Raw genomic sequence first — 62,574 nt, 5'->3', positions numbered from 1 at the left:
AACCGTCTGTTTTACCCCCTGAACTTTCAAAAACCGTCTATTCTATCACCTGGGCGGGTTTCAGCGGCGGTTTCGCTACACTAACAGCGGGTTTGCTACAGTAACAGCGGATTTGCTACAGTGCCGGCGTTTTGAATTCCCTTTTTTCAAATTTATTTTCGGTGAATTTTTGAAAAATCATAGTAAATCATAGAAAAATCATAAAATGAAAAATCTAATTTTATTGGACTCCATATGAGTAGATCTACACAGTGAATATATAATACGGTATGCTTTAGTACAAATTTTTTTTTGTAGCCTTAGATTAATTGAAAAATCTAATTTTGTCTGTAATTAATTGGAATAATTCATAGCTGCCGCTTCTATGGTCCAATTGTAGTGAAATTTTTATGTTACGCTAATTATTGTATGCTTGAACTATAGTAAAAATTTCGTACTCATTGGACTATGTATAACTTAGTTATAGATAAATTCTAATTAATTACAGACAAAATTGGATTTTCCAATTAATCTAAAGCTACAAAAAAAATTGTACTAAAACATACCGTATTATATATTCACTGTGTAGATCTACTCATGAGGAGTCCAATAAAATTAGATTTTTTATTTTATGATTTTTCTATGATTTTTCAAAAATTCACCGAAAAAAAATTCAAAACACTGGTACTGTAGCAAATCCGCTATAACTGTAGCAAACCCGCTGTTACTGTAGCAAACCCGCCGCCGAAAAACCGCCCAGGGGTAAATTAGACGGTTTTGGAAAATTCAGGGGGTAAAACAGACGGTTTCATAGTTGAGGGGGTTATGTAGACCACCTTCCATAGTTGAGGGGGTGGAGTAGACTTTTTTCATTTTTTTTTAGACATCATAAAAGCGAGCTATGAGCAGAGAAAAAAGATGGTACAACCTCAGGTGCATAGAATGGGTTCTCCATAGTAATGGAATCCGGATGCAAAGTGTTTTTCTGCAACTCCTTTTGTCTTCTTTTATAGGCTCTCTTAGCCTCCCGCCGTCTAGGAGTTGTCTTATGTAACCTCTGGCGTTTGAGTCTTGCAATCCTCTGTTCAGTTGTCAAATTTTTATACCATGTCCGACAGTATATGCGTTTTGACTCTCTTTGCATTTGCGATTTATCAACCGGGGAAGCATGTGATTTAACTTCAAGGTTGTGTATGGTTTTGCTTGAATCAGATGAACATATTGAATGAATCCCTAATATAACAGCTTGGTAAGCATATCTCAATTATAAATATAAATAATTAGAACAGTTAATATTAATATCTTAATAAAACCTTGACATGACATAGGAGATTTTGAAATATTGGTGTGTGTCAAGTGAAGCGTTAAATATTTGGATATTATACCTAGGCTGGAACAAGATGTGACATTATTCATGGCGATAATGTTGTCGTTGTCTACAAAGCTAGATGTCCAGTGACCTACATATTATATTGATATTGTTGATCATTTATTTTGCAAAACCTCCAGCAATGAACAACACACTATAACTGACAACTATAATAACAGTTTCTTTACCTAGCAATTTAGTGGGTATGTTCCCATTGTCAACATTTTTGGTTGGGTTTGAATTGTTTCTATGTAGCCGGTTATCAGTAGCAATAGCAGGATCCTCGTTTTCCTTGTTTAATATGCCGCCACCTTCTATAAATTATTTAGACATCATCAAAAAGAAAGAAGAGTAAAGAGGTCGAATGTAATTAGAACCTTGCATGCAATATTACCTTCGAAAGTTCCGGTGAGTTTCGGTTGCCCTTTTTTCGTTGATAAGATTCACGGCGCCTTTTATTTTTTTCATACCTTCGTTCTTGAGACATTGATGCCCATCGAGCTTTATCCCTTTCCTGCTTACATTCTTTAGCATCGATGACTGATGGCGTTGGATTGGATATAGTGTGACCACCAATTATTCTAATTAATATAAAATTTACGTTGTGTGAACACTAGACTATTTTAGAAGGATATTTCAATAGTTATCTGCATTGGTGGTGTTTGGCCGATCTTGAAATAGTGTGCTTCCATCGATTTTTTCCGCCATATGCACCTGCAATAGGAAGTCATCCACTGTGTAAGTATTTGTCATGTAGTTCGATAGGAAGGGACACAAACCACTTGTCGGTGCAGAAAGTGATCAACACGTAAATATTTGTAGTTTTGTTGTACGTTGTGATCGAAGGTGGCCTAGCACTCAATGACACAGGGTTTATACTGGTTTAGGCAACGTGCCCTACGTCCAGTTTGAGTCGGTCGGTGACTTTATTCCTGAGCCCAGGTACTCAAAGTTTGCTGTGGGGTTACAAACGGAAGGGAAAAAGATGGAGGTACAAGAGGTCCAGTTAGACTCTGGTCTGAAGGGCCGAGAGTGACGGGAGCCCCATTATGTGCTAAGTGTTCGAGCGTGTGCTTGTGGTTTGAACCTGGTGGTTCTGTTGTTGTGTACTAGTGAACTGATCCATCTCTTTGTTGGGAGAGAGCTCATCCCCTTTTATAGATGAAGGGGATAGCCTTACAAGTGAGAGGGAGAGAGTGTACGTATGCTAAGTCTTGTTGCCCACGCTATCCGGTACATGATAATTGTAGGTGCCCATAACACTTTTTTATGTTAGATGCATGTGGGAGGTTGCGTCGTCTTCTTCAGGTATGACAGACGACGGTGCCCGCCACACTGTTGATACCTAGAGGCATGCAAGGGGTTTTACCATGTTCACCTGGTACGATAAATGTCGGCATCCACAACACTGCTAATGCCTCAGAGGCACGTGGGGGAACCTTACCGTATTTGTCTGGTATGGGAGTTGATGGTGCCCACAATATTGTAGGGGAAATGTCGACGCCTACAACACTGCTTAGGTTCTGTCATGCCAGAAAGGTTGCAGGGTACTGTCTGGCAGGTGTATAGGGTACAGTCCTTGGTATTGCGGTTGACTTGAGTGCACTGTCTTACTTTCTCCGTCTGTTTCCTGGTCCTTACCGAGCGGACGTCCCCGGTCGGTTGGTCCTAGTTAGCTCTGATTGCGCTAGTTGGAGAAGAGCAGTGAGCAAGGGTTTGGCGCATCCCCAGTAAAAGATGCGGGTCGGAGTCAGAAGCGGCGTTTGGCCAGGCCTTCCGGTCGAAGATGTCGTCCAGAGGCGGGCCGGAGTAGGAGGCGAGGCCTTCCGGTCGGAGTCTGAAGCGGGCGCCGTTCCTTCTCGGCTAGGCCTTCTGGTCGAAGACTGGATCGCCCCAATGACACTAGCTTTCCCTATTATAAAGCTAGAATGGCTTACTACCTTGAGGCGGTTGATTTAGGAGTTTGAAGAGTCACTCATGATGGGATAAAACCCATTAAGAATCTTGATAAACCCACAAAGAGTGAAGAAAAGGAAATACATTTCAATGCTAGAGCTAAAAATTGCTTATTTGAATCTTTTAGCATGGATGTGTTTAACCAAGTGTTCACTTTAAATACGGCACATGAAATTTGGTTAAAACTCCAAGAGCTCCATGACGACACATCTAATGTCCATGAGCAAAAATATTGTCTAGCTAAATAAAATTATGATTTATTTACAATAAATGATGATGAGCTTGTTCGTGATATGTATTCTCATTTGAATCTAATTATCAATGAGCTCCATTCAATAGGATTAACAAAGCTAGATGATGTGGACATCGTAAGGAAGATCATCTTCGTGCTACCATAAAAGAAATATGCAAGCATCATCACCATCCTTCACAACATAGAGAACTTGAGCACCATGAATCTGGGCATAGTCATTGGCAAAATAGTGACATTTGAAATGTCACGTAAGATGGGTCAAGACGAAGCCTCTTCATCGAGCAAAGGCAAAGCTCTCACATGTAGCGAGAAAAAGAAGATGAAGGGCAAGCAAGTTGAGACAAGCTCAAGCTCAAGCTCCTCAAGTGAAGATGAAGAAGAAGATGAGGACAATGATGATGATGATGAAGATTCAAGTGAAGATGATCAATCTTCCTCCTCCATCTCCAACCTTGATGAAGAATCAATCAAACTAATCAACAAGGTGGAGAAGATGATCCAAAGACTCAATGTCAAGGGTGTGCCCATCCAAATCCAAGATCTTATTTTTACCAATCAAAGAAATAAGTAAAAAAGAGAGGATGCTATGGATGCGGTGAGTTGGAACACTTTGTGGAAGTTTATCCAAACAAGCCCACACCCAAGACAAAGAAGAAGGCATGCAAGAACCAAGCCCTCACATCAATAAGGTCATAGGATGATTCTTCAAGTGAAGAAGAACATCATCACAAGAGGCGAGGACACAAGCACTCATCATCAAGCTCTTCTCGTATGTGCCTTATGGCACAAGGTAACAAAAGCCCATCCTCTAGTGAGAGTGATAGTGATGATGAAATGCCTTCTTATAATGAAATTGTGCAACAAAATCTTAATTATGCTAAAGTTTGCATTAGTCGACAAAAGAAGCTCAAAAAATAAAAAAAAAGCTAAATAGTTCACAAGAAGCATACAAAACTTTGCTTGAACAATATGAGAACTTTGCTAATCTCAATGTTGAACTATCTACTAAAATTGAGCAACTTAAGGCTAGTGCAACAACAAATACATGCACAATCAATGATGAGCAACTTGTAAAGAAAAATAAAAGATTAAAAGAAAAGTTAGCTAGCTCATAAGATGCTTATAAAAGTTTGCTTGCTAAAATAGAAACCATGTGCAAATATTGTGATGAGCTAACTAATAAAGTTATTAATCTTGAAGCCGTTAGTACAACCCTCACCAAGACATCTAAAAAGAAAAGCTCTATCTTTAACATGCCTAAAAAGAATGCTTCTACTTCTTGTAATGACTTATGTTTAGACTCATCTTTGTGCAACCAAGTTTGTGTTGAGAAAGTTGTTGTAGATACATGCACACAATAGGTTGCAAAGGAGAATGAGCAACTCAAGCAAGAAGTAGCTCGCCTCACCAAGGACTTGACTCAAGTGAAAGGCAAGACAAAGCAAGGCCAACTTCATCAAGATAACACCATCAAGGGAGTGAAGAAGCTTGATGAAGGACAAACCGTGGTTTGCTATGTGTGCCACAAGGAAGGTCACAAGTCCTATGAGTGCAAGGTGAAGAATGGGGGAGGAGCAAAAAAAAGAGAAGAAGCAAACAAGCAAGCTCTCCAACACCTACATCAACAAGGTGGACAAGAAGGCCTCCACACCATACTTGTTAAAGAAGAAGAAAAATGATAAGGTGGTGGCCATCAAGGTGAACAACCAAGTCAACAATGGGGTTAAACGCTTTTGGGTGCCAAAGGAAATCATTTCCAACATGAAGAGCACCAAGAAAGTTTGAATTCCGAGAGGGAAGTGAGAAGTCTAATGGACTTCGGGGAATTTGGATACTTAGCAAAGTATGGGTGTATTTCATAGGGTGTATCATGATGGACAAAATCATTGCCAAGTGGGTTAGTGAATACTATGGACCCAAATTCCCCTTCCCATGTTAGGTAACTAGATTCAATTTCCTTCAAGTAGTATCAATTTGCATTTCCTATAAGTGGTATTTCTTACAAATTGGTATCTTTAAGCATCTAGTTATTTTTTATGCCTATGTTTATATTTGTATACTTATATCTTTTATCATGCATGCACTAGGTATATCTTATGGTAGGCTTGCTCGGTTTCATTCTTAACCCTTGGAGCAAACCTACATGGTTTAAAATTGTTTAAAAGCACGACACATAGCTTGCATTATAATTATTCATCTAATATGTGCCAAAGTCCAAATTGTAGACAATCTCTCCTGAATATCATCTTCGAAAATGATTCTCACATTCATGTGATGTCATCTTTCAAGTGGTATTATTGATTCTAAAATCAATGTGCATGTTTTCTACAAGTATTCCATACTTATATGCACAAATTTAGGGAGAGGTTACTCTACAAATTGGATGCTTTGAGACTAACACTTTTTCAAGCTTATCATGTGTGTAGTAGTCTCATTGCAAGGAAAATGGAATCCCCGGAGTTAAGCATCATACTTCAAGTATATGCCACACATTATAAGTGGTAGAAATCAAACAGGTTTCCATATGTGGTATTTCTAAACCGATATCATCGTGTTAATTTTATTTTGATATTTATATACTTTCTCCATGCATTATATAGATTAAATTCTCTTGAGCAATAATTTGCCAATTATGCATATGCTTTGTCTTCTACCATATGTATGCATATATTTAGGGGGAGCTTAATCTATATAATGTGAGAGTCAAATTTTGTGACCTATTCCACTCTACACATAAAGTATCACAAAGTTTGACCCTCCCTTATGCTACTAATGTCTTCTTTTTGGTGTTTGATTCTAAAGGGGGAGAATTTAGAGGACCAAAAGCAAGCATTAATTTATACGATCAAAAGCTAGATCATAATAATTTACAAGTAGTAATGGTCTACAAGTGATATCTACAAGTGGTAATGGTCCGAGAAAGAGAGGATAGTGGATTATGGATTGCCTATGAATGGGGAGAATTTGTAAGAAACAAGGCTTAAATCCATAATGCCACATGGGGACATTTGCGAGGGCAAGATAAGTTTTTATGTGGTATCTTTTAGTTTTACAAGTAGTATCTTTTAGCATCATATAATCTTGCCCCTTACATTGCATCCTAGCAAGTAGGTAGTTTTCAAATTTCAATTTTTTTATTATTTGCTTGCTTTGGTTATGTTGTTATCAATCACCAAAAAGAGGAAGATTGTAAGGAAAATGGATCCTAGGCCTATTTACTTTGGATTTTAGTGTTTGATGACCAATACAACCAAGTTGGACTAATGAATTTGTAAGTGATTATTTTGTAGTTCAATAGGGTGCAAGACGTGACTTGGACGAATGCGACGTGATGATCCAATGATCAACACCATAAGCAAGACCTTAGGAGCACAAGAGAAGACCCAAGATATCAAGCAAAGTCCAAGCACGAAGATAGGAACCAAGTCGTATGCAAGATCGTGAAGAAACGAGCTCACAGAAGTGACCGAACACTGGACCGGACACTGGCAGAAAGTGACTGGACACTCCGATCAAGAGGCTCGGCAAACAAGCGTCAGTAGTAGCGACCGGACGCTAGACCGGATGCTAGCAGCAAACCGACCGGATGTAGGACAATAGAGTTCGGTTGAGTACAGAGAGGTTCTAGAGCGGCGAAAATATGACCGAACGCGTCTGGTGGCATGTGACTGGACGCTGGCAGCGTCCGATCAGTTGTTCATGGCTCCAATGATTAGGACGACCGGACGCATCTGATCAGGACATGACCAACGTCCGATCAGTAGCAGAAAAGCAGGATTTCATCCCCAATGGCTACTTTCTCAGTTGGACTTATAAATACAACCCCAACCCACCAAATGAGATGAGTGGAGCTGAGAAAACATATCAAGGGTGTTGATACACCAGTTTAGTGATCTCTACTTGCATAGTGCTTAGTGATTCATTAGGTGATTAGCGTAGGTGCTTTATGAAGTGCTTAGGTTGATTAGACCACCACTTATGCGCTTGCTCTAGGGTTAGGCCTAGTGTTTAGTGAGGTTTGCATACCTCTTACCACTCGGTGCTTGCACGCACCATTGTTATACATCGGAGAGGCTTGTAGTCTTACGAGATCACACCAACCGTGTTTGTAGTGTGGCCGCCATCGTGTACCGGAGGGAACAAGGCCCGTGGTGTTTTGGCCGCTTGATAGTGAAGACGGCGGGGAGCATCCGAGAGTGGCTTGCTAGAAGGCACGTCGAAGACCCACTTGCGCGTGGGGAAGCTCCGAGGCTATCCATGGAGTTACCCGACCGGGAACCTAGCCCTTGCGAGGGATTCCTTGCGAGGGGCTCCAACGAGGACTAGGGGGAAGCTTGCGCGCTTTTCGATACCTCGATAAAAATACCAGAGTCGTCGATGGGAGTTTGCATATCTCTACCTTGCTCTTTAGCTTCCGCATTTACATTGATTGTATTACTCCTTTTGCGGTAGAGATAGCAGCACACTAGCAAAACCGTAGTTGCACATTTAGATAGTTTATCTTTTTGCATAGGTTTTGCTAAGGTTAGAAAAAGAGGCCATAGTTTAGAGTTAGAATTTTAAGTTGCCTAATTTACCCCCCCCCCTCTTCGGCGTCATGGTCCCTTCAGCCTCAGAGGCACGTGGGAGGAACCTTACCGTGTTTGTCTGGTATGGGAGTTTATGGCACCCACAACACTGTAGGGGAAATGTCGATGCCTACAACACTGCTTGGGTTCTGTCATCCTAGGAAGGTCGTAGGGTACTGTCTAGTAGATGTATAGGGTACGGTCCTTAGTATTGCGATTAACTTGAGTGCCCTGCCTTACTTTCTCCGTCTGTTTCCTGGTCCTTACCGAGCGGGCGTCCCTGGTCGGTTGGTCCTAGCCGGCTCTGATTGTGTCAGTTGGAAAGGAGCAGTGAGCAGGGGTTTGGCGCATCTCTAGTCGGAGACGTGGGTCAGAGTCAAAAGCGGTGTTTGGTCAGGCCTTCTAGTCGGAGAGGCCATCCGGAGGCGGGCCAGAGTCGGAGGCAAGGCCTTCTGACTGGAGAGGTGGGCCAGAGTCAGAAGCGGGCGTCGTTCCTTCTCGGCCAGGCCTTTCGGTTGAAGACTGGATCGCCCTTCTGTGTCGTTTTAGGTATTTGGGTCGGCCCATGAGTTATGCGTCGTTTGCAACGTTGTCTGCTAACCCGAGCCTTTATTGGAAAGCTGGTCTATGAGGAACCCGGGTTTATGAACCCGACACCACTACTCTAAATAAGAATGATTTTAGAAATGAGCAATTGAAAGACAGTACAAATTCCATAAAAAAGTTTAGAAAAAGGTGCACTTGGCAAACAACATTTCATGAATCCCCTTGCTCGATCTACATCCATGGATGAGATATTGGGGGTAGAGGACAACAGGACATGTTCTACTTCATGGAAACTACCACAAAATTAAGGGTAATTTTGCTATAGGACACCGCTAAAAACGTAATATACTGATGGACATCGTAACGAGTGAAATTTGTCTAGTACCGTTACAAATTTAGGGTTATTTGCCGTTACACACCGCAACCAATATTTTATTCATTTCTCAGATTCACGGAAAGAGAAAGCAGGAGAAATGACTTTTTTGCCCTCGTCTTCAACCCTCGGTTGTTCGCTTATTTTTACCGTAACATATCGTCGCTGCCTTTTCTTCTCCGATGACACCCGCGACCGCAACGTCGGGCATCTCCACCATAGTTGCTCATCTCCAGTAACGCGGTGACGGCGTCACTGTATGGCGGCTGACGATGCTGCAATGCACCGCAACCTGCTCTCCCGTGCACCGAGTCCGCCATTGACGGTGTGCTCGAGCCCTCCGTGACCCAGCCCTCTCCTCTCTCTTCCTCTATAAAGGGCACTCGAGCTTCGCAAAAGCACACTGCCACCACTCTGCCATCCCTGTGCCTCCTCCATCTCTCTAGCGCCCAAAGCCACCGCCACAGCTACCATTGTCGACCCATGGTCGAGCTCCGATCTACCAAATTCGGTTAGCTCCTGCCTATTTTTCTCCTATGTTGGCATCGCAGTGGCACAAAGAGGCCACAACCCCACCCCTCGTCGTCGATCCATGACCGCGTCGTCGAGTTCCACCGAGCTCCGCCACTACCATCCGCTTCAACCCGACACCAGCGCTTCCCGGGCTGTTTTCGCCTAAGAGGACCCCACTAGTGCTTTCTATGTGCTCTCTACTACCTCATCCGCCCCTTGCAGAAGGCCGCCGGCCACTGGAGATATGGTGGAGATGCCCGGCGTCCTGGTCGTGGGTGACGTGGGAGAAGAAAAGGCGGTGGTGATGTGTTACAGCAAAAAATAAGCGAACAACCGAAGGTCAAAGACGAGGGCAAAAAAGTTATTTCTCATGCCTTCTCTCTTCGCGAATCTGAGAAATGAATAAAGTATTGGTTGCGGTGTGTCATGGCAAAGAACCTCAAATTTGCAATGGTATTAGGCAAATTCTGCTCGTTGCGGTGTCCATCGGCATATTACGTTTTTTAGCGGTGTCCTACGCAAAATTTCCCAAAAAATAATCCATGATAAGAGGACAGCACATGAGAAAATTTAAAGTATGTTGGACAAGTACCAACCTTTAACGTCCTGTTCGCTTAGCTTATAAGCCGTACTTTTTCAGCCAACGAACAATATTTTTCTCTCACAACGAATCAGCCAACAATACTTTCAGCAATGGCTTATCAGCCAAGCGAACATGACATAAGTAGAGTAGACTTAGAAGTATAGATGTATATGTATCTGCGCGTTAATCCTCAGTTCCTCATGGAGGGTCTCTAGGTGGTCAGGGAGGTCACAGCCGGTGGCCAGCCGTATCGCCGAGATTGATGAGATGGTCCGGCTAGCAGGAAGTTGTTCAACCAGGAGAGTGGGCGGAGGCCACCTAGATCGTGATCCTATTCTGCTCGCTTGCCAGTATTACGTGCGTAGCTTAGGGAGGCACCGAGGCAGCCACGTCGTGCGGCACGGTGGGATCCTCGTCGAGGAAAAGTCAATGGCGGCGATTCGATCAACAGGGGCCGGCGAAACAACGATCAACCTGTTCAGCAACCCTGAATTGCTGGCTAGGCCTAGGGCTAGACCAGCCAGCCCAACCAGCCAATTCCAGCCGCCAGCCATTCACAGCAGGTTTAAAACGGCTGATTGCACAATTTCAAATTCAAACTAATTATTGGCGCCAACAGGTGGTTTTCATATAATGGTGCTAAACCACAATGCACATAAGGTTATTTACAATACATTTGCAATCTGTAATTCATAGCTAAACAAGTTACAGGTTCAACCAATAATTCATAGTCCATTTGTTCCATTCATACAACACAAAGATCATACAGTACAAATAACAAAGTAGGCATATATGCAGCACAAACATTATGGCCTTCATGATCCCACTAACAAAAATGCACGCATACCTGCAGTCTGCATGTGCACATACACCACCCGCCTTCAAGCTGCTGGTTGTCAACACAGCAGAGGCAGCTACACAGCAGCAGGGCAAAAACAAGCAGTCATCACAAAATGGACAGTGAATCTGAGCTTCTTTGTGCGTAGTTGGCACAACCACCTTAGACAAATGTATGTAAGAAATGAACAACAGAAAAGTGATCCATGCATAAGGTCTTACAACGCTCACAACACGACACATATATTTTATTCAAAACATGAGACAACGACATGCACTTAGTTCTTCGCATCGCAACGGTCTCTATTAAAACAAACAAAACGAACATAACGAAACAACGTATAGAATCAACTCAATATGCACATGGTGGAAAACAGAAATAGTAGAAAAAACCACAGTACGAACAATAGTGCTGATCACTGGGACTTTGTGGAGCACACGAAGTCCCACAACACATTGACCCAGTTCAGTCGGCCTTCTTTAGTTTCCATATTAAGAAAAGCTCGACGACGAAGCCTGTTGTTGCAAAGGTTAAGGGCTTGCGCGAATACTACATCAGTCTCGTTGTAACCATCTTGCTTCAGAATCTGATGGACTTGGGCCAACTCCTCAGCATCTATGCCATGACGGGCCTTCTAGGACCTAGCCTCCCTTATAATGCTGCTCAGGTCTTCAAGGCAGTCGTTAATAGATGGAGTCTTGCTACTCTTCTTACTGTGAGAACTGTTAATAGAATGTTCCCTATGGACTCTCTTCGAGGGCTGAGCACCACTACGTGGTAGGACCGACTCGTCCGATAAGGCCTGAGGAGTGCGAGGGCTTCCACTACTAGGTGTCTTGTCAGGTTGATGGCCTCCCACCGATACCAACTCGCCCTTGTCACATGGGATGCATCCCAAAATTATGATCAGTTGCTCACAACATTGGGGGCGTCTGAACTTATCACGTGCGGGTTGGCTACTTTCCTACTCGTGTTCCAGTGATGGTGAAGTTAGTACTGAGTTAGTGGGAACCTAATTGATAAAAAATAGTTAAGGAAATGCGTGTAGTTAACACCTCGGGGCTGGCGCCGTACCACTTGGGTTCAGCTATAACCTCTCTAGTAAGCGGGTCACGGCCTAGCCCAGTATGGGTCTGGCCGTCATGCCAATTGAAATATAAACGTTTTAGCTCATTGTACTGTTCTAGCACTTTTTCTTGTTGTACCCGAGCTTCATGACTTTGCTGAAGCAACAAACGACATTGGTCCACCCTAGTGAGGTTGGCAAAGTGGTGTTCCAGTGACAGAGGTCTTTCTGCTTGTTGATTAGGTCAAGAAGCAAAGAGCAGGTTCTGTCATCCTAGCTAGCACCTTCCTGGCTCATCTGATGTAAGGATCGATATTCGAAGGGATTATGTACATGGATGCATATGTTATGTCATACGGAGGGTAGTTCCAGTATGCAAAGATGAGAGTGGGCGACAAAAAAGAGAACCTGCCTTTCTGAACCGCTTGCAGCGCTTTGAGCGGAGGTTGTAATGCCTGCTAGCAGGTGGAGAGCAAGACGAAGTCGACAACACTGCCAGTTTGGGCAGCGTTTATCATCAGCGGTTGAAACATCCCTAAAATCTCTGCAGTGTAAACATAGAGCATACTTGTAAGATGTTTAATTAAGCAGTGTTGACACAGCTTATAAAGTTATAGTAGCCTACAGAATGGGTGCAGTTGAAGGATACAAGCTAAATGGGTTATACTAACAAAACTATAATGCATGTATATGGCAGAGAAACCAATAGCCCCTGCTATTAGTGCAAGAAGGGTCACCAGGAATAACTACGATAACAAATAACTTCTCATATTGCATACTGTGAACATGCATTTGCAGGCATACAAACATATGAGATCACCAGGATTGCATGCATGTATTCATGTGAAACCCCTAGTACCAACAAATCAACAGGTAATGGACAAACCACTAGTACCAACAAATCAATAGCTCTTAGTGGCTGAAAACTCTCCATTCCAGGTACACTACAAACACATTGGTACTCAAGTAAAAACAACCTAATCACTCCAAGAGCACAGATAGTAAGCAGAATCAACATCCTAATCTGAATTAATACCTTGGGTACCAATACCAAGGTCAAGCATTTCAGTGTAAACAAAAGCACTGTAAGTAATTCCTAGCCTATGATCAAAAAGCAAATAGCGAATTTGGAAATGATGGGCTAAACCCTAGCACCCCAAGTGCAAGAGCCCCAGACTGATCTTGCCACAAATCCTATCTGATCAGTAAAGCTAGCTCTATAAATGACCAGCTGCATGACCTCAAAATTGATAGTAGCCAACTCCGGAAGTGAGTGCCAAATCTAGGGGCACATTGCTGGAGCCAGTCGATGCAAACGGGGCCCTACAAGGAGGATGGTGGCTCAGAAACACCTAGAAGGAGCAGACATCAATCTGGTCCTGGCGGTGATGAGGGCTGTGACACAGGGGTAAACCTACAAGATGAGGCAGTGGGGCTCAGATCCGGCCGGGTGAGACTACGGCGGCGTAGGATCTGGGGGGTTACCGTGCTAGAGGGAGTCACCGTTGATGGAGGCGGGGTCATGGAGGGAGGTGGAGAGCATTGTCACCGAGGCCCAGCGAGAGTGTGAAAGGTCCTAATATGGCTAGAGGGGGGTGAATAGCCTATTTAAAATTCTACAAATCAACTAGAGCAATTTAAATAGTAAGACAAATGGCGAAATGCAAACTTGCTCTAGCTCTACGAGAGTTGCAAGCCACCTATCCAACAATTCTAGTTGCAATGATTACTAGACACAACTTGCTATGATACTACTCACTAAGAGCTCTCAATCTTGCTACACTAAAGAGCTCCACTAGATGAACTTAAATAACAAATCAAGCTCTCAATTCTAATTACACTAAAGAGCTTGCCACAACTAGTTTGCAAGAATATAAAAGGATGAGTAGAGTGATTATACCGCCGTGTAGAGGGATGAACCAATCACAAGATGGAGATTAAATCAATCACCGAGAGAATGTCAAATAGCAAGGGACAACCGATTTTCTTCCAAGGTTCATGTGCTTGCCAACACGCTACGTCCCCGTTGTGTTGACCAACACTTGGTGGTTCGGTGGCTAAGAGGTGTTGCACAAACCTCATCTACACGATTGGACACTACAAGAACCTACCCACAAGTGAGGTAACTCAATGACACGAGCAATCCACTAGAGTTACCTTTCAATGCTCCACCGAGGAAGGTACAAATCCCCTCACAATCACCGGAGATGGCCACGAACAATCACCAACTCGTGTCAATCCTCCACCACTACACCAAGCCGTCTAGGTGGTGGCAACCACCAAGAGCAACAAGCGAAATCCATAGCAAAACATGAATACCAAGTGTCTCTAGATGCAATCACTCAAGCAATGTACTTGGATTCTCTTCCAATCTCACAATGATAATAAATCAATGATGGAGATGAATGGGAGGGCTTTGGCTAAGCTCACAAGGTTGCTATGTCAATGAAAATGTGCAAGAGAGTGAGCTTGAGCTGTCCATGTGGCTTAAATAGAAGCCCCCACAAAATAGAGCCATTGTACCCCTTCACTAGGCACTGATCGGGGTGACCGGACGCTCTGGTCCTACTGACCGGATGTAGGGCTCAGCGTCCGGTCGCCCGATGGCGGCCATGTGTCAATCTTCATTTAACTATGACTCCCAGATCACAACGGTCGATAGTTGAATGGACACTCCGGCACAAGTGACCGGACGCTAAACCCCCAGCGTCCGGTCGTTTACAGTAAGGTTCCAAAACCGGTTTTCTTCGACCGGACACGTCCGGTGGTACTTGACCGGATATAGCCAGCGTCCAGTTAGTTACCCTGACTTCTGTGCAACTATGTCAGCTCTGACCGGACGTAGCCTTCTAGCGTCCGGTCAGTCAGAGGCCCAGCATCCAGTCACACGACTGACGCCAGGTAATCACTGCCACGCCTGACCGGACACGTCGGTCCCCCTGAGACCAGCGTCCGGTCAGTTGTAAAACAACGTGACTAACCCTCTATCATCTCTATCTCCTTCACCCTTGCTCAAATGTGCCAACCACCAAGTGTATCACCTTGTGCACATGCGTTAGCATATTTTCACAAATATTATCAAGGGTGTTAGCACTCCACTAGATCATAAATGCATTTGCAATGAATTAGAGCATCTAGTGGCACTTTGATAACCATATTTCGATACGAGTTTCACTCCTCTTAATAGTACGGCTATCGATCCTAAATGTGACCACACTCACTAAGTGTCTTGATCACTAAAACAAAATGGCTCCTACATTTTATACCTTTGCCTTGAGCCTTTTGTTTTTCTCTTTCTTCTTTTCCAAGTTCAAGCCTTTGATCATAACCATGCCATCACCAGTGTCATGATCTTCGTCATTGCTTCATCACTTGGAATAGTGCTACCTATCTCATGATCACTTTGATAAACTAGGTTATCACTTAGGGTTTTATCAATTAACCAAAACCAAACTAGAGCTTTCAGAGTGCGAGAAAACCCTAGCTGTGTGGGGGTCACCTACAAGACGACAAGCTAGGGCTCAGAGGCGGCTGGGTGAGAGTATGGCGGCGTGGGATCCGGGGGTTACCTTGCTGTACGAAGGCACCGTCGATGGAGGCGGGGTCAGGGAAGGAGGCGGAGGTCACTGTCACCATAGGCCCAGCGAGGAGGACGGCGTAGAGAGGCGGGTACGGATGAATCCGGTGGCCACCGACGCGGCCAGGAGACGCGACGTTGACGACCACCGAGAATCGGGCGTTGAGACGTGGACGAGCGGCGAGGGTGTGGGGAAACCCTAGCCGCGCGGGTGAAGGGGAAAAGAGGACACAGGGAGTGGCATGTAGTGCCCGCCCGTCACTTATCTCCAGCAGTTCGGCTGGGGATGGGCTGCCGAATGGCTAGGCTAATAAGGCCCAGCACATGTAGCCCAGCAAGGCTTGCCGAACAGGCTGGATGTTGTCGAGGAACGACGATTTTGGTCTTTCGGAGGAGATCAGAAGAGGAAGATTGGGTGACTGTGTTTGACATGGACTCCCTTTTTTCTCAGAAAGGTGTGAATCGTGGCTGTGTTTGTATAGATGCGTGTGAATATTGACCGCCATGGATTCTCTTTTTTCTAGAAAAACTAGGCTGTCGTGTGCGTGCCAATTTATTTTTTCTAAAAACAAATCTGGGTGCGCTGGGTGATGAGGCCGCGGAGCTGGGGCGTGGGTCAGCCGGTTGACGTCACCCTTATGAGTTTTTAGAGTATATATATATGTATGTGGGCTCTTGAGCAGAAGCACCCTCCACGTCGCCTGAAATGTCCTCCTCCGTTCGATCTCGCCATCCAACGGCCTAGATTAGTCGGAGCGGATTCCGCCCAGAGCGGCTTCTCCCGTTTCTCGAGCGCTTCTTCGGCTTCTTATCCACCTTTTTAGCTTTGTGAAACAAATATATATCTTAGCTTCCGCTTCTCCTTAGTAAAAAAGAAAAAAAACTCAACTCTCCCGTCCCCTTCCTCCCTCGTCCTCCTGAATAGCCCTAGGCGTTCGGTTCTACCAAACCGATCGATTCTTTGGTTTTTGAAGATGTTCGGTTCTCAGAAAACCAGTACCGATCGGTTCTTCAAAAAACATGGAACCGACCAAGTTCGGTATCAGTTCTTTCGGTTCAGTTCCGGGTAGAACCGAAAAATTGAACAACACCCAAAATCTATGTAACAGCATGTTCAATAACAAATTTTGACAACATTTCAGAAGGGATTGCATACAAAACCACAGTGACAAATATAACAGTCAAACAGAGTAACAAATACATATATAGAGTGCTAACTTCTAAAGCAAGGCATCAGCATTCAGCAAGAGTGCAAGACACTAAGACAGCACACTACTACACTATTTTTGATTCCTTGGTTAGTTCGGTTAACCGAGGGGGAACCGATTTTACCGAACAAATTTTGGTTCCTCAGAAATGAGAACCGAACAGGGAACCGAGACTTCGGTTCTTGATAAATTCAGTTCGGTTCTTGTTTTTCGGTTCGGTTCTCGGTAAAATTTTCCCAAGGCTACTCCTGAAGCCAACAGGGGCGACGGCGACAGGCCCGAGCGGCGCGTTGCGGCCACCCTCCTCCTTCTCCTCTCTCCCCTTGCCTTCCGCGACGGTGGCAGGCGGCGCGACGGTGCGAGTGGGGCTCGGTGCCCCCTTCCCTCTCCCCCATCCTCCATACGGCCTGCTCGATGCCTCCTCCCGCCGGTGCGCCTACGCTCCTCCTGTTGGTGAAACCCTAGGTACCATGCCGGATGGGCCAAACCCTAAACTCTGGCGTGCGCTCTCTCTCCTTCTCCCTTCCCTTCCCTAGACTCCCTATCCTCGGATTCCGCCCAGAGCGACTTCTCTGGTTTCTCGTGCGCTTCTTCGGCTTCACGAAGCAAATATATATCTTAGCTTCCGCTTCTCCTTAGTAAAAAAGAAAAAAAACTCAGCTCTCCCGTCCCCTTCCTCCCTCGTCCTCCTGAAGCCAATAGGGGCGACGACGACGGCGCCGGGCGCGAGCGGCGCGCCGCGGCCACCCTCCTCCTCCTCCTCTCTCCCCTTGCCTCCCACGGCGGCGACGGGCGTCAGGCGACGGCACGGGCTGCAGGCGGCGCGACGGTGCGGGTGGGGCCCGGTGGCCCCCTCCCTCTCCCTCATCCTCCGTACGGCCTGCTCGATGCCTCCTCCCGCCGGTGCGCCTGCGCTCCTCCTGTCGGCGAAACCCTAGGTACCATGCCGGATGGGCCAAACCCTAAACTCTGGCGTGCGCTCTCTCCCCTTCTCCCTCCCCTTCTCTAAACTCCCTATCCTCACTGCGGGGATCTTGGCCGCGCTCCCCTCTTCGCTGCAGCGAGCAAGCTCGCCCAGTGTCCATCGACTCTTGTTGTTCTCTTGTGTGCAGAACTGATATCCTTCCATGTACAGTGATTATAAATTGTTACATTCATGTTATCTACTGAGGCTTGGGGATGGTGCAATGATGATCTTTTTAAGACTGAGACAATGGAGTTCTGCAGTGATGAGTATATAGTTATTTCATTCTTCAATGAATCTTGTGACAATGTCGTTCTATTAGTTGCACATTTTATCCATTTGTTAGTCAGCATACATCCATTGTCAATGATGTCTTTGCTTCATAAAATTTATCGGTTCTTCTATTACTGAGCACAACCCATTGCCAATGATGTATTTTGCGATTGGCCTTGTTAAGGTAATTTATTACTTAGTGAACGTCAATATCAGGCTTAGTTTTCTCTTTAACTTTCCAAACCATACCTATTATTTGTGCATTGTACCTTTGCTTGTCTCAGATTACTTTTCATGGTTTGTGTCAAGTGTTTGTGAGAAAAATACACTAATAGTGTTTGGGCAGCCCGTTGGAAATATTACATGTAGAAACAATTTGGACTCATCTTGCATTGGTTGGTTGTTGGAAGGAATTTTAATAAAAGGAGGTTGCCTGCATAGTCAGTCATCATTGATCAGTGATGGAATATAACTAAGTTACCTTGTGTGCTGTCGTACTATAACTATCTTGGTTGATAACATGCATGAACCTGAACTTATGCATCCTACTATTAATCCTATATGAAACTGAGCTATCTTGGAAGGTGTCTCTTCGACCAATTACTCCTAAAATTAATTGTACTTTCTTTTTGTCATTCAGCTTAATACCATTGTGATCATACATATTACATATAATCACGTAGTTAACTGTCCATTGATATTTACAGCAAATTGGCCCTTGCTTGCTTATTGCGAGACTGCTTTAAATTGATAGAAACAATGGTTATGGCAGCTGGTTAAACACCAGCACCTGCATGTAGCAGACATTGGGGAAAGGAAGGTGTTGGCAGTTCTATGTTCAGAATATAATATATTTATAGTGCTCTTCCTGACTTTTGTTGCGTTAGTGTATCGTTCATTGTTTTGGAGTTTCAGGATCAGATATGATGCCTCATATCATGTTCTTGGAGTTCCAGGATCAGATATGATGCCTCATGTCATGTGTTTTGCAATAATATGGAACATTGATGTGAAAAGAATTTGTTATTTGCACCCGATTCAAAAGGCGATCACTCTGTGTGTTGGAGAAGAGCTTCTATAGGTGAGTTATAGACTAATACCGACTAATGAGTCTATGAATTCCAGACGGTTTACTGCTCTAATGGGAATTTTGCAGCTGGCATATGTTCGGAATAGTTCTGCAACTGTCTCTATTGAACTGTGTTTGCCTCAAAGATGCCTACCTGACATGCCATACTGGAATCCTTTTACTGGATCTCTACACCATTGTTTATTGATGGTAAAGTATACTGCTCTCAGTAATGTTAAAAAGGGGGTTAGGTTTCTAATCATTGTTCTCTCTTTTGTTGTCCTCTTCTCAGGTTCTTGGGTTAAGTGCACACTCTTAGTATGTTGATGTTATGCTGGTGCTTCATGGATTCATCTGCACATCTATGTGTCTCTGACAACAAATCTGAGATAAAAAGTAGTCAGTCCAGTTACAGAAACACATCTTTGTTGGTGATTAATTCTTTTATATCATTTCTCTGTACTCCGTCAAAATTAGTTTGTCTCTACTTTTACTTTATTTACTAAAAAAGATCGCCTCCACAGCTGCAGAGATTGTCTGTAGTCCGTCAAAACTATCTCTAAATATAGTTAACAATTTGGGCTTTTCAAACATTAAACTCTACAAACCTACGGGAGTTAGCGTCCTCTTAGCATGGCCATGTTAGCAAAATTTACTTGAGGATGCATGCTGGTACAATATATTCTCGCTCACGTTGACATCCCTGAAAATTTGAGTGGCACAACTATCTGTTTTCCAGCAGTTCAGATATCCAAGTATTGACACTATCAATTGTGTTACTGAGATTTATTTAACTTTGGCATGGTTTCATGATCTAATGAGCACCCTCCAGATCACAAATATATCAATGCATCACCTTTTATTTGCTTACTCTGGACTTTATACAATTTATATGTAATTTCACCAAAGTTTAGGCATCTGATCAGCAACCTGCTTGTGGATTGATCTTTCATGTTTTTCCTTTTACAGATCAAGTAGTACATGATGCTCCAGGGCAGAAACATAGTGATTCAGGTCTTGAGGACCCTGTGTAGGACAAATACACTAATACTAATGTAGATGATTCAAGTGGCAGCAGTGAAAATGCAGTGCCTAAAATTACAACTCCACAAGGATCTACAAATGAAGATGCCCTCCTTCCATAACAAATTGTCGCTACCCCTCTTGGAAATAATAACAACGGTTAGCTACCAGTTATCAATTTTCTATTGTTCCCGCTTATAATGCCAATAGTTATTCTACTGTCTTTGTAATAGTGTGAATTCATGTGATTGGTTTGCAAATGAAGATATTATCTACAGCCTATTAAGCCAATTCTACCTCTGATGGTCATGCCATATAAAAACTAATTCATATATGACCCATGTTTTGTGACATGTTTTTTTTCCATCCATACCCCCTCTTCAGCAATCCTTTTTTTAAAACCTTGCATCCATTTGGCCACTAATGAAATCGCCCAACTCTGCTTACTTGACTAATGGAACCCTATAATGCAGCTCCCATATTCCTTAGTAGTGTTAGAAGTTTTGTAGGTTTATAAGAGCGAATGAGCAAACAAATGAAAAGAAGATATCTCTTTCTGATTTACGAAGACAGATATACAACGAAATACGATTTCCTTTATTTTATCCTGCATCTTACTGTCTCGTAGGTTGTAGGTTTTTAATTACTTTTATTTTATATCTATGATTTTCTCTCTAGATATACAACGTGTCGGGTGCCATAAGAAGGGGTCCCCTAAGCAATAACCGAAAAAATCGCTTAGACCCCGTCAAAACCAATACCAAGAGACAAACTATTGGCTAACCCCCGGCCTTGACCGAGACCACCGACTCTCCGTCTCGCTCAAGGCCTCGCATGGAAGGCCTCGAACGGCCTACCGACTCTCCGCCTCGCTCAAGGCCTCGCACGGAAGGCCTCGAACGGCCTACCGACTCTCCGCCTCGTTCAAGGCCTTGCACGGAAGGCCTCGAACGGCCTACCGACTCTCCGTCTCGCTCGAGGCCTCGCATGAGAGGCCTCGAACGGGGAACCGATTCTCCGACTCGCCCGAGGCCCCGCCCGGAAAGCCTCGGACGAGTTATCGATTCTCTGCCTCGCTCAAAGCCGGCTCGGCAAACAACCCCGTCGCCTCCGCCTCGACCAACTTCTCGGACAAGATGTCACGTCCGACCAGCGCGTTCAACCGCTCCCGCAATATCAGCCGAACGACGGCTCGGCACAACGGAGTGGCCGATGAGACGCCAGTCACATCGAAGCCATGCCGTCCGAGACAGGACAGAGCAGGGGTTACCGGCCGCTGTGCTTAGCACTGTGCCCACGACTGACACCCATACCACACTATGCTGCCTAACTCCAACTGCTCCGAGGACAACGCGGCGTGGGGAGTCAAGTCCGGGTCACTATAGCCTCAGAATCAGTGTACAGGACCAACTGCTCCCTCCACGCCTTGGCAATCTATTTTAGGGTCTCGGCAACCTCGGGATTCGTGCCCGCCGAGCCCCCCACGATGGCTCGGACTCGGCACCAACTGAGCCTCGGCTCTTCACGCGGTCGACACACAGCGACTGGCACGTCGCCTGCCAGGCCCTGCGTCACGCTATCACTGGAGCTCCCACGTCGCATAGGATCGGATGTGATCGGCGCGTTGCTCCAGCACTTCAAGGACAGGACCACTCCATCGACCACGTCGCCACAGTAACAGGCTACAGGGCTCGGACATGCTTCGCACGACGCCACGTAGCTAACACATGTATCACCCCTGTCCCCCCTTCAACTATAAAAGGGAGGGATCGGAGCCGTTTCTAGGGGGACCCGGGCGCACAAGATATACGAACACGTACAGGAGGGCAGCCTCACTCTCACGCTCGCACACACCCAGGCATAGACGGGTTCATGAGGTAGACGAACACACGCTCGACACTCTGTAACGCGCACGCTTCCCTGCTGCCTGGGATCAACATCTCAAGCAATCCACGCCGCTCCACGCAGAGACCTGGAACTAGCTCCCTCTCTCGCCCTGCTTGTAACCCCTTACTACGAGCATTTCGGTGCAAGGAATATAAGATCGATCTCACAGACCGGACATAGGGCACCAATTGCCCGAACCAGTATAAACCTTGTGTCTCTTTGCATCATCATCCGAGATTAGGGGCACGCAGTACATTTTTACTAGTTGGTTGAGGAACCGTCGGTCCGAAACACCGACACAACGAAATACGATTTCCTTTATTTTATCCTGCATCTTACTGTCTCGTAGGACAAGTCCAAGCGAACAAGGCGACATATATAAAAAAAGGTGCTAGTAAAGCCTTAAACAGCCTGATAGCGTGGGAGACGTGTAACGTCGTACTGTATTTGCTCAACATGTGAGCTAGCCTATATGGGTGTGCCCTTGATGAACCACTGCTATATTTTGTTTCGAGTGTTCCTTGACAAAGGAAATTTTAATTTAATATAGGAATATAATATATGAAGGTGCTATCATGTAAAATCCAGAAGATCTGATCAATAAGAGAGCCTATCAATGATACAAGCTCATAACTCTAGAGATGACGTTTAGCAAGCGTTACATACACTCGCAACTAGGACAACGCCAATAGATGGAACAAAAGCTGTGGTACATGCATAGGTTGAAACTTAGGACCTCTTGGCTTATGCCGGCTTCGGCTTCATCTATTTTGCGCAAATCGAGGTACTATAGCGTGAAGCCGTTTTGTAAGCCGGGGTTAAAATGAACTAGAAGCCAAAAAAAGCCAGTTTTTCTGGCTTCACCGACTTTGGCTTCACCGGTGAAGAGCCATGCCAAAGGGAACTTTAAATCCAAACAACTGAGGACAAGGGTGGCTACATAACCCATGCATGCTGCAACCTGCAATGCCAACGGGCAAGCTATGCGACCGTTTTGGCTGTCCCAACTCCCAACTGCCCGTAGGTTCATAACTGTTGAGGACGGCAGGACGCTAGTTCTAAAGCAGAACTGCAGAAGAATAAACAAGTGCTATTAAGTGATAAACAAAGCAAAGTCAGCATTTCTGTTTAGTAGGAACACAAAATCGGAAAAGAGGAAGAAGGTGTGTGACTTACTACAAGTTACAAAAGAGATGATGAATGAGAGATATTTGGGTCTGCCGGTGCATGTTGGGCAGTCCAACATGAAAACCTTTGCTTATCTGAAAGATCGTACTTGGAAACGAATGTAAGGATGGAATGAAAAATTCCTTTCATGGCCGGGCAAAGAGATTTTGATCAAGGTCGTTGCTCAAGCTATCCCTACATTTGCGATGTGCTGTTTTGATCTCTCTAAATCCTTGTGCGATCAAATTGGTGCTATGATTTGCCGGTTTTGGTGGAATCACCAGGAAGGAAAACATAAGATCCATTGGCTGTGTAAGGAACAGATGCTCAAACCGAAAGAAGAAGGAGGGCTGGGGTTTAGAGATATCCACCTATTCAATTTGGCAATGCTCGCTAAGCAAGTCTGGCGACTATGGCAGCAACCGGACTCCCTGTGCTCGCGGGTTCTGAAGGCCAAATACTTCCCCCATACATCCGTTCTGGAAGCCAAGCCAAAGACGGGGATGTCTTATACGTGGCGAAGCATTCTTGGTGGACTAGATGTGGTGAAGAAAGGCATGGTTTGGAGAGTTGGTGATGGGGCTGGGCTAAATATATGGTTGGATCCTTAGATTCCAAGGGAATTTTCCAGGAGACCGCGAACACCACGAGGTCATATTCTACTCTCGGAGATGGCCGAGTTGATAGATCCTTATACTGGACAATGGGATGTGCAGTTGGTCCGAGACACTTTCTGGGAAGAAGAAGCTGAGTTGATCTTTGCGTTACCTGTCCACCAGGGTCGGGACAATAATCTTGCATGGCATTATGACAAACATGGTGTTTTCAGTGTTAAAAGTGCTTACAAAGTGGCCCGAGCTGATTTCTTGAGGAACAAAAACACCTTTGGACAACAAGGAGGAAGCAATTGCAATCCTGGCAGTCCATGGAAAAATATCTGGAAGCTGAGATGCCCAAATAAAATCAAGCATTTTCTCTGACGATTTTCACACAATAGCCACCCTTTGAGATGTAACTTAGCTCATCGGGGCATGAAAATCTGCACCAGATGCCCAGTTTGCAATCATCTGGGGGAAGATGGAGGCTATCTGTTCTTCAAATGCCGAGTGGCAAAACTTCTCTGGCGTTTGCTGGGCATGGAGGCTGAAAGAGTGGAATTGGCCTCTATTCGAACGGCGCTAGGAGCTGTAGAGTTTATTCTAAAAGCCAGGGAGTACAAGAAATTGCTGATGGTCATTGCATTATGGATCATTTGGACGGAACGAAATATTATCAGAGAAGAGGGGAGGCGGCGAAGTGCCCAGGACCTCGCTAGATGCGTTGAGTTGTATGCCCATGAAAATCTTGAGCAGTCCAAAACACCGGTGGTCAGGCAAAATTGTCGGTGAAGTCACTGGACAAAGCCCCCTGTGGACATTCTAAAGCTGAATTGTGATGCCTCCTTCCATTCTGATTCGGGGTCAGGCAGCTGGGGTGCACTGCAGCGATGGTGATTCGGTGCTGTCAGGAAGAGGACGAATGGACCATGTATTTAGTCCATTTCATGCCGAGCTAACTGCTTGCCTCCAAGGTATTCAAATGGCAGGGAACCTTGGTATTGGTCGGCTCCAGGTAGAGTCTGATGCACAAGAAGTGGTGAAGGCTATAAATTCGGATGTCTATGATATGTCAGTAGTGGGTCATTTGGTTGATGAAATCAAGTCGCTGGTGTTCTCAAATTTCATTTCTTTTGAGTGCGTTCATGTTGGTAGAGATTGTAATAGAGCCGCTCATGAGCTCGCTGCGCTGAGTCATTTGTGTAATGAGGGTGAGGAGGTGATTACCAACTCTATCCCTAATGCTGTACTTGTGATCGTTGCTAACGATTTGGTAGCAAACGAGTAATAAAGAAGGATCCCAGATTCAAAAAAAAAAGTGCAACCCTTGGTAGGCGGGAGACGTAACGCCGTACCATATTTGCTCAGCCTGTGTACATTGAGTGTCCTTGAACAACTGCTATGTCTTGTTTCGAGTGTTTCTTGGCTGAAGGGATTTTACTATAGAAATATAATATCTGAAGCAGCTATCATATAAAACCAAGAAGATCTGATCAATAAGAGACAGCCTATCAAATTCAGAGATAAAAGGCATGACTCTAGAGATGATGTTTAGCAAGTGTTATAAACTACACTCACAACTAGACGATATCAACAAATGGCACAAAAGCCTTAGAGCACCTCCGGTGTTTGGCCGAATCTAACCGAGGGGCTGTCCAACCGAACCGTCAACACTACAGCCATCGAACCGTTGATGTCAGAAGCAAAAGCGGGTGCTGCAGACGCGCCGAATATAGGGAATAAAATAATCTCAAACAAACACAAACGACAATGGAGCGGCACTACTACGCTGTATGGAGAGAAATAAATTTTTTATACGTAAAGGTGATATCCACACTGGAGGCGGCCCAACAGAAGTTTTGTTTGCACCTTCCGAACCATACAGTTCGCTGCAGCACTGGGCTGCCCTATACTACATGCCTAGGCTGAAACTGAAATTCAAACAACTGAATCACTACAAGCTTATCGCCTCGTTCGCTTGAAATTATTCTGAACTACTTTTCAGCTATGTAACAGTATTTTTCTCTCACAATATTTTAGCATAAGCATCAGCATAAGTAAATTTCAGCATCAGCGAACAGGGTGTATATGGGTTTCCTGAAGCTGTAAAATCATAGTGATGCCCCTTGTTCACGTGCCACAGAATTATTTGAAAGGATGGAAAGGTTGTGATTCATGAATGTCAGGGCCAGATTCAGTGTCTGAAATAATTTTGGTCACAGATGAAGGCTCATTAGAAGCGTATGAATCTCATAACAATATATAATACGTATATTGATCGAAAAAATAACAATATATAATATAATTAAAAGGCTTGTGAATCTAGTTTGGCAATTGGCATTACAGATCTCGTTTGGCAATTGGCATCAAATTATGATTAAAAAATGCTTCATCACAAGCTGCATTCCCAGAGTTTATGTGTATTACCATTAAGGACTCAATTCGAAGAACGCGAAGAGATTAACGTTAAGGAGTCAATTTTAAACACTGTATTTCTTTTCCTACTTGTTGAGTTCCACGCATTCTCGTAATTATTAGTTTGATCCTGGTCCTACACTCCTACTAGTACTCCACGTCTCACCATGGCAATCGCTAATAATTGGGCTGAGATTACAGGTCACAGCGTCCTTTCACAGCCCAATGGCCTGATAGCGTGCGGGCCCACTTGGAGTGGTCGAGGCAAAGGCCGGCGTACTGGCCTAGTAGTCGCGTACGTAGAGCCGAGCGAGCGTTGCGGGTGCGGGGTGCGGCTCACCGTGCACCACGCCGAGCCGACGGACGACGAACCCGATGCCGCCCCACCGTGCCGGAGGGGCCGCAGGCGGCGGTGACACGAGCGCGTTCTTCGCGGCGACACTAGTGCTCTGGGCTGTGTCTGTGGGGTTCGAGATCGGCGTGCGGGGGCGACGCGAGCTTGCGCCCGTGGCCGCCGGCTTCGCCTTCTTCCAGGCCGCCAACGCCGCGGTCCGCGGCTCGGTCTCCCGCGACCCGCTCTTCGTCAACACCGCCGTATCGCTCCTCCACTCCTCCCTCACCTCCGTGTCCGGTACAGATTTCCCCCCTTGCCTCCCCCAACCCCCAGCCTTGGTACCTTTTAGTTTTGGTGCTCGGTATGCGTCGACTGCAAGGAAACATACGATTAGTTCGATTCCAGCTTCAGACGAGTTTGGGAAATAGAAGCGCACAGAAAATTAACAATAGACAAAGCAGGTGATACATAACGTCTGAGTTCCTTGCTGGGGGACCGGGAGCAGCGTTGATTTAATTACTGTTGGTTTTGTCACTTGCTGCTTCCATGGTGGCAATGTCGTTTGTCTGGTGTGAGCTTGGCTTGGTTGAAGTTGTGCGAGAATACTGAAATTCCGTATTGGCGCAGGATTGTCCAACAGTAGCTTGTTATCGTGGTTCAGAACAACGGCGTTACAGGCAAATGCGCTGCCAAGTTTGGTCAAAAGTATTGATGAACCGATCGAATATATGCTCCTTTAAGCTGTATCACATTCTATTGTCTACTCTAGTACTCTTAAATTTGGGGCTGGCGGAGCAAAGAACTAATGTGCGAAGATACTAATAACAATGCATATGGGGCTTGTTAACAGACATCTATTGTCTACTCTAGTACTCTTAAATTTGGGGTTGGCGGAGCAAAGAACTAATGTGCAAAGATACTAATAACAATTCATATGGGGCTTGTTAACAGACAGGCACTTTCCACTAACACTTCTTAAGACATTCTTATAATGTGCAAGCTTTAAAGATGTTATACAAAGCACCATCAGTTACATCATGTCTTTAAATCTTAGGCTTGTTCATATGCTCTATTGCATTAGCTCATCTTTGAATTGATGCCATTGCCCTTGCAGTTATCTTTGTTCTTGTCCATCAATGGCGTAATAAGGGCCTTGAGAACATGTTTGAGCATGAAGAACTATTTGGTGGCAGTTGGATTGGAGCATATTCTGCTCTGTGCTTTTCTTGTGGCTACTTTGCCTATGATCAACTGGACATGCTCCGTTACCGACTGTACAGTGGATGGATTCCTGGAATTCTCATGCATCACTTGATCCTACTCATTTGCTTTACACTAGCTCTGTATAGGAATGTCACAATCAACTACCTAATTCTCTCCCTTGTATGCGAGGTACATCTATCTCTTTTCATTCTGGGGATGCATTCACTTTTCATGCTTGAAATAAAATTATGTCTTCTCTTTTATCATCTTTTTCAAGCATTGACTTTTTTACTCACTTTTCATTGAAGAAACACATGCACAGCAAAAGGGAATGCTTGGCATAGAATTTTTTGAGCCATTGACCCTAGTCTGCTTTTGAGTCTCCAGACTGGCAACTATTGTAATTTTGTCACAAAGTATAACCTTAGCCAGTACATAGTTGTGTGCACCAGTTTTAACCCCAACTCTGTTTCAATGAACCTGAAATACAAGTTATATGCATTCTCCCTCTATATGGTTGCCCAGATGATTATATGACTATAGGACATTTCACTTTACCCTGCAATGTACACCCAATCAGCTGTGCAGACGTCGATCTAGACCAAGCCCTCTCACCCTTCAACGGTCACAGAGGGACCTTCCCTTGCAAGTATTTGGGCCTGCAGCTACACATCAGAGCATTGCAAAAAATACACGTGCAACCTCTCATAGACCGTATTGGCCAAAGGTTACCTAAATGGAAAGGAAGATGGCTTAACAAAGCGGGACGTCTCACTCTTGTAACATCTGTCCTCTCCTCCATGCCAACCTACCACCTCACTGTGTTTCCTCTAGCTGCCTGGGCTAAGAAAAAGATTGACAAAATCAGAAGATCGTTCCTATGGAAGGGGGAGGAGAACGCCAATGGTGGACACTGCCTGGTTAACTGGCCAACTGTTACCAGGCCAAAAGATCTGGGTGGTTTAGGTGTCATCGACCTTGATAGATTTGGGAGAGCCCTCCGGTTACGTTGGCTTTGGCAGGAATGGATGGACGACCACAAGCCTTGGAACGGCTACGAGCTTCCATGCTCTGATGATGACCGTCTCCTCTTCAACTCCTCAATCGTTATAACTTTGGGGGATGGTGCAAAGACGAGTTTTTGGCACCAAAACTGGCTCGATGGACACGCGCCTAGGTACTTAGCACCAAACTTGTTTTGCCTAGTTTCAAGGAAAAACCGAACGGTGAAACAAGAGCTCCGGAACAACAATTGGATACGCAAACTACAGAGGAAAATCACCTCCGCTGTCCACATTGAGGAGTTCGTGTCCCTTTGGATACGAATACAAGATGTGCACTTGCAGCAAGGCGCCCAGGACACCATCACCTGGCGGTGGACCGGTGACGGGAAATACTCCACCCGCTCGGCCTACAGGATACAGTTCAGAGGCTCGCTCGCCTCATTCAGCACAGACTTGATCTGGAGTGCGCATGTGGAGAACAAATGCAAGATTTTTGCCTGGATCTTAGTGCAAGATAAAATTCTAACGGCACAAAACCTACAGAGGAGAGGGTGGCCACACCATCAACAATGTGTGCTCTGCAATGGCCCTTTAGAGACCGGCCTCCACCTATGCTTATGTTGCCCCTTCGCGAAGGGGGTTTGGAATCATATCCTATCGTGGGAGAACTTCCCTCAGATCCAGCAGCAACCCCAGGTGCAACCCACCGATATCAGATCATGGTGGGAAGAGGTGACGACGAAAGTGCCAAGATCAGAACGTAGGAGGCTGAACGGGGCACTAATCTACACCTTCTGGAATGTTTGGAAAGAAAGAAATAGGAGAATCTTCGACAACAAGATACATACAGTGCTGCAGGTGGCATCAAAGATAAAGGATGATATAGAGCAAAGGAAGAGAGCAATCGATTATGGGTAGCAGATGACCCCTCTCCGGCGGGCCGGGTGGTTTACACGCTTCAGGGGGGGGGGGGGGGGGGGGGGAAGGGGAGGTTCTTTTCCTTTCCTCGACTAAATTAGGTTGTACATAAACTATCTTTTCCCACTTAATTGAAAGGCAGAGCTCCTGCCATTGCGTTCAAAAAAAAAAAAAAATAAGATGGTTGCCCCGTTCCAAAATGTAGTTGTTTTAGTTTTGTACTAAGTCAAACTTCCGTAACTTTGACTAAGTTCATATAAACCTGCACTAACATCTACAACATCAAATTATTTTCACTAAATCTACCATGAGGTATGTCTTGATAGTGCATTTATTTTTGGTATTGTATATATTAATACATTTTTCTCGAAACTTGATCAAAGTTAGAGAAGTTTGACTTAAGATAAAATTAAAATGACCTAGTGACCTACATTTCAGAACGGGGGGAGTAACTATTTTGCCTGCCCACTTAGGCTTTCGACCACTGGCCTTCGTAGTTGCATCTTCGTTTTGACTATAGCGCTTTTATTGAGATTGAATTGGTGGCATGTGTGAATACATCTTAGACCCCTTTTTTTGGCAACTTAGTTGAATTAATACAGGCTCTTTCTTCATTTTGCTGCAAGAGAATTTTGATGTGTTCAACTGTTCATTCATGTATATAAATAAAGTTCTCAAAGAAAAAGTAGTCAATCTCATCTTCCACTGTGAACAATTGATGCCTTTGCTTGATAACTATTTTATTAGGGTTCCCCGTAGTTGTTGTGATTTATCTAAATTACTAAGTTGTGTTCGTAGAGCAGAAAACTGACAAAATTTATGATTGCAGCTGCACTCCATATTTTTGCATGTAAGGAAAGTGAGGCGGATGGTTGGATTTCGGGATTTCAACAGAACAGTGGTGAAGCTGGAATGGGTACTCAACTGGACTACCTTTGTGACAGCAAGGGTGATAGGCCATATCTTGATTACTTATAAGCTCATCGCTGATGCCCACAAATTTGGGAAGGGCATTGAGCTTCCTCTAGCTCTTCTTGGTATGGCAGGAATGAATCTGCTCAACATATTTCTAGGGCTCGATCTACTTAAAGCATTCGCACGAGAAAGAAATCAGCAGAACCATCAGGATTGAATGCACCTTTCTTGATGGCGGTGTACTCTAAATTTTGAGAAGGTTGTAGTTCCGTTCTTATAGGGACAGAGATATGTTTAAGTCTTAATTAGCAACTACACTGGAGGCTATTTATGTATGCATTCTTTATGTATACCAACACGTGCTAATGCTAAGATGTCTACAGAAAGGGTTGTTGCCAGTATGTGCATCCATGTAGGTATGATATTACTGTTCACTAGAAGAATGCAGGGGGTACCTGGATGCCGGATTTACATACATTTTGCAATTAGAAAGAAGAGTAGTGTATCAAACCCTTTGGTCCCAACTCTCAAACCTCATCTAAAGTAAACCCCGAAGCAACTTGTGGATTGGCCCTGTGAGGCTACAATGCTCTTATTTATCTTTATAATATTTGATAATTTCTTGTTGCAAAGCAAATATTGTGTTTTTTGTTTATATGCATTGGCTCTACTGTATTACAGTTACTGAAGGAAGTAAGTACTGCCCCCCCCCCTTTTTTTTTGCGAGCAAGTACTGCCCCATTTTCTTGCCTTAAACCTGGACTGATTCATTCTGACGTGTTTTGGGTGGACCAACAAAGGTAAGCAGACCTGCATTCTGTATTGTACTAGTGGATTGGCGCGCGATTCCGCGCGCTCGCGCGGTAGCACGTTCAGAGGTTATACAGGTCTATTGAAATATATTACAGGGATAAGTATTTTATAGTAGGAAAGCTATACACGGTAGCTGATCTCTAAGCCGGTGTACACAAATAGTTGTCTTCGGTGGTAGTAGCGCTGTCGATGTGTGGTGGTGCTGGTGAAGGTCTGGTGATAGGCGATGCATGATGATGCTGATGTACATCATTCTTCTGTTGCATTCATCCAATCCCAGCGGTTGCCTGCTAGGCTCGGCGTTTCTGTCTGCAGTCTGGTTGAGATGTATTTTTGCTGAAAGCATAGGCATCCATTGTTTCTGAATACGTGAGGTAGCGGTAGTAGATGGGACATATAGCTGGATGTTAGAAGCGTACCTTGTTGGTTTCGTAGTATCCATGCAGCTTTTGCACGTTTTTGTGGTAGTAGTCTATGGTAAGGGTTAGTTCGTCCAGTGGATCGCATAGTTCCTGTGACTGTGGTATATGAGCTGCTGCCTGTCTAAACTCGGTTGGAAGAGATGAGATTAACTGGTGTGTGAGGTCGGCATTAGTTTTGACCAGATGGTTGGGGCGATGACTTGAGGCCCCTGGCTGTCATCCTACCCATCCAGGAAACCAATGAGCAGCGCCTATACATGACGAATACCACACAACAGCAATTAAGTTCATATGACAGTCTCAGGATAACATGTAAGAAAGGCAAATGAAGAGGATAACTCACCCAAAGGATGAACTGAACTTGGAAGGTGTTCTCTACAGGATTGAGAAAGTGTTGCTCCTAGATCAGCAAGGGAGCCCAACCTAGAAATATAGACATATCATAATTGGATTGGAAAATAGCATGGAGATCTAAACAGTAGAATTGTTTTGTTGTGTGATGAAGTCGATAAATACAGGATAATACCTCTGAAGGCCATTTAAGGTTTGGGTGGTTCAGTAAATAAAGTTTGTGCGGAGCACTCTAAAAATAAATGCTTCAGGGTGGTAAGGTGTAGAAATAACACATTAAAATGAAAAAGGGAAATTCCATATAGAAAACAGGGGAAAAACAAGTATGAACCTGTCAGTCATTTTTCCTTTGAAGGTCATTATAATACCGAATGGGTGCTATACTGCAATTTCATTTTTTAAAAGAAGGGACTAATAGACAATACATCCATGTGTAGAGTAAAAAATATTTGTAATTATAATCATCAGGACTAACAATAGGCAAGCACATCTATATCTGCGTTATGTAAATATGCCATGTCAATAAGCTGCAACAAATCAGTTAATATTTGGTCAACTGAACATGTGGATGTGGGAAGCTAATCAGTCACCTAACTTGGAAGGCTTAGCAGCATGCTTCCTATTGTCCCGCTGACCATGTATATATTTGATTGTCAAATAAACAGAAGGATAAATAGATGGAATATTGATTAAACTAAGCTGAAGACATTTGCACAATCTGAGCTGCTAAACTCTTCTACATCTACCCCATGATGTTTAAAAAGCTAGTTATCTTTCTATTGTACTGAAGCTTTCTTCATTTACAGTTATAAAATAATAGTCTACTAATCATGTATGTGCTTATTTATGGGATCAGAGGTCAATAAATCTTAATAATTTGAATGTGCTCATCTACAATTGCCCCCAAGTAGCCACAATACAGCTGTAATTTTCTTATATGTAATTTATTTAGTGTCAATGTTAGAATAGACTTCATACTTTACCTGAGTAAGATAGATCTTTAGACAGTATATTGCTAAAAAAGATGGGAAATTTCAGCAGATATAATGGGAAATTTACAAGCAGCAGCTGCTTTTCGTATAGTGAACTGTGAGAATTTTGGCTGCAGCAGTGTTGCTTTTAAGAACACCCGAACAAGCCGAGTAATAATGCATAGTGGTAGTATCTTGCCTGGGAACGTACTATATTGGTAAGCATAAATGGTTGATAGAACTACATGAAAATAGGCATTGCAATAGAAATACACGTGGAATTTGGGTAGCATAAATGAATGGTAGAAGTACAAGAATGTAGCTGTAGATTTTCTATAGTCCTCTTATCTTCTTCTATGAGTAGTAGCTGACCATGCCTTGAAATTACATAGGTCATAATGCACAGCAAAAGAGTTGTCAACGCATTTGTTGAGACCACTATGTTTGGAGTCATCCATGGCTGAAATTACCTCTTTGGCCAAGTATCTATGACTAAGATTGGTTTGGCAAGTGTTACTGTGCTGTATTAAAAGCCCTGTACATGGTACTGATTTTTTGCTTCCAACATTTCCAAAGGAAGTGTAGCCTAAATGTTGAGTAAAAACCATTGCACCAGAACTATGCAACTCGGTTTGGATGGTGCTAAGTGAGCTGAAAGCACAACTCATATGTCAAACGAGCTGTAGCCTGAATGCTATAAGGTATACTAAACTGGGTATCTTTGATGATGAAACACATGGTTTACCACTGTGCATATAGAGCAGGGAGAGGTGAATTTTACAATCCTATGACATAAAGGCTACGAATCTGACAAAGAGAACCACACTGTAATTTTAATTCTAGTGTACTTTGAGCTCACTCTATTCCTCTTTGTTGTACCAAGCATTCGATGAGGTGATATGAAAATGTCAATGAAAACTAAGGTACCTATTATCAGAAAACTAAACATTCTTAAGATTTAGTTGGGATTAATCCAGTCCTTTTCATAGAAAAATAGTTTTGGAGCAAAGAAGATTTGATTTGAACATAATTTGTGCGGTTGTGCTATTATATGTGATATGGTTAAGCCATGGCACAACCTTCAACTGGACTCTAGGACGGAAGGCTTACTGAAATAAGACAAGCAGTATACAGATGATGCTAAGTAGCATCAAATTTAAGAATTATACAGATTGGAAATTCTCACCTTGAATTCTTCGGAAGTGAGCTTTGAGATTTATACAAATTGGAAATTGTCACCTCCAATATGGACACGATATGTGTTATCAGAGGAAAGTGGCTGCAGAATGTCCAAAAAAGCTAACTGTTCTATCTGTACCAAATGGCAAAAAAATAAGATCATAAAAAGCGAGGCCATAAAAAATAGCTACGAGCAGGAGAAAGCTCTCAGTTATATTACGACAGGCAGATGGAATTCCAAGAATTGAGAAGGAAAGAAAAAAATATGGCACACTGATTAACCATTCGGGAACAATAACTGCATAGAAATTATCTTGTATTGATAAAGCCCAGGGGCATAGCACTGGTCTTCATCAACTGATAAAGCCCAACTCAGACAAGAAATGATCAGTCCCGTGCAGCAATACATGTGTAACAAAACAGTGCATTGAACCGTGAGGAGGTGTGGGTCAAAAACCAAAGGACAGAGCAAGACGTAGGATCTGAAAGAATATTTTACCTCCTTCTCATGAGCAGCACCAGCTAGTAACTTTCCATCCAAAGAGAAGTGACAGCAAATAAACAATCTTGTTGTCACCCGTACGGTTGGTACCAACTTTATTCAAAGAAATGCCTAAAGAATTAAAAGTGGGGTCATGTGAGTCGTTGATAGTGGCCAGGGTGGTAAACCGTAAGGTACTTCCCTTCATGATAGAAATTTGTTAAATTACCCTTACACGTACACCTTCTAACAATTTTCGTGTGTAAGCACATTTATTCTGAGGCTATAACACCTAGGGCCTGTTTGGAACGCAGGAATTTCACAGGAATTGCGTAGGAATTTTACAGGAATCAGTTCATTTTCACAGGAAAAAATCCCGCGTTCCAAACAGGCCCTTACCATTTACGCATTCCGGATTGAGCTATGAAGACCCTTATTCACAGGAAAAAATCCCGCGTTCCCAGCCTTGATTGTCGTCGTCTGAGGTGTCCATTGAGGAATTGTTAGAAGTGTCTGCACAGATGTAAACATGTTGTGAGGCTGATGATGTTGATAAGTAAACGGCTAAGGTTGTGCAAATTAAATTTAGAGATTAGGCTTTTGTAGAGTAGGCCAATAATAGGGTTATAAGTCGCCTCCTGCATAGGGATAAGTACATATGGAATGTGTGGTCACTGGAAGTGTGAACGACATCAGAAGAGTTGCAATACTGCTGAGCAATAAGTTACAGAGGCAGTAATGCGCAAGCCTAAAGCACTAAAGTCATCGTTTTTTTAGAGGTTACCATAGCAGTAAGGCAGAACCTTAAATTGCTATTCTCATCGCTTTTTTAAAAGGTACCATTAGAACATGACTCCTTAAAACACATTAGAACCATTCTTAGGCTCCTCAATCTTGGTACCAACCAGATCAAGAAGGTCCCTTTGAGGGTTGTTTATGGATATCTATTTCATGCAACCACGTAATATTTCAAGCAAATGGAAGGTCATAACAAAATAAGAAAAACTGTGTAGAAGTGAAAAAGCAGGTGTGTCACTAATCACTTTCTGGAGAGCTGATTTTTTCACAAGGGCTTGACATGTTATTAACGATGTCATTCTAGCTTGCGCCGAAAGCATAAAACCTGATGATCTCAAGAACGGAGAATTCGTAACAAGGCCATGTGACGCTGACAGGAACTCTACGAAATAAGAGCCTGTGAAGAATTATAATGGAGAGAAGCACATACCTTTCATTTCTGGATTTTTCACTTCGTTGTTGCGAAATCCTCCACCAGACCACCAACAACTTATTTTCATAAGCTGGAACCCGAGTTTGCTTTAGCCCCAAATGAGAAAACATAGTGATACAGGCATGGAAAAATTCTGAGGCGCATCACTGTATAGGAACAAACTAAGATTAGTTATAACTGATTATTTGTCTAAATTATGGCGCCAGTGCAGAGTTCTGAACATTTCGAGTTTCAGCACCGAATTTAAAAACTAATCCAGCAAACATATGCATCCCTTCTGGACTAACTTGTATACATGCATACAATTTAGGCATAGATTTCTTTGATCTATACTTGTTAAAATATGTTTTGCCAGACATCCAAATATGTTTCGTTTGACGCTGCAATGGCTTATGAGATTCCAAGTCTGCATTAATGCCTTTTCTGTATGCACTGGAAATGTAAAAACAATATCCATTAAAAAAAACTCAACTGGTCAATTCCTGAATATTGTTTGTTGTGTTGGAAAAAATGAAATAGCTAAGAACTGATTAATCATTGGTTTTGATTATGTGAACGGTACTCTATGAAGCATGTGCAGTGACTTTAGGACGCCCATTCAACCAGAAAAACACACCCAGTGCATAGAAATAGATATAAATTTGCATCACCAGAAAGAAGAATAAGTCGAGGCTGCAGAGCCCTAAAATTGCATTGCTAAATTAGCAGTTCATACAGAACTGTTTGGTTGCAGAAGGATTGGCTAATTATTTAAGTAGTAACAATTTATTTTAGGCTCAAAGTCGACTGGAAAGCATGTAATTGCGTAACTCAAACTTAAACAATTGGTCTAACCATTTGAGGTCGTCTGATGAACTAAGTATGGACTAACACTTTATTGCGTAACAAGCAAAGTATTGCATCAATAATCCAACATATGTAGTACAAAATCCACACCGGTGCGTAGTGGAATCCTAAGCCAGGATAGTAACGTGAAGAGAGGCAGAGGAAGACCGAAGTTGACTTGGGTAGAGGCAATAAAAGGAGACTTGAAAGGATGAAATATACCCAAAGACTTAGCCTTAGATAGGAGTGCTTGGAAAACAACTATTCACGTGCCTAAACCTTGATTGCTTCTGCTGGGTTTCAACTCTAGCCTACCCCAACTTGTTTGGGATTTAAAGGCTTTGTTGTTGTTGTTGTTGTTGAAAGATCACTTTGCAACATAAAAGGGAGAATAATGCTTTGCTAATGCCATGGATCCGCAGAGACGGAACAAAGAGATCTATTTTCATTACATGGCAACCAAAGCATGGACATATTAGCAATTCAGACACATGATTCATAGGAAACATCTGTCAGGTCAGGAAAGACCATAGAAGAATGGTAGCAGGACAAGACCAAAACTACTAACCATGTGAGAGAAACACCAAGTTAGGACATTGCGGCAGAATTCAGCAAGACAATTGTCACTTTTAAGAACATTGTGCTTCCTCTGGGATACTAAGCCACTATTTTTTTCCCTGTAGCTTTACATTCAGGACTTCTAATAAAAAAATGCATTGAAGCTAGAATTGCAGACACAAAAATTAACATATCCTAGATAGTATTAGTATGCTAAGCAGATGGTCCTTTTTTATAGCGGGAAAAGGATTTTTTTTAGCCTGATAGTCGTACTTCTATTTGTGGTTAACAATGATCAAATAATGAGCCTAATTTCATTTGAAGCACTGTGGTTTGAATAGCTAATGAGCAGACCCTAGCAAATTTACAACATTACTTTTTAAAATCTCACAAAGTAGTCAAACAACATCCTATTCTGGTAACATAAGGTAACTTAGATCAATATAAGGAATCAAAACAGAACCCTTTTTTTTCTAACCAGGAAAACAGCAGGGGAAGCCCCCACTGTTAGATGACATGAGACTGAATTTTTTGTACTTAGTATGAACACCATGCATTGAAAAGAAGCATTCCTTACTACAAATGAGGCATTAAGCAAGTTGCCAACCTGTAAATCAATCACCTTGTGCTTGCCGTCCCTAGCACAGTTTTCTCCGCGGACACCTTTTAGTCTGCACTGTTTTCATCTGACATCATATTTTAAAGGGAGGAGGGTCAGTCGAAAATGATAAAAAAGAAAAAGTAGCAGACTATCAGAAAAATTGGTTTCAAAAGGCTCTGAACCAATTAATCGCAGGAACTATCCTATCATAATGTGTTACAATGGGACAACATGAAAAATTCACAGTACTGTGTATGGTATAAAAGTCCCCAAATAAGTGCAATAGCTATTTAACATTCAGCAATAAATGGGCATATTTACAAAGGCTCAACACATATATGTATACTTGCAGCAACAGTGCTTTGCAAAGGAAGCAGATTCAGCACAACCTGTGCACACATAAAAAAACAATTACATAAATTAGGCGGAACACATAAAATTAGTCAGAACAAATAAAATCATGTATTAACTGGTGCTAGAACAGATGGAGCCAGGTCGATGCTCTACGCTATTCATTTTAGGTCTTATTCGGTTGCACATCGCATAGTGCAATAAAAAAAGTGTACATGAACTGCCTCAATGTGAAATCAAAGTTTCAAAATTCATAAACTTGGGAACACACCTACAATCAAAAGTTGGCAGATATTTAGATATATCGGGAACAAAAAATGAATTTGAAATAAAAGCAGAAGAATTGAATAGTCGATTTTATACACCATAGTCAGGCAAAAATTGCACCTACACAAGATCCACTACAGACCATTAGCAGACTGACTAACTGTACAGAATTTGTTGTGAGACCAATAATTCAATGACCACATTACTTGTTAACAGTCCAATGCTGAGGATCCGAGCGGTCGCGTCGCCAGGAGCAGCTCGCGGTCGTCAAGCACAGGGAGTTAGGGTTTCGTGGAGCACATGCGGACCAGCGGGAGCAGTCAGCGCCGTGGGGAAGCCACGCCGGCAGCCACCGGTGGTGCCTGCTAGCGTAGTGCCATGGTGGGGACGGCTGCCGCCGGGGTCCACGCGCGCCGCCGTGCACCAAACCGGCTGCGCCGTCGCCCAGGCAGCGCGCCGTGCGGCTCTCCTCTCCCTCTCCCCCGGCGTCGCGGCATGCCTGCCGGGCCCCAGCACCGTCGGGAGCGGCCTAGGCGCCGTGGTGCGGGAAGACGTCGGGGTCGGGAAGAGAAACATCGGGAAGAGTATGGGCCGAGGACGGAAGAAGCTGGAATCCTGACTATGATTCTGTAGAGAAGCTAGGAGGGAACGGTCGTAACACAAGAAATCTGTGGAGAAGCTGGAGAAAGCCCACAGTGTAATCCGAAGCCGATTCTAGAAAATTCTTGCTGGGGGCCTGGGCCGTCGGATCGGGAGATCTAACGGTCAAAAAAATTTCTGCCGATGTGGACACGGCTTCTATCTCAGGAGCTAATGGGTTTTGTAACATAAAAGGGAGAATAATGCTTTGCTAATGCCATGGATCCGCAGAGACGGAACAAAGAGATCTATTTTCATTACATGGCAACCAAAGCATGGACATATTAGCAATTCAGACACATGATTCATAGGAAACATCTGTCAGCTCAGGAAAGACCATAGAAGAATGGTAGCAGGACAAGACCAAAACTACTAACCATGTGAGAGAAACACCAAGTTAGGACATTGCGGCAGAATTCAGCAAGACAATTGTCACTTTTAAGAACATTGTGCTTCCTCTGGGATACTAAGCCACTATTTTTTTTCCCTGAAGCTTTACATTCAGGACAACTTCTAATAAAAAAATGCATTGAAGCTAGAATTGCAGACACTAAAATTAACATATCCTAGATAGTATTAGTATGCTAAGCAGATGGTCCTTTTTTATAGCGGGAAAAGGAATTTTTTAGCCTGATAGTCGTACTTCTATTTGTGGTTAACAATGATCAAATAATGAGCCTAATTTCATTTGAAGCACTGTGGTTTGAATAGCTAATGAGCAGACCCTAGCAAATTTACAACATTACTTTCTAAAATCTCACAAAGGCGCATACATAGGTGCTGATTTGGGTACAGGACACTGCAGAAATGCGATGGTCGCAGCCAGAACGCACAGCACAGGTCGGAGACTGCAGACTACGGAGGTTCTAAATGGAGGATTGCCCTCAGGCAAGGAGAGGAGACCAAGCAGCACGGTGCAGCAGGAGCCAAATCGGTTACCAAACTGCAATCCACCAAAATAAAATACAGATTCACCAAATCAAATGTAGATCGACCAAATCAATCTAAAAACGCATCAATTAAAAGCATAAATGAGATGAACACACCCGCCCCGCGCCACAGCGCTGTTCGGCCGTTCCGCCTCCTCAAACCACCACATGGTCGGCCCTGCCAGGGAGAGGTCCAGGAGGATGGCTCTTTCCACCCGTATGTCGGGGCCTAGAGGAAAAGGCGGAGCGAGGGGAGGTGAAGCGAGCGGGCCTCACGGGGCCAAGCTCGTTCGCTGCACGGCGCCGACATCGGACTGGGGAGAGGGGATCTGGAGGAGGAGGCATGGGAGGAAGTAGGAGAAGAAGACGGTGACGTACCGGCAGATGCAACCGCCGATCTGAGCCGCCGCCGCTAGGGTTTCGTCGAGCGCACGCGGACCGCCGGGAGGAGGCAACGCTGGGGGCACCCACGCCAGCGGCCAGCCGCCGTCGGGGCCCGATCGCGCCGCGCCGTGGCTGGGGACAACGACGGCCGGTGGCCACGCACGGCGCCGTGCCGCAGGCCGGGAGCACCGTCGCGCCCCGCCAGCGCCTGGAGCAGTGAGCCGGCAGTGCTGGCACAGCCAGCACGCCGGGGGAGGAGGAGGGCGGCCGCTGCCGCGGCCCGCTCGCGCAGGTGGCCGTTGCCCTAGCCGCGTTGGGAGAGGTCGGGAGAGAGAGAGCGAAGAGGAGAGAGTGGAGGGGGAGAGAAGAAGCGTCGGAAGGAGAAGCAGAAGCTGGGTATATATTTGTTTCGCTGGATTCGGACGAGAAGCCGGAGAAGCTGAATAGAAGCAGAAGAATTGTAGGAGAAGCACGTGCAGCCGCTTCCCATCAAATCCGCTCCAAGCGATCTGGACCGTCCATCACAAGATCTAACGTGTGCGAAGATCTGGGGCGACGTGGAGGGTGGCTCCGGTCGAGGAGCTGGCCATCTTTTTGGCTTTTAAATATGGATCTTATGCTATTTTCATTTTGACGTGTCTTTTGTTGGCCCACAGCGAAAAAAAAAATTCAAAATAAAGGTTCCACCGGGATTCGAACCCAGGTCGCCAGATTCAAAGTCTGAAGTGCTAACCACTACACTATGGAACCACTTGTTGAGACTGATGTGCTGATCGTGATATTTATCTCTATCATGGAGAACCAGCACATGGAACGAAACCCAATTTCCATTGGTCCGAAACCATTTGCTCTAGACGGAACAGAATGGAACACGGGAATATCCGACGAATTCCTTGTAATTCTGTTGCACACGAAACGGCGTGATGCACCGCTATGAAATAAATCCATCTTTTTTTGCGAAGGGAAGGAAAATAAATCTAACTTACAGCAACATTGCCACAGCGGGCTTTTTACTTGGTGAAAAGTTTTCCTTCAAAATAGATCTTCAAGGTTCAGAACCTCAGATACAAAAATATACTAGCAGTGAAAGTTGAAATTTCGTAGCAAGATCCAATTCATCTACTTAGAGAGAAACGAAAAGAGCACGATGCTACCTGCTCCATACATGATAACCGTCACTAACAGACAGTAGAATGCAGTCCTTGCAACTCAGCACATGCCTCAAGGCTGGAGGGACAGAACAGAACACTTTTTGCCTGACGCGTGTGTCTCACCGATCGACCGGCGCCATCAGTTCGTTGCACGCCTGACGACGCCCAACGCGTCTCCGGCCGTACGTGCGGCCGGAGACCGCAGGAGCCGCACACACTGGCTCCTGGGCTCCCTGGCCTCGGACGGCGCGGCGCGGCCATAGATTGGATTCTCGGCGACGTGGCCTCCTGGCAACCCATCCCGCACAGGCGCACCCTATCCTCCGCCTCGCCGCTAGCCAGTCGCCAATCGACACCTCCAGTTGGCGCCACTCCAGCTTCACGCTGCCCGCGCCTGTGACCCCCATTCATTCATAAGAACGGGACACGCGGCCTCGGAGCCAGTAGGCAAAGGAGCCCACGACCACGCAGCCCGCAGCCGCGCGCTCGCCTACGACTACGAGTACACAGCTTCGATCCTCAGCGCGCGCGAGTGGCTGCTGCGCATTCCTCTCTTTCTCTGTGTTTGTGTTCGTGGGCACATATGGCGCAGTCCATGCTCATGTCGACCAGCGTCAACGGCGGCCGCGCGCTGCCGTCGCTGCAGGCCGGCCGGCCGGCGCCATACCCGCGGCTACCGCTGCCGTCGTCGTCGGGCTACAGGCACTCCAAGTCCGTCTCCGTGAAGACCCTCGCCCTGTTCGGCAAATCCAAGGTCAAGACCGCGCCGTCGAAGAAGGTCCGTGGACCGTGGCTATCTAGCAGCACGTACACTATTGGTGCTGTGCCGTGTGCATGCTGTGTCCACGCACGCATGCTCCTAGTTTTATTCTGTTGTTCCTCTGTCATGTACTCATGTGTATGTGTATATGATGGTGTCAATCCTTTGTTGTACAGGCTGCTGCGCCCAAGCCCGAGCCGAAGGTCGAGGATGGTATCTTCGGCACGTCCGGCGGGATCGGTTTCACCAAGGAGAACGAGCTGTTCGTCGGCCGTGTCGCCATGCTTGGCTTTGCCGTGAGTATATTTAGAAGACACTGACGCCCATGTTTTGCAGCTGCATCTGGATGGAGTGTATTCATGCACGCTTAGGAAGTAGTAGAAAAAAATGTTCTTATATACTCTCCGTATTTAAATATATATGACGTTTAGAATAAGCTAGTTAGCTTTATTAGCTAATTAGCATGTCTTAAACATTACATTTAAAAATGGAGAGAGTATATCTTTTAGAGTTAACAGAGGCGATATCTTTCATATTGACCAAAATAATTAGAGTAGTGCACACCATCCATCTATGGTATTGTATTAGAAAAAAAACAATATATAGCTTTGGCAATAAAGCATAGCCATTCAATTTTTGTGATAGCTACTACTGCTGCCGTAGCAGGATACGGTGGTAGCTGTTACGAACGGAAGCATGACCACGTTCCACGTTTTGGGGTTCCCACGTTATAAAATAACACTCAAGTTCCCGTTCTCGTTTCCTCATGGGAACATGGCTGCTAAGTAGCAGCTGAGTTTCAGCTCTAGATGAAAATTCAGTAGGGAAAAAGAGGAGTGATGGGTGGAAGAAAATCGCTAACGGTCAAAATAAAAGATTTACTCACTTAATTTGAACCCAAAATAAATTACTCAATTACTCCTGCTAGTTAGCAGTCTCCCAAAATAAATAAATTATAGATTGTCTAATTCATGCATTATCTTGTTATGGACAGCTACTCGTGTATGTATTATGGAGTATTGTCAGTTGAAACGAGGATTTATTGACACTAGTCTTGAACATGCATGGCAGGCATCGCTACTTGGAGAGGCCATCACCGGGAAAGGCATCCTTGCCCAGCTGAACCTGGAGACGGGCATCCCCATCTATGAGGCGGAGCCCCTGCTCCTCTTCTTCATCCTCTTCACCCTCCTTGGCGCCATCGGCGCTCTCGGGGACCGTGGTAGGTTCGTCGACGAGGACGTCACCGGCCTGGACAAGGCCGTCATCCAACCCGGCAAGGGCTTCCGCGGCGCCCTCGGCCTCAGCGAGGGAGGTAAAAAAGAAAAAGAAAAAAGAACTGCTCACGACACTTTCGCATGCAGCTATCTCTTGATCGTTGATTTGAACATTTTTTTTATTTAATGGTGGTGCCTGCGGTGCATGCGATGCAGGGCCGCTGTTTGGGTTCACCAAGTCGAACGAGCTGTTCGTGGGGCGGCTAGCGCAGCTGGGCGTGGCCTTCTCCATCATCGGCGAGATCATCACGGGGAAGGGCGCGCTGGCGCAGCTCAACATCGAGACGGGGGTGCCCATCAACGAGATCGAGCCGCTCGTCATCTTCAACGTCCTCTTCTTCTTCGTCGCCGCCATCAACCCCGGCAACGGCAGGTTCATCATCGGCGAAGGCGAAGAAGAGTAGGCTGATCGATGTTGGCCTCGAACATGATGAGTGATGAGTAGTGTGCGCTTGGGTTACCTGTGATTGATCGATCAGTGCGTGTGCGTACGTGCTTTGTTGTGTATTAGTAAGCGTGATGAGACCTCGAAAGGTAGGGTGTCGTGTTGGGTTGTCTTGTAGAAACAAGAGCTTATGTTAGCTAATATGCAATGCTTGCAAGAAAGTGTTATTCTAGCTTGAGATGCATGGATGGAGGGAGCACATGTTCTCCTAGACTAGATCTTGTTTAGTTCGAGAGATCACCGGCCAACCATCGGTATAAATCACACTGACCTTCGGTACTGAACTGCATTTCTCTTAGGCGCTCTCTTCTGTAACTCTACTCCATTTCCGTTTGGGCCTGTTTGTTTAGACTTTTTGGGAGCTTTTGATCTTAGCTTTTGGACTTTCAAAAAAAAAAAAAAACTCACGGAAGCTAAAAGCCTGGAGCTCACTACAGCGAGCTTTTGACTTATGAGAGTTGTTTAACTTTTAGAAAATATAAAAACTAGTAATCTAAAAGTGATCGAAAGCTCAAGGCCTAACTTTTGCCGGGCAAGGTGATTATGGCTAACGACGAAGTTCAGATATAAATGGGCCCACCCACTTGTGTGTGTATGGACTGGTAGGCCGGGAGCCCGGGAGTGTGATTTGAGCCCAAAGCAATAGCTAGGATGACAACTTTTGAGATCCCACATCACACGGGCCTTGGGCCTAATATCTGATCGCCTAACCTTTAAGCCCAATTAGTAGTACAAGTAGCCCTATCCTAATTCCTGGAGTATACTCCTAGTACTGCGGTATTACGGTTACAGGTAAACCACCGAAACGGCGGAACGCCATGCAATTGCCATCTCCATTCCTGTACTGGTACTGTGCCAGCCATCGACCCGACACAGGCACATGGACCGTTCGTTACCTGTCTGGCACGGCACATACCCACGTAAGCGTGCGCACTAGGCTCATTTCCTCGTCGGCAAGACGACGCATCTACGGAACGCATAATAGGCACCAACGGTCTCCTTCACCGGCTCCACGAGTCAGTGAGTTCTTGCAGCTTAGTGCTGCAAATCATCATGGACTCCTATCTATGAGGAAGAACTAGTCATAGCACAGCTCAAAGTGGGCTCTGTAGAGTCTAGACCAGGCTGCCAAAAGGAGGGGCCCTGCTGAATTAATCATGCCATGCATAAGCTGAGCACAAGATCGAGATGCAAACCACAGCCCACGCATTACATGCTATTCTGCCCTTGTTTATTGATGCAACCAAAGATGGTGATTGGTGAGGAAAGGAGCTGCTGCAGTCTCAGATAGAATCAGACCCCGATGATTTGATGGATCTTTTTTTTAATTATTAAGCCCAGGGACGGATAAATTAGGCAAAAGCAAGCAAGTGGGATTTGGAGAGCTACTCGTATAGAAACACCCACCAAACTGTTGCTTCGCTGTTTGCATTGGTTGTTGCTGGCTTTCGACGGGCCGCCAAATTAATTGAAATGGGGGTTTCTTTGCATAGATCGTCCCACGCCACACGCCACACGCCAAATTAAAAGGGTGTCTTCTTTTCCCCCCAGGTTGGTTAAGGGACTGCTTGCTCCAATTAGCTACTCCCAGCTGCGAGATTATGCATGGGAACATATACCAAACGTACCCATGGGATTGGCTCTTCCCTTCCAATATTCTTCGGATGGATTTCAGCTAGCTCTTCGATTTGAGGGGGGGTTGGGAATCTCGTTCGAGTCCACCATGCAATTCGTCTTCAGTAACTGAGGTGTCGTGGAGGGTTCGGAAAGGCAGCACAAAGGACGACGACTGGAAGAGTGGTCCTGAGTTCCTCGCATCTTTTTAACTGTTTTGTAGGATGATCCGTTAACTCTCTCGCTCGCTCTCGATGGAACTGGAGAGGCTAGCTAGCGCTGGTGTCGAAAACGGCACCGTCATGGCCCCGTTCGCTGGTCTAAAATTTGGCTGAAACTGGCTGAAAACACTGTTCCTACTGAATTGTTGTGAGAAAAAAATACTGTTCTGACTAAAAAAAAGAAGCCGAACAAGCTATTTTTAAGACAAGCGAACGGTGCAATCGTAATCGTACTTACTATACATGGATGGATGGATGGATACGCGAGTTGTTTCCGCCGGGCGGGCCCCGGCATCACATGGGATGGGCCGCAACAATGCTGGCGCATGCACGAAACAATCAAGCCTTGAAACAGTCTCTCTCGACTAGTCAAGGTAAGAGCAGTACTCATCATGTGTATATAATCAGCCCGTGATCTGACAGGAAATTCGCACGGTGGGCCGGCCTTTCGGATTCCGAATGAATCTCGCTTTACGCCGACGTACGCGTGCGTTGGTGGGGTGGCCTTTCCAGGTCAGAGAAAATGTACGACCGTACTATAATATATGACGGCGAGATCAAAAGCCGAACCCAATTTCTATTTCGGCGATCAGCGGGCCGGGACGACTGATGAAAAAGGTTTGATTAATTAGACACGTATACGTACGCAAAAGTATCAGTTCAGACAGACGACCATCGGTCGGTACGCGTCAGCAACCTGTGCGTGCGTGTGCCGTGCTTAAACACTGACCGCTACGGCTTTGTACCGATTGCATGTGGCCCCGTACGTCGTCATGTGTGCTGCGTTGCGTTAATCTTGGATTATCCCAAAAGATTTGGCCGCTCCTCCGCGCTGGGGACGGGACGAATCCGCGGCGACGTACGTGACCGGGGCAGGAGGGCATGTAATGAGGCAGCTGTAGCCATGCGGATCCGGCCATGCGCCACGTCGGCAGCGTGCTGCATCAGGTTGGTCGTCGCAGGCTACCTGCTGGGTGCTGGCGCTTTCTCGCCTGTCGCTTGCGTGCGTCCCGGGCGGTCCCGCCGGGCCACATGGCGGCCCGGAGTTGCTGCCTTCACCGCGAAGAACCTCTGAAAATAAAGGATCGAAATGAAATGCAGGTGCCGATTTGATCCTACTATTCCCTCCACTTGTGCCCGCGTCTTTGGTGTTTCAACATTCAGCGTTCAACCCATGACCTGGTTTGGTTATTAACTACTCCAGGTGTAGTTTTCTTTTACTTTAACAATTTTACTTGATGATATATAGGCCCCTTTTGGCACGGCTCATCCAAAACAGCTTTAACGGCGAAGCCAAAGCCGGTGAAGCCAGAAAAACTGGCTTTTCTCGACTTCTAGTTCATTTTAACCCCAGCTTACAAAACGGCTTCACGCTACAGTGCCTCAATTTACGCAAAATAGATGAAGCCGAAGCCGGCATAAGCCGTGCCAAAGAGGCCCATAGTGTCGATGTGAAATATGGCCGACCAGTAAATATTTATAGTTTTACCGTACGTTGTGATCGGATGTGGCCTAGCACGCGATGACACAGGATTTATACTGGTTCAGGCAACGTGCCCTACATCCAGTTTTAGTCGGTCGGTGATTTTATTCCTGAGCCCAGGTGCTCGAAATTTGCTGTGGGGTTACAAACGAGTAAGGAATGAGAAGTGGGGTGTTAGAGGCCCGATCGGACTCTGATCCGAGTGGAATAGAGTGACGGATGCTCAAACATGCGCTAAGTATTAGAGCGTATGCTCTGTGTGTCCAAACTTATCCGCTATTGAGAGCGTGTAGACTGTGTCTTTTTAGGAGAGAGTATATCCCCTTTTATAGATAAAGGAGATGATCTTACAAGTCAAAGATAGAAAGAGAGAGAGTGTGTATGGGTGCTACCAGGTCTTGTCGCCCACGCCGTCGGGTACGACATGCCATCGCCCACCTTACTGTTCATGACCTGCTGTATCTGGCAAGCTGCACAGTGTTCGTCTGGGACAACAAACGACAGCGCTTTTGTGCTCTGACGCGTCTGGTAGGCTATATAGTGTCCGTCTGACATGGCCTGATGGCACCGTTCTGTAGGTGCGCAGGGCATGACAGGTTATGGTCCTCGGTATTGCGGTTGATTTGAGCGCCTTACCTTATGTGCTCCGCCTGCTCTCCGGGTCCACACCGAGCAGGCGTCCTAGTCGGTCGTTCCCAGTCGGCCCCGACCGTGTCGGTCGGGAAAGAGAGGCGAGCAAAGGTCCGGCATATCCTCGGTCGGAGGAACGGGGTCGGAGTCGGACTGCGATCCCACCATGGCCAGACCTTCCAGTCAGGGCTCCGTCAGGTCTCCTGGCCGGAGGTGCCGGTCGAGGATCGAATCGTGGTCTCGATCTGTCATTGTGTATCTGAGTCGACCTAGATGTACGCTATCGCTGTGTCGCCTGCTAGGCTAAGTATTGCAGGAAACGAAGTCATTGGTGACCCGGGCTTATGAACCGGACATATAGCCTGTCTTTCTCTTCAGATATTCACAATTACGTACTCCGTAGTTCGGAGTACAAGATACCAACGTTAGTTTTTTTTGGGGGGTGTGGGGCTTCTGTCGTGATCATAGGATATGCTGTGTGGTCAATAAACTGCGACTGCGAGCCTGCATGAAGCTATATATACATGACCAAAAACATGTCACCCTTTCTGAACTCTGGAGCCTGGAGGGCAGGCCCATCATGCTGCTGCGTGCTATTAGCACACTCGTAAAAACAGCTTGTTCGGCTGGTGCTGGTACAATTATATATGATCGTGGATTATTATTGTTGGCTAATTTGGTATGAGAAAAAATACTATTCTGTCTTAAAATTTAAGATTGTTTACGACCAAACGAACAAGTTGCGAATCTCAGTCTGCTGCTCCATCTACCGTACAGTATATGATGACCGCATTCACAGTGCTTGTCGTCCAAAACGTATCCCAAAACTACTAGCGGCATAGGCATACACACACACGATCGTACTGGAAGCTCAAGCAGAGACGTCTACCACTGATTGACTTTGACTGATGCAGGTTGAGTTGCCGTTCGATCTTGTATATCTCGCGATAGCCAAGTACGTACTGTAGAAGTAGTAAGCGCCCAGTGCATCCTTCCGATGATGTTTACAGCCGCACGGTGCGGTGGTTGGACAACTTCCAGCGTGTTTACTCGGTCGTATTTGACTTATAAATTATGACTTATTAGTAAACGAATAATATTTTTCTCTTACATTAAACTAGTCAATGATATTTTTAACCATGACTTATAAGTCAAACTAGTCCAAACGAACAGAGCGTTATTAGATATACATGAAGGGCCGTTAGCATCACTCTAATTGGCACTTGCAATGCAAAGATCTTCTTTATTCACTAGCACACGCGGACACGCCTCAATGCCTCACATCACCGACCACCCCTTCGATGCAAACAAACACGGACTATCTCTAACAAGTGACTCATATAGTCATATGAGCACTTAAACCTAAAATAGCGCAAGTGACTTAAAATTGGTCTTCAACAGAGTATCTATACATGAGATCTATTTTAGTTTGACTGAGAACCACAACCTAAATATGAACATCGTCTCTCATAAAACTCATTTGCAGAAGAATTCTCTTTTGGGTTCTGTTGTTGAAGAAGATGCTGAATGAGTATTAAATCCTTTGCATGTAGTGCTATCTAAAGATCGTATGAGTCTTGTATTTTTATGTTGTTATTGAAGATAGTCTAAGTAAAAAGAAAAAAAGAAGCAAACAAACACTGCTACTACTTTTTTTGATTCGTCCAGTAATACGCTAGCGCGGTCCACATCGTCACTACCCTGACGCATCCCCTCTGAAGTAAATGCGATCGTCGGTCGGCAAACTGGACGAACGTTCCACCGCGCAGCAGGATGGGCGGGTGGCCATACATACACGCACAGCTCAGCCGATCTCGAGGGCACGAGGGCTCGGCAGGGGAGAGAGATCTGTGTCCTGTTTATTTGGGTTGGTTTCGCTTATAAACTATAGTTAAAAGTATCATTGGTTGGTTTGATATAAAAAATACTATTTTTTGACTAATAAATCGTGACTTATAAGTCAGATACGAGCAAACGAACATGCTGCTGGGCGGTCACGCCGCAGTCTACCTAGGCGCTGCCAAGCACCCTGGAGTCGGCAGGTCACCGGCCGCCCCCCGCAGTTGCCGCATGCGCACGCGTCAGGCTGTGTTTAGTTGGGTGAAATTTGGAAATTTAGCTACGGTGGTACTTTCGTTTTTATTGGTAATTAATATTTAATCATGGACTAATTAGGCTCAAAACGTTCGTCTCGCGATTTCCAACTGAACTGTGCAATTAGTTTTTTTTCTTCTACATTTAATGCTCCATACACGTATCGTAAGATTCGATGTGATGACTACTATAGTACTTTTTGAAAAACTTTTTGAAAGCTCAGTGTTTTGCTGACTCTTGCTCGCTCCCCCACCGGTCGGCCCACCCCGCCTGAATTGTCATATGTGTGCACCGAGGAATTGACTGGCCGATCGAAGGATACGTGCAGTTGCGCGGCGTACCAGCCCATACCACCATTTGACACGGCCACACACGGGCTACGCGCCGCGCGACACGCACTGAGCTTGGCTCGCGCGGCTACCGGCTGGAGCTTTACACGAGGCCACGGTTTGGTGGTGGTGTCCGCCGCGGCGTTTGGCACCCGGCCCGGCCGGGCGGCCTGTGAGCGATATACACAGCACCTGCGTGTCGCCCGGCACATGCATTATCTGAAGCGCTTGTCACAAGTCTCACAAGACAGTACCAGAAACAAAGCTGCCGCCTAATTAGCAATTACCTTTAGTACGTGCCCGGTTAATCATGGCGGACCGCCGCGGACGTACACGCTCACATGGCGGCATGGCGCCGAATGAAAGCGCCGGCTCAATGATTTGGCGGCGCCCCCGTGTTTTCCGGGGAAGAGAACAGATGGGAAAGAGAGAGGCTGCACTCCCTCCGTATCAATATTAGAAGTCGTTCTGGGAAAGGACTGATCCGAAGCAATAGAAGTCGTTCTGGCCCTCGACGTTAACTTTAGATGACGCTGCCCCTCTCGCCTCGGCTCCAACGCGCCGCGCGAGTTAATCCATCTCTTCGTTTCTGACGCTGTGTTAATGGGCACCGCATGCGACGGCCCTTGAAGCGACCTGATTTCCGCGAAGGAAAATCCATAGAGTCGATGTGTAATAAGACCGTTGTAGATCATATTATCCAATTTTCCAGTCGAATACCACATCCATACAACGATAATATCAGAGTATAAATAGTGCGGAATTACATAATTTATTACATCGCCGCATTGACGGAATCAAAAGTAGCATTCATTCAGAACAGCTTGAAGATAAAATCGCCAAACTCGAGCGTAGGCATGAACCCCTCATCCGTCAAACTCCTCGGAGCTATACTCCTCAGCAGAACCTATGTGCCAAAATTTATTAGTACGATTTGTACTGGCCACTCCCACCCTATGAGCATTGCTTTGTGAAAATTGGATGCAAGATGGATATAATCAAAAGGAACCTATATAGCTGGGGTTTTCTATGTATTTAGCATATCAAGTATATAATAGTATAGTCAAGTTTTAACACCATTCCCACACATATTCCACCCCATTCTCATTCCAGAGCCAGGTTTCGATCCTGGGATCGATACACCGCCATCTCCACATCATCACCATACCATCGCTCAGTCGACAGGCCGACTCCCTCTCGGCACTGCCTCAAGGCCCGTAGCCCCTGGCTACGACCGACACTCTCTCACGGGGGAAGAAGAGAAGGACTCACCTCTCTATCTAGTTTAAGCGAAACCCAGGAAAGATCCATAGTCGACAAGTCAGCACATGTATCGATCGATCAACCATACACTCTGTAGAGGTTTTACATAACCACAAGATCCGCCTTCCTCGCTGACCGTCGTCAACTGGGCTGATTCCAGCCGCTTGCTAGCCTAGGATAATGCCACTCTATCATTCAGCCCTGGTACTCTCCAAGTCTAGTTTGGGGTGGCTGAAACTGTGAGTCATGAGCCGGGTCCACAAGGTCTCCATAAAGTCTCAGAAGGGTGTGGGGGAAATCCTCTGTGCCCCGTACCTCCTTACACTGTCCGCTATCAACCTAGCAGTAGTGGCAATATCCTACCAAGTAGTCCGATCGTCCCGCGCCATATAGGGCGAGTGGTATGTAAGGCTTCCCGGTAAATCTGAATACTAGTAAGTCCTTAGAGTTGACCAAGCTAGAATGTCTTCATCAGGGTTTCCATTCATCGTGCCACCACAACACCTCCACCCCAGGCTCCTCCCATCACAGGTTCACACCTAGGGCCACCTCTTATACCATTCCACCCACCACAGGTATCCATTCCAAGGGTGCCCAGGTAGCACCCCATGGCAAGACTTGTCCTAGGCTCGTCGTATACTCCAACTTAGTCGACTCAACCCTCACCCTCCACACACCCAAGTCACACACGCAACACTCTCTCCATAGTCCAAATAACACCAGTTTCCACCACGCATGTAGTATAACCATAGTAGAAGTATAAGTAATGAAATATATAGCAGTAAGCGTGTGTCTAGCCTAATAGCAGGGTATACAGGGGTAAGGTTACGTCAAGGTAAAGATCTTCAAGTAAGCATACTACCATGCAAGTCCTATCATATTATAACTGTAGCGGTAAAGTAAAGCAATAGCAGTTCTATATTAGCCATGAGTAATAGGTGCTACGAGATTGGGTGGGATGTGGCACCTTCAGTGTAGTCATATCCGTTCTCCTCATGGTACTCACGATCCTCGTCCGTCTGGTTCTCCTCCGAGTCTGCAACGATCGTATTATAGTCGCGTTAGCGACGTCTATAGAATAGCACAAAGAAGCAATGAAAATTCAAAAGAGCCAAATGCACTCAAACATGGGTTCATTGCGTAAAGCTCGATTTTAGATAAATTTTGGTTCTGGTTTCGTATTTTTCCGAGGTCGTATGAATTAGTTATGAATTTTCGAAGTTTAAATTATTTCTGAAAATGGAAAAGGCCGAATTAATCCTGGGCTGACACGTGTCATGCTATGACTGGTCCACGTGGCATGCTGACGTCAGCATGATATCAGCATGATGTCATCATCTCGGTTCCGAGCAGACAGGTGGGGTCTAGCTGACGTCAGCAACAACATCAGTTCCGACAGGTGGGTCCGGTCAAAGTCAACGTCAGTCAACGGGCGAGTCAACGGTCAATGGTCAACGGTCAACAGCCAGGGTCACTAACGTGTGGGGCCAGGGCTACTGACATCAGTAGCTGATGTCATCGTGACATCAGCACGACGTCACCCCGGCTGTTGGCTTCTGACGTGTGGGTCCCGTGTGACGTCAGCATCTGACATGTGGGTCCAGAGTATCTGTGCCACTGACATGTGGGGTCAGGTCAACGGTCAACGTTGATCGGTCAATGGTCAATATGGGCTGGGTCCAAACTGGGCCGGTTAGGCCTGGATACGGGCTGGGCTTTGGCCCACCACGTGGCGTGCTGTGGCGCTGCCACGTCACATCCTTGGGCCTCTACTGGGCTCCATCCACCGCTCGGCCCACACCGCGTGGCTCACGTGGACCAGCGTTCATGGTCCATGGACCGTAGGCTAGGTCCTCGGTGGACCGAGTCCACCCTTCATCACCTCCGTTGCGGTCTTCATGAACCGGGTGCACGCGCATGTGTGACCGGTGAGGAAGAATCCTCTGTTTCCTCCCCGGCGTGCTCCTGCCGGTGATGTGCTCTCCGGTGAGCTCCCGCAACGGCTCAGGCGTCCAATTGAGGTGGGAAAAAGCCTTCCCGTGCCATGGTGACTGCAATGGTGGGGTCGGGGCGACGGATAGGGCTTCCTAGGTCATTGGCCACGGTGAACGGCGGCTCGAGCACAACCGACGTGCTGGGGTGGAGCGGGTGCAGCGGCATAGGTCGGGTCTGTGGTGCGCGTGAGCATCACGATGCTCCAGCAGGCATGTCGAGCAGGTCGAAGGGTCTTCTAGAGCCCTCAGTGGCTTTGGCCACGGTGGCAGCTTGATTCGGCCATGGCGGAGGTCTGGTGGTGGTCTGGTGCTCATGGCCAAGGCACTGCGGCCGGCTATCGATGACTCAGTGTATGCGGCTGTTCTCCAGACATCACGACGGTGCTACGACTACGTCCTAGTTCGGCGAGGCGGCCGGGTGCGCGAGTGGTGGCGCACGGCATGACGACGACATCATGAGCGTGGCGTGCACGCGCTCTGCTACGGTGTCCAAGGGCTCGGAGGTGGTCGCGGGTGTGCGCGTGAGTGTGCTGTGCTTGTATACCTAGAGGCCAGAGATGGCCTTGGCCTACGCGCTCACGGTATGGAGCACCATGGCCGAAGTAGCAAAGTCCAGCGGCAAGTAGGGGAGAGTTGGGCGCTCACCATAGGTGCCAACGGTGAATGGATGGCGGTGCAGTGGTGGGTCATGGCTATGTAGCTCCGGAAGCAGTGCAGTGCAGTGCCGAACCACGTCAGTTATGAAGACAACGGCGTCGTCTTCAGCTCTGATGACTCCAGCAGCACGCGGGTGGCTCCGATCCTCCTCTTCCTTGCTCCTCCCTCGTTCCCTCTTCTTCCTCTATCCTCTCTTGCTCGGGTGTGCGGTGGATGGCCACAAGGTGGCGGTGGGGCGATGGAAGGGCGCTAGGGCAACCGAGGCCGGGCTTTTATAGCCGAGCTCCAAGCTCCAATGGCGGACGGCATCATGCGGTGGAAGGGCGTGGGATGCATCCGACGGTGGCGCGAGGTTGCCTGAGCGCGGCGCAAGGGGAACAAGGCCATGTCCCGGGCGTGACCCCCTGGCCCGCTCCTGCTAGCGCTATCGGCCTCCTGTCACGCGGCAGTTGAGGCGTGGGCGTGGAGAAGATGAACAGGAAAGCTGACATGTGGGGCCCGACGGCAGTGAGAGCAAGCGAACGGGGAGGCGCGTGGGTGTGAGCAGCGCGCTGGCTAGCTTGCTGGGCCTACACGAGCTCGTGGGCCAGCCTGCTGCGGCTGTGCGTGGGCCAGCGAAGCTAGGAGGGTGAGTCTAGGCCGGTTGGTTGCTTGGGCTGGCTTAGACTTTTCCTTTTTTAATTTCTCTTTTCTTCTCCTTTGTTTGAATTTAAATTTGGTTTGGAATTTGAATTCAAAATTTGGTGTACCTTATTCATTGGAGTTTTAGGTAAGAGGCCCACAACATTCTTTTATATATATTAGGAACTTTATTTAGCTATTTTGTATAACAAAAATTGGGGTAGTTTTGTTATACAAAAATAGGATTATTTTTCCCTTTAAGCAATTATTCTTTGGTTTGAGTGATAACTACTTTATGGTTTATTTCTTTAAAGGTGTTGTTAGACATTACATAAAACAATTGAAAATCCAAATCACTATTTGAGTTGACAATGTATGCTATGTTTCATGTGTCAGTATTTAAATAAACATGATAACAAATGACATGTCATGCTCATGAAATTGTCTGGTTGGGTTACTTCTAATGCAACACTTAGGGTTGGCTCCTACAATGTCACTCATCATCACATGGGAGTTTTTAAGAAAAAATTTATAGTTGATATTTTTAGTGTATGGATTTTTGGGTTGTTACAACCCTTTAATTTAATCGCGTCGTCAAGCCGCACGCCGCTAAGAACAAGCATGGCTGCCGCTGCCGCCACTGCACACCATCTCCCTGGCACACCTTGGTAAGCGTAATCCTGTCCTAAACGACTTCTAATAAACGCCGCTAAGAATACAACCGTGGACCTATTTAATAAGGGCAAACATGGAAAAATACTCTCTAATTAATCACTCCCTGGCACACCTTGGTAAGCGTAATCCTGTCCTAAACGACTTCTAATTGCAATATGGAGGGAGTACGTGGCAGCAACAGTAATGGATCCTTTTGTTGCAGACTCCCTCAAAGTCTCGAATAGAAAAACAACCATACCGTCGTACGTTTACATACTAGTTAAAATGGTCCACGTTTGACCAATTTTTTATAAAAAAATATTTATATTTATAACTCTAAATTAGTTTATTATAAATATATATTTCGTAACTAATATAATAATATTTATTTGATATCATAAATATTGCTATATTTTTATATACTTGGTTAACTTATAAGATACTAAAATATGATACTATGCTGACTTGCACTTTTTCTTATAGGAGGGAGTACTAGTAATACTTTTGCTCCTCTTTCACGTGCAGTCTATAAGCTAGGTTCCATTTTCTCGAACCTGACTCCGGTTTAAACTGCAAATTGTTTTAGTATCATGGAAAGTCATCGTTTTACTCGAACTTTCTCCATTCTAAATTGTAAGTCGTTTCAACGATTCCTAAGTATGACTTATTACAAATTGGTTCATGGATCATTGGAGGATGAATCGAAAATCAATCGGTTGATCTATTCCACCGAATGACGAATTGAGTAGCAAAGTTCTACTTTCTTTCCTTTAACTAGTACCACTGCATAGTCAAAATCACAACACAATAATTGAGTCTAATAGTGTCGACAGAATATCGTCGGCAGTCCTCTGAGGGGTATCACACGAAGGTAGATTGATCGGGAGATATGCGTGTAATCCAGAACAAGAATGCAACAGAGACACAAGAGTTTAGACAGGTTCAAGCTGTCAGCACGACGTAATACCCTACTCCTGTGGTCTGTTGGTTTGTATTGGCTATTGTATAATATTGCGTGTGTTTTAATAGGGTCCCTGCCCGCCTTATATAGTCTGGGAGGCAGAGTTACAAGTCAGTTAGATCTAGAAGACAACCAGAAAGTAATAACAGATTACATAAATTATGGGATCGAACGTATCCTAACAGATCTCGTAGTATTTTTAGGATATTGTCCTTGATGTCTTATGGTACACGCGTGAGCAATTCTGTGCACCGTAGGTCTTCATCTTGTGGCCTGGACCGCCCCTAGAAGCGTAGCCCATATAGTCTACCGAGGGTATCCAGGGTCGTACCCCCCACAGCTAGTCCCCGAGCGCCTTGTTCTATTGTGCAACGCTGTCTTGAGCTTATCTGAGCAGGTGTGAACAAAACCGAGCAGTCAGACTCATAGTCCGACCACTCTAATGAGTCACCGAGCAGTTGTGGACTGTCGCCGAGCAGAGTATCCTAAGTAAGGCTTGCCAAAAGGATGTAAGGAGCTCAAGTTTAAAATCAAAAATTTCCTCACAGTGGACCGAGTGTGCCCACTTAGAGTCTAGGCACGAGAAAGGGAGATAACCCTCTTCAACTTCTGGAGTCATGGAGTCTTCCAGATTAAAGAAAACACAGTCACCGTGAGGTGAAGTGTGCCCACTTAGTCCCAGAGCCTGACACTAGGTGACATAGTCATGTGGTGCTAGGATCTAGAAAGTATAAGAAAGGCAGAAGACTAGCCGAGCAGGCAACCAGTTCACGGACGGAGCCCTGAAATGAAAAGCACACATTCACCGCAAGGTGAAGTGTGCCCACTTAGTCTCCGAGCCTGACAGTAGGTGACGTGGTCACGTGGTGCCTGGATCAGAAACAACAGTAACCAAAAAAGTCTCCAGTAGGTGAGAGACCAAATCATAATGATGACGTAGTCCTCGACCCATGAGTGGAAATCTTGGATAAATCAAGAAGTACCGATTACTCAATCATGGAGAAAAAACTGGAGTAATGGCTGTACAATAGAAATTACTGACCCTTGATGGTATTGCGGAGAAGTTAGTGAATATTCGGTGTGCAGTTCCAAGTTGCGTCGGAGAATAGGCGATATGGGTCGTAGTTGCGCGAAAGCCCATATAATGGCCTAGCACACTGCTTCAGGGAATTCGGAAGGGCACAAATCATGGTGCGCTTCCCAAAAACCCTTGAATGCGAAAAGTGGGTATGGTTTCTTTATAACTGCGCCGCTGCACTCCGCGCTCCCACCTTTGCCACTTTGCCACTTCATCTTCCTCCTCAGCCTCGCGCTCCCCCAATCGCATTCACACGCGCTTCCGCCGCCAGTTCCAATCTAGATCTGAGGGATGACACCGAAGAGAGGTGGTGATAACCCGAAGAAGGCAGCTGCTGGGGCGAGCCGTGATAAGGAATGGGTGTTGTCACTCATGGGGGAGATGAAACTCAACAAGATGGTGGAGGCAGGCATTCTTCCTGACCGAGTCATCGCCGGATGGCATCCGGCCGATGGTGAGCCCTATCCGATGCCACACACCGACGAAGTCATAGTATGAGACTTAGGAGAGAGAGAGAGAGCATAAGAGAGATCATCGGGGTCAAGAATGGGTTGAAAGATGGGTTTAGATGAGACATCTAATGTGGACATTAAAGGGGAGAGGATAGGAATGGCTTCTAGATGGCTCAGCTTTCCTTCTATGGCATTACTTGAAATGCCATCCTTGAATTCTTCCCAATGTCATATATGGAAATAAGGACACTTTCTAAGAGATCCCTTCTTGAAAGGATTTGAATTATTGTCGGTACAGGACCCACAGGATACCCCGCAAGAAAGGAAGAAGACCTAGTCCAATTAGGATTCTTCTTCTATAATCTTAGTAGTAGTATTACTCTGTAATCCTACTAGGAACTCTCATTGTAAACCGACTAGGATTCTGGTCTCCTGACTATATAAAGAAGGGTAGGGCACCTTGGATTGAGAGATCAACAGAGCAATTGTACAACACAACACTTTATAATCAATCCAACGCAAAGGCTAACACCGACTGGACGTAGGGCTATTACTCGATCTGCGATCGAGGGTCTGAACTAGGATAAATTGACTGTCTCTTGCGTTAACCATCGAGTTCTGCATACGCTGAAACCCGAACATACTACCCTGGGTACCCTCGTGGTAGGCTATCAGTGGTCAAACATCGACAGCTGGCGCGCCACGTAGGGGCTTTCGGTGACTTTGCATGCGAGAGCTTGATGGACCTCGACAACATGATCTTCTCGAAGGGATCGACCTTCATCTTCGGTTCATGGATCTGCAAGGCAGGCGACGATGGCAAGCTCCAAGGTCGTCTCCTTGAAGAATTAGATCATCATCAAGATCATCCTATTTCAACAATAACAACTGATCATCTTGCCGGAAGATTCGCACAGCTCAATCCGACTCAGTTCTCGCAAGTTCACGCATCCGATGCCACTTGGACAAATCACTCTACCGGTTACCTTTGGGACTCCCTCAAATTACCACACAGAGTTCATCAAATTTGAAGTTGCAGATTTTGATTCCTCTTATCATGCAATTCTTGGGCGCCCAGCACTAGCAAAATTCATGGCAATACCGCATTATCCGTACTTGTTGCTTAAAATGCCAGGGCCTAACGGAGTTCTTTCTCTTCGGAGCGATTTAAAGCACGCATTTGACTACGACGTACAGGCGATCCAAATTGCAGCAAAGGCATAAGCAAACGATGGAAGAAAAGAAATTGCCACTATCGCCGCAGAAACAAGCCAAGAAGAACTAGAGATACCAGTTAAGAGACCAAGCATCCTAGCACCACCAAAAGAAGCCCACAAGAACAGCAACCATCAGTGCCCACCTATCAGCAAAATAGGAACTCGCGCTCACCAACTTTCTTCGAGACAACAAAGACATTTTCGCTTGGAAGCCGGCCGACATGCCAGGGGTCCCAAGAGAGTTGGCTGAGCACGGAATTGATATCAATGAAGGCTCCAAGCCTATAAAGCAATAACTACGACGATTCTCTCCCGATAAGAAGGCAGCAATTAAAAAGGAAATTACAAAACTAATGGTAGCTAGATTCATCAGGGAAATTCTACATCCGGATTGGCTAGCAAATCCAGTTCTAGTATAGAAAAAGAACACAGACGAGTGGCGCATGTGTGTTGACTACACAGATCTCAACAAACACTGCCCAAAAGATCCGTTCGGGGTACCACGCATTGATCAGATAGTCGATTCAACAACAGGATCTGCCCTATTATCTTTTCTTGATTGCTATTCCGGGTATCACCAGATCGCATTAAAAGAACAGGACCAAAGCAAGACATCTTTCATCACTCCATTTGGCGCCTACTGCTATAGGACCATGCCGTTTGGACTTAAGAATGCTAGAGCCACTTACCAAAGAGCCATCCAAACATGCCTCGATGATCAGATCGGCGAAAACGTAGAAGCATACGTGGATGACGTGGTTGTAAAAACAAAGAACCTGGATACACTGATTGAAGACTTAAAACAAACTTTCGAGAACCTAAAGAGGTGGAGGTGGAAATTGAACACAAACAAGTGCGTATTCGGAGTTCCCTCAGGACAGCTACTCGGATTCTTGGTCAGTCGTCGTGGAATCGAAGCAAGCACCAAGTAAATTCGAGCAATAACAGAGATGGGCCCTCCTCGAAGCATCAAAGACGTACAAAAACTAACAGGCTACATGGTGGCACTCAACCATTTCATATCAAGACTCAGCGAAAAAGGGTTACCTTTCTTTAAACTACTAAAGAAGACATACAAGTTTGAGTGGACGGAAGAAGCCAATGAAGCTTTCAAGAAACTTAAAGCATACCTCACCTCCTCACCAATCCTCGCACCTCCAAAGAAAGACGAAGACATGATGCTATACATTGCAGCAACTACTACTATAGTCAGCACGACAATAGTAGTGGAAAGGGAAGAAGAAGGGTGCGTATATAAAGTACAATACCCAGTATACTATATCAGCGAAGTTCTATCAGAATCAAAAATCTGATATCCGCATGTGCAAAAACTACTCTATGCTCTACTGATCACTTCACGCAAGCTTCGTCACTATTTTGAAAGCCACAAGATTACCGTGGTAACAAATTTCCCACTAGGAGACATTTTACTCAACAAAGACGCAACAGGACGCATATCCAAGTGGGCGGTTGAACTTGGTGCTCTCAACATCGATTTCACCCCACGAAAAGCAATTAAATCTCAAGCCCTTGCTGATTTTGTTACCGAAAGGATAGAAATTCAACAATCATATCAAGCGCCATCCTTGATCATTGGAAGATGTACTTTGATGGATCACTTAAGCTAGGCGGAGCTGGGGCAGGCATCCTCCTAATTTCTCCAGATGGAAGACAACTAAAGTATGTCCTCTAGATATTATGGCAAGCCACCAACAATGAAGCAGAATATGAAGCTCTCATACACGGGCTAAGAGTGGCTATTACCCTTGGAATCAAGCGACTACTCGTATACGACGATTTAGCAGTAGTCATCAACCAAGTCAACAAAGATTGGGATTGCACCAAAGAAAACATGGGTGCTTACTGTGCTGAAATCCGAAAACTCAAAAAACACTTTCAAGGACTAGAAATTCTACATGTCCTATGGGATTCCAACATTGCAGCAGATGTTCTTACCAAGCTTGGATCCAACAGGGCAAAGGTCCCACCCGGCATATTCATAGAAGAGTTATCAGCTCCTTCTATTAAACAACCCGGTGAGACAACCACAGAACTCATAGCCAAAGGCAACCAGATTCTGGCGATCAACACTTTATGGACACAGGTTTTTATTGATTACATCAAAGAGAATAAGTTGTTGGCAGAAAAATAGCAAGCCACACAAGTCGTCCGCAGAAGCAAGAATTATGTCCTAGTGGGAGACAAGCTATACAGAAGAGCTGCATCATCAGGAGTACTCCTAAAATGCGTCTCATTTGAAGAAGGCAAACAAATCCTAGACAAAATACACTCAGGCTGCTGTGGAAATCACGCCGCTTCAAGAACACTAGTCGGCAAAGCATTCCGCACTGGTTTCTACTGGCCAACCGCTTTGAAAGACATAGAAGAACTCGTCAGAAGATGCAAAGGTTGTCAGATGTTCGCAAGACAAGCTCATGTGCCAGCCCACAACCTCATCTGCATTCCACCCGCTTGGCCTTTCTCCTACTAGGGGCTGGATCAAGTGGGACCTCTCAAGAAAGCAAAGGGTGGTTTCGAGTACATCTTTGTAGCAATCGACAAGTTCACCAAGTGGATCGAATACAAACCACTCGCAAAATATAGCGTAGCCAAAGCGGTCGAGTTCATCCAAGATATTATGCACCGTTTCGGCATGCCCAATAGAATCATCATAGATTTGGGTTCTCCCTTCACAGCTATAGAATTCAAAAGTTGGGCACAGGATTGTGGCTTCAGTATAGATTACGCATCAGTCGCACATCCAGAAGCCAACGGACAGGTAGAAAGAGCTAATGGACTCATACTAGCTAGATTAAAACCAAGATTGTATGAAGAACTAGTAGACTATGGGTCGAAATGGATCGAAGAATTATCCAAAGTTGTATGGGGGCTATGGACTCAAATAAGCAGAGCCACCAGATACTCACCCTTCTTCCTGGTGTATGGATCAGAAGCCGTACTACCCGCAGACCTGATCTGGACATCACCAAGGATAGAACAATACGACGAAGGAGAAGCAAAACACACCCGAAGATTAGAACTCGACAGCACAGAAGAAGTCAGAGTAAACGCTA

The 62,574-nt window shown here is 45.5% G+C and overlaps 2 protein-coding genes, 1 long non-coding RNA gene and 1 other non-coding gene across 16 annotated transcripts; 2 read left to right on the top strand and 2 right to left on the bottom strand.

Moving 5' to 3' along the window:
- Positions 1-26,473: 26,473 nt before the first annotated feature.
- On the top strand, positions 26,474-30,996 carry LOC136453651 (uncharacterized). The gene is made up of 3 exons (XM_066454210.1): positions 26,474-26,854; positions 27,672-27,949; positions 30,512-30,996. The coding sequence occupies exons 1-3, from the start codon at positions 26,599-26,601 to the stop codon at positions 30,812-30,814; spliced, it is 837 nt and encodes a 278-aa protein (XP_066310307.1). The 5' UTR covers positions 26,474-26,598; the 3' UTR covers positions 30,815-30,996.
- Positions 30,997-31,468: 472 nt separating this feature from the next.
- Positions 31,469-40,969, bottom strand: LOC136450817 (uncharacterized). 13 transcript variants are annotated; one of them, XR_010758438.1, is made up of 9 exons: positions 40,594-40,969; positions 38,036-38,418; positions 36,043-36,191; positions 35,214-35,327; positions 34,833-34,946; positions 34,341-34,690; positions 32,176-32,255; positions 31,830-32,083; positions 31,469-31,746 (listed from the first exon to the last, which is right to left on the bottom strand). It is a non-coding gene; the product is annotated as an uncharacterized lncRNA (long non-coding RNA). The 13 variants fall into 13 exon arrangements; XR_010758437.1 differs by having other exon boundaries at positions 34,341-34,466; XR_010758445.1 differs by having other exon boundaries at positions 34,341-34,946; positions 38,006-38,114; positions 38,351-38,418.
- Positions 40,970-41,277: 308 nt separating this feature from the next.
- TRNAQ-UUG (transfer RNA glutamine (anticodon UUG)) lies at positions 41,278-41,349 on the bottom strand. Its single transcript has one exon. It is a non-coding gene; the product is annotated as a tRNA-Gln (tRNA).
- Positions 41,350-42,188: 839 nt separating this feature from the next.
- On the top strand, positions 42,189-44,404 carry LOC136453650 (photosystem II 22 kDa protein 1, chloroplastic-like). Its single transcript, XM_066454209.1, has 4 exons — positions 42,189-42,528; positions 42,687-42,806; positions 43,582-43,825; positions 43,944-44,404. The coding sequence occupies exons 1-4, from the start codon at positions 42,334-42,336 to the stop codon at positions 44,189-44,191; spliced, it is 807 nt and encodes a 268-aa protein (XP_066310306.1). The 5' UTR covers positions 42,189-42,333; the 3' UTR covers positions 44,192-44,404.
- The last annotated feature ends 18,170 nt before the right edge of the window (positions 44,405-62,574 follow it).

This window comes from Miscanthus floridulus, chromosome 5 (genome assembly GCF_019320115.1).
Source record: "Miscanthus floridulus cultivar M001 chromosome 5, ASM1932011v1, whole genome shotgun sequence".
Taxonomy (NCBI): Eukaryota; Viridiplantae; Streptophyta; class Magnoliopsida; order Poales; family Poaceae; genus Miscanthus; species Miscanthus floridulus.
This window is presented reverse-complemented; position numbering and strand designations above follow the sequence as displayed.

What these genes read in the sequence shown, in the direction of transcription:
- LOC136453650 (XM_066454209.1), top strand. Translation starts at nt 42,334, where the DNA reads ATGGCGCAGTCCATGCTCATGTCGACCAGCGTCAACGGCGGCCGCGCG. An exon ending in AGACCGCGCCGTCGAAGAAG is followed by an intron (nt 42,529 to 42,686) that starts GTCCGTGGACCG and finishes TTTGTTGTACAG; the next exon opens with GCTGCTGCGCCCAAGCCCGA. An exon ending in TCGCCATGCTTGGCTTTGCC is followed by an intron (nt 42,807 to 43,581) that starts GTGAGTATATTT and finishes CATGCATGGCAG; the next exon opens with GCATCGCTACTTGGAGAGGC.
- LOC136453651 (XM_066454210.1), top strand. Translation starts at nt 26,599, where the DNA reads ATGCCGCCCCACCGTGCCGGAGGGGCCGCAGGCGGCGGTGACACGAGC. An exon ending in CTCCCTCACCTCCGTGTCCG is followed by an intron (nt 26,855 to 27,671) that starts GTACAGATTTCC and finishes TTGCCCTTGCAG; the next exon opens with TTATCTTTGTTCTTGTCCAT. An exon ending in TTCTCTCCCTTGTATGCGAG is followed by an intron (nt 27,950 to 30,511) that starts GTACATCTATCT and finishes TTATGATTGCAG; the next exon opens with CTGCACTCCATATTTTTGCA.